Source organism: Vombatus ursinus, unplaced genomic scaffold, assembly GCF_900497805.2.
Source record: "Vombatus ursinus unplaced genomic scaffold, bare-nosed wombat genome assembly UNPS02014848.1, whole genome shotgun sequence".
In the NCBI taxonomy this organism is placed as follows: Eukaryota; Metazoa; Chordata; class Mammalia; order Diprotodontia; family Vombatidae; genus Vombatus; species Vombatus ursinus.
Window position 1 is genome coordinate 835,740 of NW_020954626.1, and position 72,089 is coordinate 907,828.

Here is a 72,089-nt window from a genome sequence, read left to right on the forward strand (position 1 = left end):
TCCTCTCCACCACCACAATAAGCTCCACTGCACCAGCGTTACTCCTCGCCCCAGGACCGCCCCTCAGAACTGTGACCCAGATCCAAGCACAGGCAAAGCAAGAGATTCCTGCCTCAGCACTGGCAAAGGGATCCATGCAATCCCCCTCTGATCACCCACTTGATTCCCCCTCAATCTGTGGGCCACAAGCTCTGGAAAAAGCTGCGGCCCTGGGCTGCGCTGGAGACTTGTGGCTGAGACCTCGCTCCTCTCTCACCACAGTCACAGACTTTTCCCATTGACCTTCCAAGTTGTCTTTGGCATTCAGGGGTTGAGAAGTCTGGAAACCACCACAGCTGCCCGCGACTCAGTCCTCTGAGGCCTGCTTCAGGGTCACTGCAGCCTGCACGCCCACACTGAGCTGCTCTCCTCTCCCCACCCGGCGTGATATACCTTTCTGATCAATCATCCAGGCTATCTTTGGCTGGAAATTTGTTTCACTCTGTCTTTTTGTGGGTTCTGCTGCTTTAGAATTTGTTTAGAGCCATTTTTTTGGGTATTTGGAGGGCTATGGGAGAGAGCTCAAGACAGCCACTGCTTTCCCTCTGCCATCTTGGCTCCGCCCTAGAAAGGGGTCATTTTAATCTTTTCTTCAACAGAACATAAATAATAGCTTATGTCCTTTGACCTAGAAATCCTACTTCTGGGTTATACATTAAACATGTCAAAGACAGAAAGGCCAAAACATGCCCAAACAAATACAATAGCACTATTTTGTGGTAGCTAAGAACTGGAGAAAAAAAAAGGAGATGCCCATCAATTAGAGGATAATTAGACAAATTGTGGCACATCTATGTACTAGTATGTTTTTGTTCCACAAGAAACAATGAAAATAAAAGGAGTGATGTGTAGTAAGACTGGAATGGTAGGCTAGAGCCAAGTAGTGAAGGGCTTTAAATATAAGACAGAGAACTTTGTTTTTGATCCCAGAAGTAATATGGAGCCACTGGATGGGTGTGACATTGTTGGACCTTGTGCTTTAGGCCTATTCCTCTGGTTGCTCTATGGACGATGGAGAAGAGAGGAGAAAAACCTGAGACAAGGAGAACAGTTAGGAATCTATTGCAATAGTCCCAGCAGCATGTGGTAAAAGACTAGAGTAGCGGCCAGGCTAGTGGAGAAAAGGGAACACATTTAAGAGACGACTAATGTGTAATATCATATAAGTTCATTAAAAAAAGATGCAAATAAAATGCTATGTGAGAGGTATAGAGTGGGGGCAGATATGGGAAGTGGGGTGATCAGAGAAGTCTTTGTATGTACTTGAAAGAAAATGATACCAGGTAGCATTAATAAGTGCTCATTTGAATAAATAATTGTGGTTTTTAGAGTTGGAAGGTCATCTTGTTGAACTCTGTCATCTTACAAATGAGAAAATGGAGGCAGCTAGGTGGTATTACAGTGCTGGCCTTAGAGTTAGGAGGGGCAGCTAGGTGGTACAGTGGATAAAGTGTGGGGCCTGGAGTCAGGAAGACTCATCTTCTGGAGTTCAAATCTGGCTTCAGACACTAGCTGTGTGACCCTGGTCAAGTCACTTAACTTTATTTACCTCAGTTCCTCATCTGTAAAATGAGCTGGAGAATGAAATGGCAAACCACTCCAGTGTCTTTGCCAGGAAAACCCCAAATGGGGTCATGAAGAGTCAGACATGACTGAAAAACGACTGAACAACAACAAATAGAGTCAGGAAGACAGATAGGCATAGGCTTGCATGGAGCATGCTGGCACACCCTGTGGAAATATTCCTTGTAGCCCTTGAATAGATAGGATTGGGATGGGCCAAAGGGAATGCTCCCACAAGGTGTGCCAATATATCTAGCCTACATTCTATCCAGGCATATGATTCTGAATCATCTGGTTTAGTTATAGGTTTCACAGATTAATAAGGTTAATGATAAATTAAAGAGACTAAGAACACCCTGAGGAAGGCAACCAGGATATGTGAAGGGACTTGAGTCCATGTTATATGAAAAAATCAGGTGAAAGAACTCGTACTGTTTTACCTTGAGAAGAGTGTAGAGGGAGGGGCAGTATGACAGCTCTATTGAAGTATTTGAAGGGTTATCAACAGAAACAGGACAGCGGATAGAATACCAGGCCTGGAGTCAGGAGGACTCATCTTCCTGAGTTCAAATCTAGTCTCAGACACTTACTAGTTGCGTCACCCTTGCCAAGTCACTTCACCCTGTTTGCCTCAGTTGCTCATCTGTAAAATGAGCTGGAGAAGGAGATGCCAGGTATGGCAGATACCTTCAGGTATCTCTGCCAAGAAAACCCCAAATGGGGTCACGAAGAGTCAGACACAACAGAACAATGACAACAAAAATCAACAGAAGAGGGATGAGACTTTCTACTTGGTCACAGAAGACGACCCTGGAAAAGCGTATAGAATTTGTAAAGGGGCGAATTTAGGCTTGATATCAGGAAAACCTTTCCGATGATTAGGGGTGTGATTAGGGTCATTGACTTCCTTGGGAGGTAACAGGCTTCTTCCTCATGGGAACTCAAGTAGAGGATGGATGACCACAGGCTTAGTGTGTTATGGAGCATAATTTTTTTTGTGTTTGAATTGGACTACACAGCTATCAAAGTCCCTTTTAACTCTGAAATTCTGCAATTACATGACGTTTGTGGTTTCTTAAAATAAAAGAAGTTAAAATCCTCCCAAATTACATTACTTGAACCTAATTACATTTGGAAAAAAATAGCAAATCATACACCAGTTTTACCTCGATAGTAGCAACAAGACCACTAGGTGCCTTTAGGGTCAGGGATGATGAAGATCGCAGTTTGAAACCTGACAGACATTTCCTGGCCTTAACAAACCAATTAATCCTCTGTGGGCCCTCAGTTTCTTCATCTGGATTCAGTGGCTTCTGAGATCTCTTCTAGTTCTAAATCTGTGAGCTATGAAATGAGAAAGAATGTATGTAAAATACTTTACAAATGCTTTAAGAGGAGAAATCAGCCTCTGTGATGATGTGTAACCTGACCAGAGGAGAATTTATGACCTGGACCTTCACACCTGAATCTTTTAGAAGTCATGCACTCAGTCCCTAGAGAAATTAAAGCCTTCTTTCTTACCTGACTGCCCACCCCCAACACACATACATACACTCCCCCAAACAAAACTCTCTTTCCTGGTCACAAAATCTCCTGGATGTAAGCCCTTTGAAGGCAGGGACTGTCTCTTTTTTTTAAAAAAAAGAAATTATTTGCATTCCCAGAACCCGACACAGAGTAAACATTTGATAAATGATTTTTTTTCATTCATATAAATGTGTGAGCTATTGTTATAACTTGTTCTGTTATGCAGGAAATTCTCAGTTGATGGGACGATGACAAATATTTCAGTCTTCCACTCTGCTAAAGTTTATAGGATGAAATGAAATGTTTGCTCATCATGACCCTTCAAACAAGTACTGACGTGAAGCCAAGTGTAGCAAGTCAAATGGCTCATAAATTCTGCATATTTTCAAGGCCAGACTAGCTCATGCCATATCCCTTGGATTCAGATCAAGTCCAGTCCAAGGAAAACTTTCTAATAGGCATTATCTTGGGTAAGAAGGGGGATATCTAAATCCAGAAGGATGTAGAGAACCCAGGTTATTTTTCAGTTCCTTTTTTCCCTGCCCCTGTTAATGGGGCTTTGGTTGAAACTGGGGGAGCCTGAAGGTCTTCTTGTGTTGTGAATGCCTTTTGCCTTCTTGTTGTGACACCTCAACCCTGAGGAAAAAAAAAACTCAATGCAAACTGAATTTATTCAGGGTCTTTGGAATCAAAATCAATGGGAGCAAATCTCCCCCAGCAGAGCTTCAAAGTGGACACGAAACTAATATTTGAGTCTAGAATTAGATCTGCCCCAGGACTACAGGGAGCTGAGAAGCCATTCAGGCATTGATACTCAGCTCTGCCTTATGCTTCTAAAAATACATTCCTTGCTTTGCCAAAGGCATCAGAAAGTCAGCTCTGAAATCCTGCTGCTATATTATCCCAGCCTCTCCTAGACATGGGTTCCTGCCAGCAGACAAGCATGGCTTTCTACTTGAGATCTTTAAGACTTTCCTGTTCTAATGGAAATATTCGTGATCTCATGTGTGTATTTGCAGAGGCTGAGGCTGCCAAATCTTTTTGCCAGTGAAGGAAGAAGTCATATTTCATAGCTTTGGTGCTGCCGGTTGATGACTTTTTTTTTTTTTTAAAGCTCCACCGAGTGGTTTTCGTGTACAGTGATCTGAGAGTGTAGCATATTACAAATTGGGAGTATGTATTTAAAGAAATGTATGAATTCATACACAGGTGTTAGGACTTTATCCTTAGACAGCTGATATTTATATTATATGTATGTGTATATATATGTGTGTGTGTGTGTATACATCTCTCATCCTTTTACATTTATTATATGTGTGTGTGCATGTGTGTGTTATAATAAATGTAAAAGGATGAGAGAATCCAGAATGATTTGTGGATAAGGAAGAGAAAAGGATTAGAGAATGGATGATTTGGCAAAGTGAAATAGAATTGTGTTTTTAAAAATGAACATAGAACTGGTATCAGAGAGAGGTACCATTCCGTAGTGGGTTGGCATTAGAATCAGCATGACCTGGTTACATGTACAATCTCTGGCACATACTGGTTTTACAAACCTGAATATGTCACCAAACATGCCCTACAATAACTTTCTAATACTACATGCTGTAGAAATGTTACTTGATCTGCACTGTTGTCATTCAGTTGTGTCTGACTCTTTGTGACCCTCTGGACCATACTGCTCCAATACCGTCCATGGGGTTTTCTTGGCAAAGACACTTGGAGTGGTTTGCCATTTCCTTCTCCAGATCATTTTACAGATGAAGAAACTGAGGCAAACAGAGGTGACTTGCCCAGGGTCACACAGCTAGTGAGTGTCTGAGGCCAGATTTGAACACAGGTCTTCCAGATTCTCCAGGTCCAGTGCTCTATTCACTGAGCCACCTAGCTGCCTCCAACTGATCTGCATAGGTATAACTAATTTTCTTATTTGAGGGTCCCTTCATGGATGAAATCTTATGTCGAAGTGATTTTCCTAAAGCACAGGTCTGACCATATTAACTCCTTCCTTCCCCCCTTCTACCCAACTAAATAACCAAGTATACACAGGAGAAAAAAAAACATGCTAGAAACTATACCTTTAAGCAAGTATTTGGCTGGCATTATGGCAAAGGTTGAGTATATAAAGACAAAAATAAAATAGACCTTCCCTTTAAAGAATTTACATTCTACTGGGGGAAACAAATACATAAGCAAATAAATTAGTATAAAATATATAGAAAATAATTTAAGGGAGGGAGTGAATACTAAATGACTAGGAAGGACATTGAGAAATCAGTTTTCAAGATATGTGAATTACAGATATATTATGATATCTAATATTATATATACATGTATATATGCATACATTTACTTACATGTAGCAGGTAACCCAGAAGTTTTGGAAAGCTTTAAATGAAAGATGCACACTAACTTTATGTCAAGGAAACAACAGGGTTAATAGAACTCTCTGTCACAGAACACTGGGTATGGAATTCTGACAATAAATAGACTTTCTAAAATAGTTTTGCTTTTTTTCCCTCCCTTGAATCCATGCCCTGCCTCATACACATCAACTGCTGAAAATGCTGATGACAATGATGGCTTTCTTAATGTAAACAACAAAAACATTTTTTGCTATAATGAATGCACCCTGGAAATACACACTGTGCTTAAGAATATGAATCCAATGAAGGAACAAATCCATAGCATATGTTTAAGTCTCTATAAACAAAAAAGGCAGAACAAAACAAATATTCACCCTAAAATAAACAGCTTAAAGAGTCCAAAGCTCATTTAGTCATTAGGTCTCCATCATTTAGCCAGAGTTCACACTTGGGCAGTTTGGTGCAGTGGGCAAGGCCCTATTGCACTAGGTAAAAGATGTAGTTTAGAATTCAATCCTTGGTCACTTGAGGGTTCAAAGATCAACTTCTCTAAAGACCAGTTTTTTCATTCATATAATAGAAATAATAATATTGGCATAACTCTCTTGGAAAGTTTGTTAGCAAAGTGTTTTGTAAGGTTCAAAGAGTGATATAGGTATGAGTTTATATACATCAAGTAAATTTGATTCCTTTAAAATACAATAATTTCCTCTGAACAATATGGGACTTAAAAATGTGCTTAAATCACAGGAATTTGTTGACCCTTTCAACTAGGCAAATGGGTTTTGTTTGCCCATTTTTAGTTCCTCCGCAGCTTCTGAGAGGTATCCTTCCTCTCTTTCTACAGGAACAGAATTGAATACATTTAATCAATCAGGAAATATTTTTTAATCATCTACTAAGTGCCAGACACTCTAAGTGCTGGGAATATAAATATAGAGGTGAGAAAGTTCCTGCCTTCAGGGAGCTTTTATATTCTGTGAAGAGTGATTTAAAAAAAGGTTCATAGATAAGTAAATACAGGATGGATACAAAATAAAAATAATTTGGGGTCAGTTAATTGATCAAATTCATTTGTCTCGGGTGTTCTGAAGAGATTTGCCTAATGTACAGTTAGGAGTTGCATAGCTTGGTCCTGATTAATGAAAATAATGAATTCCCAGAAGTAGTGACATGTATTCAAATTTGTACTCTATATTCATATGTACACACATATAAACATATTTTACACACACAATACATATATGCATGTGTGCATGTATGTGTATATATGTACATACTCAAATACATGTATGTATGCATGTATAATTGGTTCCATGTCAATGGAAATACATAGAGTGAATTCAAGTAATATAACCACTTCAAGGGATTTATTATTCAAATTTGGAAGTCCTTACTTCTTACCTACTGACCACTACCATATACTGCCATCATTGTAGGGGTTAGTACAATGGCTCTACCATCCCCCTCGCTGTGCTCCAACCCCCCACTCCAGTAAGTTAGGAATTTATTTTGTCTGCTTTCTGCTCTAAGACTAAAGTCAAGTGTACATATATAGAGGCAGAGTGGCCACAATTGTTATTGTCATGAGTGCAATTAATGTCATTTCTGGATGTTGGGCTCTACTACAGTCTGATATAGAGAGGGGACAGTAATGTGCCCTGTTGGTGGTCATAATGAGCTGTAATCAATTAAGGTGTCAGATAAGACAGTGTCTGTAAAAACAATCAATGGAAAATGGAACAATATTCCCTGCAAAGCCTTCCCCAAGAAACAGATGGTTTAGAGCAGTTTTTTCAACCTCTAATAGAAAAGAGTTCACTAATCGTATATAAAAATCTTTGTCAGCTGCATGATGACTGAGTTTTATAATGTAATATTATCTATTTTTTATTTATTTTGTTAAATATTTTCCAATTACATTTTAATCTGGCTCAGCTACACTCAGAAGTGCTATGGGCCACGTGTGTCTGCTGGCGTTGTGTTTGACACCTCTGGTTTAGAGGACACAACACAGAAGGCAGAGCCTTAATAAGGAATTTTTACACTTAGGCTCAAGTGTCACATTTTGCATTTGGGGCAAGAGTGTTTTGTGTGTATGGTGTCGGGGGAAAGAGGGCGGCAAGGGTGGGGAAAAGTAGGAAATTCTTCATAGCAAACAGACAAAAAAAGTCTGCAACATAGGTAAAACTGTATGCTAGTGGGGGTGGGGGAACTGGCTGGAAGGTAGGGAGAGGGGAGCTCATATTACCACCATGTGGTAACTTCTTATCATTGTGTATTAAGAAGTTATAATCAAGTGAGAAGTTCTAGGAATCAGAGCGAAGAAACATGGCAGAGAGTATTTGGGTAAAGGTCAATGGAAGGATAAATAAAAGTGATTTTTTTCATTGAAGTGTACTACAGACCACTTAGAAGGAATCAATAGATGAGGAGTTTCTGAAATAGATCACAAGCCTTGCATAGAGGCCTTATATGGTACTGATGGGAAACTGCAATTATCCAGATATCTTCTGTAGCTTTCTCACTCTTAAAAGCAGAGTATCTGATGACTTCTTGATTTGCACTAGTGATAATTTCATCCTTCAGAAAATGGAGGAACCTATAAGAGGAAACTATTTTGGATTTGATTCTCATTAACAGAGAGGAATTCTGGTTGATAGAGTAGAAATGATAGGAACCCTAGGAGAAATGTGACCTTGAATTTGTGACAAGAGGAGAGGAAATCTAGGCATAGTCTGATACATACCCTTGATTCTTAATAAAGCAGAGGGCTCATTAAAAAGATAAATAGGATCTCATGGACCAAAAATACTATAGGGAAAGGCAGCCCTGGAGGGATGGGAGAAACTCAAGGATGGAATTTTGAAGACATGAGGAGAAACAAATCTAGCAGAGAAGAAAAAAATGAGATTTGTTTGAAGAGTCCAATGTAAATGCACAGAGAACTCATCTACCAATTTAGATTTTTAAAAAAGGAATATTCATAAGATGGAAGAAAGGCCAAGTAATAGAATAAACAAAAGAATGTGACATAGTCCTATTAAAAAGTATCAGAAATGCTGGTAAGGTCAGCTGGCAAGGGAAGCTAACACAAAAGATTTTTTTTTAAACAGCTGTTTTAGGAGAAAATGGAGGGGAAAAAAGGTTTAGGACCTAGGTTAGGGTAGATGAGATGATGATAGCTGACAAAAGAGAGAAGGAAGAACTACTCCATTCTTATTTTGCTTCTTTTCTTTTCTCTCTGTCAAGGAGAATGGCCTTTGCATTGGAAATGATGGAGTTAAAATGATTAATAAAAAGTTGGTATCACCTAGCTGCCTTGGATGAATTCAAATCAGCTGGGCTCAGATGAATTATAGACTTCGGTCCTGAAACAATTGGCAGATGTGATTGCTGGGTCATCATCAGTGATATCTGAAAAATCATGGAAAATAAGGGAGATAAATTGGAGAAAGGCAAATGTATGTATTTCCGCCCCCCCTCCCCCCCAAAAAAGAGGGAAGAAAACAGAATCAGGGAACTCTAGGCAAGGCAGCTTGACTGGTGCCTGGGAGAATTCTAGGAGGGATCATTAAAGACGTGGTTAGGAACCATATTGAAATGGAAGTAGTGATTACAAAGAGGCATTATGACTTCATCAAGAACAGGTCATGACAGACTTCTGTTGTTGTTCAGTCATCTTCAGTCATGTCCAACTCCTTGTGACCCCATTTGGGGTTTTCCTGGCACAGATACTGGAGTGGTTGGCCATTCCTTTTCCAGCTCATTTTACAGATGAGGGAATTGAGGCAAATAAGGTTAAGTGACTTCTCCAGGGTTACAGCGCTAGGCAGTGTTGGAGACCAGATTTGAACTCAGGAAGATAAGTCTTCCTGACTTCAGGTCCAGTACTCTACCCATTGCGCCACCTAGCTGCTCCATGATAAACTAATTTCCTTTTAAAAAATGACAATGTATTTTCCTTTCACACCATCTACATTTCCCATTGTATCCTTCTCCCCTTCTCCTGAGAGCCATACTTTAACAAAAAGAGGGGAGAACAACAGTTCCACAAAACTAGTTAACACCATGAAAAAATCTGTCATTTTATATAGTGTTCCACACCCATAGCCTGCCCTATGCAAAGAAGGGAAGGGGGTGCCTCTTCATATGCCTTCTTTACTGCCAAGCTTGGTCATTATAATTTGCCTGCAGTATCAATTTTTTTATCCATTTATATTGTTAGAGTCATTGTGTATTTTGCTTTCCTGGTTCTGTTTGCATTATTTTCCATCAATTCATGTAAATGTGCCTAGGCTTCTCTGATTCATCATATTCATCTTTTATTACATGAATAATAATATATACACAGCGCAGCAATATTCCATTATGCTCATGAACTACAACTTATTTAGTCATTCCTCAATCAATGGGCATCTTCTTTGTTTCTGCTTCTTTGCTATTGTAGAAAGTGCTGTTATAAGTATTTTGGTGTATATAGGTACTTTATTTTTACCATTGATCGCTATGGGGTATATTTTTAGCAGTGGAACCACTGAGTTGGATATGAGTATTTTAGCCACTTTCTTTGCATAATTCCAAACTCATTTATTTCTTATGACGGGATTACTAAAGTATTAGAGAGTTGGCCTAGAGGGGGATGTTGTGGTTATGATTTACCTAGATTTTAGCAAAGTATCTCATATTCTTCTTATGGAGAAGACAGAGAGATATGGATTAGATGATAATTCAATTAGATGGATTTAGAACTATTAGGATGGCTAGATTTCAAAGGTGGTTGTTAGTGGTAGGAGGATTCCATCGAAATCCCCCAAGAATTTGTATTTGGCCCTGTATTGTTTAACATTTTCATCAATGACTTGGAAAAAAGATTATGTGACATGTTCATCAAATTTGCAGGTGAGATAAAAGGGAGGGATAGTTAATACCTTAGATGACAGAGTAAAGACCCAAAAGGATCTAAGCAGATTAGATCATAGGGTTGAATCTAATAATCTGGTCTTAGTGAACCCATGGAGCCTCAACCCCTTGAGTATTGAAGCTTTACATATAATCTGTAATGGAGTTTTCACATAGATATATAAATATCTGTGGGTGGGGTGCAGAAGATAGGGAAAGGTGGGGAAGAGAAAGAGAGGACAGAAAATGAGAAGAGGGAATGGGAAGAGAGGAGAGCAAGGTGAAGAAAGGGAAGAGGTAAGAGGGTGGGAGAGTGGGAAAAGTATGATAATGCTCTTTTTTAAAAGTCTGATAAAATCTTTTTAACTAGTGAAAAATGCCCTACTAGTCAACTATTTTGAAAATCTGAGGTTCTTATAGTGCTTCAAAGGACATTGCTGCATTCAAACGTGATACTGGTCATACAGAACCTAATGATGTCTTCTCAGAGGAGACGACTATTAGGAGAATCAACCCAACTTATTACCTGGCCTTGTATATGATATGGAGGAAATGCCTTGACAGATACTCATTTTATGAAGAGCCACACCATACAGCAGAAAGAACATAGGATTTAGTGACTCCTCACTTAACTTCTCTAGGCCTCAGTTTCCTCATCTGTAAATTGAGGGGGTTGGACCAGGCAATCTCTAAGGTCTCTCCTAGCTGTTAATCTATGATCCTCTGAACTCAATAGAAATGTGAGCTATACTTTTGAATTGTCACCTCCTTTCTACTTGGATACAGGGTACCTCAAAAAAGAAATGAATAGGGTAAGGATATAAGGATGGGCCCAAAGCTTAAGATAGCTTTATTGGCCATATACACATGATAAAGGCAGGGACTGGGTAAAGCAATGCGAGAATAGTAAGTTCCTTTTACCCTTACCCCACTTGGTCTTGCCTCAGTCTCTGCCTCATTCCCCCACTCATATGTTGAATGGATTTTAGAATCGAAAACCTTGGGGGGGAGGGGGGGATGTCTTAGACTTCAAGGGACCTTGGGCAGGGTTTTTTAGAGGGGAAAATAGCCACTGGAATGAAGGCTAATTAGGTATAATCCAGACATGGCAAATAATTAGGGATGTTTTATCCTAAACTAAATTGAGGTTTCTTACAGAAAGACCCTAGTCCCAGACCAAGAAAGTTAGCTCTAAGATAGACTAAACCTGAGGGCATTAGCTATGAAGCTAGAAGACTCTACTTTTAGTTTAAAGAGTTTGGCACTTAGGGCAAAGCATCTCTGGCTGGAAATAAAAGGTTATTTTTTTCCAGGACTCTTAAAGGAAAATAGACTACTCTAAAGATTGGCGAGGGTACTAGGAAGGAATTTTTTTTTTCCCTAGGAAGACATTTACAAGTCCCTGGCTGATAACTGTTGCTTTTCTAAATGTGCTATTAAAGATTTGGGGCTTTAAAAAAGTAAAAAGATCATGGAAGAACCCACTCTTCTCATAAGAAAGAAACAACACCAAAACCAAGGACTCAAACTGTAAACAATGTTGAAGCAATCATAGACTTTAGACTAATTGCAAAAAGGTTCTTGATCAATTTAGCTGTCTTTAAAAGCATAGGATGAATTGGAATGACATTGCATAAGAAGTGTTTGGATTGGCTGAGAAATTCCGGCCATGCTCTGTAAATCATCTGTAATGTAGCAGAACTGATTCTGATCTTTAGATTCAAGCACTTTGCAGCTTAAATAGAGGAAGCTTTCAGCTAAGCCCCTGAGAAGTAAAAATCCTGGGGGGGGGGGGGGGTGCAGTAAGGGAGTGGGAGAAGGGGAAGGGCTCTTGAGGTCCTGGTCTCAGATTTGTACCATATCCCCTTGACCAGAGAAAGACATCCTGAGAATCAAGGTGTCTGGAGAATTTGGAGAATGGAGGGGAATAAACATTTATTAAGTGCCTACTATGTGCCAGACACTGTAATGAGTGCTTTATAAATATTGTCTCCTTTGATCCTACCTAGTGGGTAAGACCTATTAAGACTGCCATTTTAGAGTTAAGGAAACTGAGGCAAACAGAGGTTAAGTGATTTGCTAGGGTCACATAGCTAGTAAATGTCTGAGGCTGGATTTGACCCCAGATCCTTCCTGACTTCCAGCCTAGTGCTCTATCCACTGCACCGCCTAGCTGTCTTTTGGGCATCTCATGAGCATACCAGCAACATCCCTGGAAAATCTGATCCCAGTGTCTGTGTCATAGGCTGAGGATGGACTAGAGGTGATTAGTGAAGACAGATTTGAGGTTCTACAAGAAATGTAGCAGAAAAGCTATACTGCACCTAAGGAGAACATCTCCAGATCTTCTAAGATATGAAAGCTACCCCTTTGGCCACATGTGCTCCAAACTTGAGCCCATTTTCCTGGACTCCATACATACTGGTGGGAGAGTGTATCACAGATTTTTGGGGGGACATTTTGTACTGATCTATTTAATTAAACAGCCATTTCTAAAACCCCTTTAAGTATGGCTGGCTACTTCATAGCAACCAGTCATCACAGGAGGAAGCTCATAGGTGGGGATTTACAAACTCTAGCATTAGATAGACTCTTCCCCTCAGCCTCTAACGGCTATCCCTATAGTCCTGAGAGGACATAGCAGCCTTGCTCTGCTCCCCAACCTTACTGGGGACCCAGTATATCAGTGCTAAGTACTACAAATGTATTGATACTATTTAAATAAACAAGAAAAGAAAGGTCTTGAAATTTTTCCATGTGCTAGTTTTTTTTTAAATCATTGAATGTTATATCTCTAATATTTATGCTCAAATGTGCAACAGTTTAGAGGACACTGGCAGAAGATGGAGTATCTAAGCGTGGCTCTTCATGATCATTTCAGCAACATCCATAATTGTGGTCAGCCCAGGCAGACATTGGAATGAAGTTAAGGATTTAATTGGGGGATTTTAATTAGGCTTCCTGGCCCATAGCAATTTATTGTATAATTCCAGGTCTTTACCCCTACCCTGCCCCATGCCCACCAAAGAAGGGTATTTGGTTTAGATGAAGCCATAAACTGTCCACAGCCTTATATTTTGATGCTATTTATGTTGCTGGGAGCAGCAAGATAAAAGGGGTTTTTGTGCAAGATGACAATATTCTATTGTACTTCTTTTACTTTCTCCAAGTATGAACAAGTACCAAGTTAAGCCACAGGGAAATGTTTTCTTTTTATGGTATTTTGCAATTTGTCCAGGACAAAAGAAATATAATAACTTCAACTTAATTTAACTTTCCTTCTCCCAAAATATTCCAAGAGCAGAGATGCCTGCTAGAAATGATGGACCTCATTTCTATTGCACTCTTCTGTTGTCCAAAATGCACTGAAGAAAAAGAACATTTAGAACCCAACTGCCCCCATTCAGTGCTGGCTGTTTCCTACAGCTTAGATCCCAAACATTTCCCCCATATTCTGACTTTCCCTTTTCATAGAAGCAGGCAAAACTGAAATGGTGTTATTGAAGAAAGACAAGAGGCCTCCTGCCCTAAAATATTTCCTTCCACTGGGGCAATGTCTAAAATTCCTTCCATTAGGCATTCCTTTATGTTAAAAGACTGAAAACTGTGGTTAAACTGTTAGCAGGGAAGAATAGTAAATGAAACTTGTCATAGACCAGAACTGCTTAGGCCAGGTTGGTGGGTCTTATCCGAGACTGGAGTAAAATGAGGCACTTGAAATCCATCAACGAACAAACGAAGATTTACTTAGTAGCAGGGGCCGGACATTCAGAGCAGGGGAAGGATGAGCTGATTCAGCTCTGTGCAGCTATGCTTTGCCACCGCTGCTCTTAAACCCAAGGAAAGAGCCTCTAGTGTCCTGACTGTTTTTGTGCTTAGGTGAACAGGAAGTTAAGCCTAGGCTGGAGCCCTAGCCTCCTGTGCCACTTCAGTCCCAGGCATATTTTCAATATCCTTTAAAGAAAAAAAGACTTGGGCTATTACTTCTACTACATCCCTGCTACAGCTACCAACATCTTAAGAGGAAGTTAATCTGTCATGGCAGAAAACAGGGCTAAGGGAATACGATTTAAGATAGGTAAGTTTTCTTGAGGAGAAAAAAGGAAGGAAAAATGTCTACATAGTGTAGATACTGCTAGGGAGGGCAGGCCTGAGTAGGGGGTTACATGGAGACCTAGTCATAGGATGTCTGGGGCAAGGGATAGGTACAGAGGGACTATATAATTAGGCAGCTAGGTGATACAGTGGAGAGTGCTGGACTTGAAATAAGGAAGGCCTGAGTTTGAATCCTGCCGCAGGCACTTAGTAGCTGTGTGATCTTGGGCAAATCCCTTAGTATCTCTCAGTCTCAGTTTCCTCATCTGTAAAATGGGGTTAGTAATGGTACCTGCTTCACAGGGATGTTGAGAGGATCAAATGAAATAACATAAATAAAACTTTTTGCAAACCATAAATCCCTATATATGTGTAAGTTATTATTACAACCAAACTTTGCCAGCATCTCGATTATTCCTAGAGACTATGGCCCTACTCCTATCTGTATTCTTTTTTTAAAAGCTATTAAACTCTTTGATAGACTTGGCTCTTCACAGCAATGCAAGAATCTGAGACAACTCCAAAAGACTCATGATGGACATTGCTATCCGCACCCAGAGAAAGAACTGTGGGGTCTGAATGCAGATGGAAGCTCTCCTTTTATTTTTGCTCTCCTTTTCCTTTGTTGTTTTGTTTTATTGCTTCATTCTCATGGTTCCTCCCATTAGTTCTAATTGTTCTTTACATCATGACTAATGGGAAAATATGCTTAACATGAATGTATATGTACAGTCTATATCACATTGTACACCATCTTGAGGAGGATTAAGTGGGAGATGGAGAAAATTTAAAACTCAAAATCTTATGGAAGTGAATGTTGAAAACTAAAAATTAATAATTATAAAAAATAAAAGCTATTAAAATGATATTGAAATAATCAAAATGGAATATTTGTGAACAGAAACGCAACTGGAAATGTTTGTGCCTATGAAAAATTTAAATAAGTGAAGAGAAAAATGCAGACATGGAGAGAGATGACCCTAGGATACTGTCCAGTGAGGGGCAGAAACCCTAAGATTCATTGAAAGAAACTCTGGGATACTACCACTAGGGAGGTTCCTACAGGGGTAATCCCACCCAAGATGCAGGAAGGCCTTGGGATCATGTTTTGACTGGTCTTGGACCAGTCACTGGCCTTCACTTTCACTGCCTCATGGGTGGCTTTCAAATTAATCACTTGCAACTAAGAATAGTCACAATGCAGGTGGAGCAATCTATCCTCTAGAGCAAAGCTTCTTAAACTTTTTGTGTTGGCCGTGCTGTTGGCATTGCATGGCCTGAGGTCATGTGCAGTGCAAAGTGTGTAAGCTTTGTGTTCAGAACCAAGGCTGCGCCGCGCAACATGGGCAAGCGCTGCCAGAAACACCTCGGATTCATTACACTTTTGATTTTGAATTAATTTTTATGATTGCCAAATTTTTTGAGACCCCATACAGATTCGCAACCCACAGTTTAAGAAGTGCTGCTCCAGAGCGTCTATCTTGCACTCCTTCAAATCAATCAATCAGTCAATCAATAGGCATTCATTAAGTGCTTTCTACACACCTGACATTTTGCTAAGCACCTAGACTACAAAGAAAAAGAAAAAGAAGTCCCTGTCCTCAAGGAGCTTACATTCTAATAGGAGAGGGGGAGGAGGAAGAGACAACATGAATATGTACACATACCAGCTACATAAATGGTAGATCGAAGGTAACTTTCAGGGAAGGCTTTAGCAACTGGGGGGACTGGGAAAGTCCACCTGCTGAAAGCAATTGCATCTTGAAGAAGGCCAGGGATTCTATGAGGTGGAAATGAGGAGACAGGGCATTCCAGAAATGAGGGATAGCCAGTATAAAGGCAAGGGGTTAGGAGATGGAGTAGCCAGTAGATCAGTATGGCTGGACCATAGTGGGCCTACAAGGGAGTAATGTGTAAGAGGACTGTAAATCTAGGAAGAGCCCGGTCCTGAAGAGCTTTCAATAGCAAACTGAAGAATTTGTGTCCCATCTCAGCCTAACAGAAAGCCATAGAGTTCATTTTGCGGGGGGTTAAAGGTGGCGGTTGTCATGGTCAGACATAGAGTTTAGGAAAATTGCTTTGATTACTGTATTGAAGGAAGATGGATTATCATGGGGGAAGATTGAGGTAGGGAGTCCAGCTCTAAGGTTTTCACAATGATCCTTGTGAGAAACCATAGGGGCTTGAACCAGGTTGGTGACGATGTGAGTGGAGAGAAGGGGACACATATAAGAGAGAAAAACTATACCGACATGTAGGGTGAGTAAGAGTAAGGGGAATGACAATGAGGTTGCAAACCTGAATGACTGGAAGGATGGTGGTATCCTAGACAGGGAAGTTCAAAAGAGGAGACAACATATGAGAAACATAGAAATGGGGGAACATGGACTTTGAGAGAAGGGTGCTACGGTGATGGAAATCTAGGTGTGGCAAGACAGGACTGGGCAAGGGAGTGTGGACAGTTACACCAAACAACTGAGAGAAGACAAGCCGGGCATAGGGCTGATGGCCTAGAGGACTCATGTGTAGAAGACTAATGTCTGCCTCTCCCCTGCAGCCCCAAATATCAGCAGCCAGGAACAAAGTACCAATTATCCCCATCCTTGTTACACCTCTCTCTGATCCAAATATTAATACTCAAAGAGGAAATAAATAAAACAATACATATAATTCAAGGAAGTAGGAATTAATTATCCATAGGCTTCAGGGTGAGTGAATGAATAAAAAAGTATTTATTGAGCATTTACTGTGTGCCAAGCACCGTGATAAGTGCTGGAAATACAAACAGAAAAAGTTTAGGGGAGATAAAACACAGAGGCAAATCAATTGAAGAAGTCCTAAGCAGTAGCGTGTGTGCCAAGACCCCACAGTCATTAGGTTATTTAAGTAGGTCAGATGCCAGTGGTAGAGTATAGCAGGGCATAGAGTGAGGGCAGGTGGTAAAGTCTGGTGGTCCTCCATTTCGTTAAAATGAATAGAGTTGCCGACTCTCAGCTCCTCCAAGCACTATGAGTGGTCAGGCAACCCAGCCAAGAAGAAAAGCAACGGGCAAGGGAATGCCTCATTGTGTCCAGCCTTCCTTCTGCTGACCTAATCCACATGAGTGGTGTGGAAAGGGGGTGTGGAGGAGTGGAAAGGGGGTGTGGAGGAGTGGAAAGGGGGTGTGGAGGGGTGGGAAGGGGGTGTGGAGGGGTAGAAAGATGGTGTGGAGGGGTGGGAAGGGGGAAATGATTCAGGTGCTCCTCTTTTCCTAAGCTATTATTTGAAATAATATGATCATTTGATGGCACCCGTGCTGACTTTGGTCCCCTGTAGCCCTGCAGCAGACCTTTAAAATGAAAGTGCTTCCCCCCACCCCCCAACCCTAAGTTGTGACCACAAAAGCTGTGAATTTATAGCTTCTCACTTAGACTTGTGCTCTGAAACAGTCTTAGATGTTAAAATCACACCTTGAACTTTTATACTGTAACTATAAAGTGCTTCCTCTGCTAAAGTTCTCTGATGTCTGGTGTTCTGGTGGGCCTAGCAGCAGGTCAAATGGTGAGACTCTGTTTACAGGAGGGAGAAGTGGTAAAATGTGCAATAGGGCACAGTGGTCTTTATGGTCCAAGAACAGAACAGATGATGGGGCTTGGCATTTCTCCATCTTATAGAAAGGATTATAGTAGCTGACTTCCTACTCCTCTAACCGTGTCAACAGTCACATATACTGCATGGCAAGGGGATTCTAGAGGGGCCTGGCCTATAACCATTGGGAAGGGGAGAATGGGCTGGGAAAATTCGGGGTTCTGGGTTTCCTCCGGTGGTATTGGGAATAGGGGGAGTGACCAGAAAGAAAGGAGAATGGGGCATTGTTAGGAAGGCTGGGAAGAAAGGCTCACTGCAACAGCTGTTCTTTCTGGGCCTTCTAAGGTCTACTGGGATCTGGACAACAGGCTGGAGAGGGGGGCAGTACAGTGGTGCTGTCTCTAAAACTGCTCTCTGTCAGGTCCTTTGTCCAGGGAAAGCTCTTGAATGCTCTACTTGTAGGAGTCACTTTTCTTTTGTGCCTAAATTTATGCAGAATCAAAGGGGGTCTTCAGAGTTGCCACCAAGAGCCAAGATCTGACTGCAGGGCAAAGTATATTGGAGGTTCAACTATTACCTCAGAAATCAACTACTGCCTTAGCTAAGGTCCAACTTTCTGCAAGAAGCCTTTCCTGATCCGCCTTAATTCTAATGCCTTCCTCTGTTGATTATCTCCAATTTATCTTGCATAGATCTTGTTTGTACATAGTGGTTTGTAAGTCATCTCCTTCATTAAATTGTAAGTTCCTAGAGAACAGGAACTGGTTTTGCCTTTCTTTGTGTCCCTAGAGCTTAGTACAGTGACTGGAACATAGTAGGCACTCAATAAAAGCTTGTTGACCCATGGCTATGTCATTTGATCTCTTTCAGTCTCAATGTTCTCATCTATAAAATGGAGATAATAATGTCCACCTCAGGGGGTTGCTATAATAATCAAGTTATTTATACACATACACATATATGTATAAAGTATGTATACATGTAGATATATACTTATATATAGTATATATAAATATGTGTGTATATGTAGATACACACACACACATAAATATACATATATATAATATAGCTCTCTTTTCCTAGAATCAGCTTCACTAGTAACAATTACAATATTCAGAATAGCTAACATTTGCACTTTGAGGTTTGCGGAGTAATATATATATATGTATGTATATATATGTGTGTGTGTGTGTGTATACACACACATCCATACACAGGTATATATAAATATCTATATACATATACCTTCACATATGTATGTGTATATGTATGTACACCTTCCTACATATGTGCATGTACATATGTATTGCACATATCCATATCCATCCCCACACGTGTGTATACACACATACATGTATATGGATGGATATTTACAGTGCTTTGCAAATCTCAGAGTGTGAATGTTTGCTATTCATATTCATAGTATTATCATTATTATTAGCGAAGCTGATTCTGAGAGAAGGGAGCTCGATCTGGCCCTTCACTATGGCTTGTCTTCAAAAGGGTCCTCCATGATCCTGTGAAGGCAGCAGGAGTCCACAGATGTAGTTCCAAATAATTTCACAATAAAAAGGGAGATATCATAGAGCAATGGAAAGAACTCTGACTTTGGAATCAGAAGATCTGGGTTCAAATCCCAGTTCTGCCACTTAGTGCCTGGGTGACCTTGGGCAAGTAACTTAACCTTTTTGGGCCTCAATTTCCTTGTCTGTAAAATGAAGGGACCTCAAAGATATTTTTAGCTATGATATCTATGATCCTAGGGCATGTGGCAGCTATATAGTACAGAAAGAACATTCAGGCACAGAGCAGGGGAGAGAAATCCTTCTTGCAGAGAGATTACTTTTTATACGTCCCTTTTAGAGTATGGTCTAATAGTCTAAACTCCTTTGGTTTGCTTTATAGATACCCTAAGTTGCTGTCTTCTTTACTTGATCAGATAATTGACTTTATTCACAATTGGTGCTTAATTTTAGTGTCCCTGGTTGCTTCCTTCTGCAGAGATGAACCCTGTCTTTAACTCTTTATTTTCAACGGAGTCAGTCACCCTTCTTTGACCTTCCTTGGAACATTTCTCTTTGAAAAGGTGGCAAGTTCTCCATGGAGTACATTGCAGGGACCTTGAAGCAGTAAATGAAGATTGCCAAAGGGGAAAAGAGACGGACGTTTCAAACACCTAACAACTAGTCAAGAGTGCCACCTTTTGGAAATAACATGTTCTCTGAGTGCACATCTGTCCCTAAACCTATATGGTCATGAGATGGAAGGCAGACAGATATCAAAGGAATGTAGATTTAGGGCTAGAAAGGACCTCACAGGTCATCTGGTCCTTCTCCCTTAATTTTCCAGATAATGAAACTGAGGCCCAAAGAAACTAGTTGGGCACTTGCCCAAGGCTACATAGTAGTAAGTGGCAGAGCTGAGATTTGAGCCCAGGTCTTTGGAACCCGAGTCAGCTCTCTTCCAAGGATGGAGTTGGCATGTAATACAGAAAGTAGTATTCACAGAGAGCGCATACCATGAGAAATCTCAAATCCATGGCCAGAAACTTTGAAACCTTCTGTGGAGGTGGGGTGGTGTGGGGTGGGGTTGGTCATCACTGAATTCACTTGAAGATTCTTGTGGTTCTTTAGGGGGAAAAATACACATCCTGTATCAGTTATTTCTGAAGAGGATCTGAAACCTCACATGCTCTTCAATCAGCCACCATGGGTTAAAATTGCTAGGTAGACTGGAACCTCTTTCTAGGAGGAACTTTTGAAGAAGGATATAGAATCAACTTTAAGGAATATAGATAGAAGGAGTTTCATTTTGCTTATTTTGCTTCTGTTTTCTGGATCAAGGAGAATGATCTTTGGATTAAGGAGGACAGATCAAAAATGGCTGATAGGAAATGGATCTCCAAGTCTAGTGGGCTAGTAGCAGGAAAACATTTTGTTCCCTTGGTCACCAGGCCCAGATCAATACGTTTTTGAGCATTGAAAGAATTGGCAGATGTGATTGTTGAGCCATTGCTAGTGATCTTTGAAAAATTATGGAGAACTGGAAAGGCAGTGTGAGATTACAGGAAAGGCTAATGTCCCATTTTTTTTAAAGGAAGAGAATGGAATCTTCAGACTACAAGTCATTGAGTTTTACTTTGATTGGAGGTAAGTCAAGTCCACAAGCACTTATTAAGTGTTTGTTATGGGTCAGACACTGTGCTAAGTGCTGGGGATCTTAAAAAAAAACAAAGCAAAAATAACAGTCCCTGATCTCAAGGAGTACATAGTCTAAGGGGTAAGATAGCATGCAAACAACTATGTGCAAATAAGTTATATATTGGATAAATTGGAGATGAATTCAGGGGGAAGACACTAAGATTAAGGAGGACAGGGAAAGTCTCCTTGCAGAAGGTTGAACTTTAGCTTAGACCTGAAGGAAACTAGAAGATGGAGACAGGAGGGAGATAGTTCCAGGAATGGGAGACAGCTATTGAAAATGTCCAGAGTCAGAAGATAGATTGTCATATGTGAGTAACAGTAAGGTTTCCAGTGCCACCGGATCAAAAAGTATTTGGAAGGGTTGCTTTTGATCAGACATTTCAGTCATGTATGACTCTTCATGACCCTGTTGGGTGTTTTCTTGACAAAGATACTGGAGTGGTTTGTCATTTCTTTCTCCAGCTCATTTTACAGATGAAGAAACTGAGGCAAATAGGGTTAAGTGACCTGCTCAGGATCACACAGAAAGTGAGTGTCTGCAACTAGATTTGAACTCAGAAGAGGAGTCTTCGTGATTCAGGGTCTGAAATTTTATCCACTGTGCTACCTAGCTGCCCCAATGTAGAAGGGAGTATGGTGTAAAAAGAGTGGAAAGGTAAGAAGGCCAGGTTATGGAAGGTTTCAAAAGTCTGGAAGGTATTAGTAAAGAGATGACTTGGGGTATCTAGAAAAAGAAACAGCAACCACAAAGACGTGGCATGACTTCATCAAGAATAGGTCACACTAGCCTTTTTAAAAAGTTCTTCATTAAAAGCACTGAATAGGACTACTAACCTGGTGCATTGAGGGAATGCCAGTAGATATGATTTCAACAAAACATTTCACAAAGTCTCTTGAGCTATTCTTATGGAAAAGATGAGATGTGAACCAGATAATGCAGTTTGGTAGATTTAGAATTGGTTGAAGTGCCAGACTAAAATCATAGTCATTAAGGGTCAGCTGGTGGAGTATGCCTACGGTCTGTGCTTCACTCTGGGTTCTATAACATTTTTATTAATGACTCATATAAAAGCTAGATGGCATGCTTATCAAATCTACAGATAACAAAAAAACTCAGAGGAATAGCTAATATGCTGGGTGATGAGTCAGGATTCAGAAGTCTCCACATGCTAGGGCAATGCACAGATTTTATAATAAGATGAAATTATTAGAAATAAACTTAAAGATTAACACTGGGATTTTTAAAAAATCGTCTTCACGTGAGCAGTTCATCTGAAAAAGATCCAGGAATTTTGGTAGACTACAAGGTCAATATGAGACAACAGTATGCCAGGGCAGCCAAGAAAGTTACCATAATAAACTGCATTAAGACAGGCATAATGTACAGTTGGTTCCACTATACTCCATGCCAGTGCCAATCTGGAGTATGGGTGCCACATTCTAGAAAGAACATTGATCACTTGCAGAACCTCCAGAAGGGGCAAGCAAGATGGTGGAAGGTTTTGAAATCATAATTTGGGAAGATCAGTTGAAAGAATTCTCTATATTTAGCATAAAGAAGAAAGATTTAGCAGGTACTTACTTTCTCACTCTCTTTACATATTTGAAGAGATAAAAGATTTTCTTCTACCCAGGAGAAATGGGTAAATTAGTATATGTAAAATGCCTTGCAAATGCAAATAGAAATTTGCTAGTGATTATTATCTTCATCATTATTATTGTTTTGCAAAGAGATAAATTTAGGTTTGTTTTCAAGTAAAATCTTTTCAAAAATGGAAAGTGGTCTCTCAGATGATAGTGGTGAGGGGTAATCCATTATCATCTGAGATACCACTTTCCATTTTTGAAAAGATTTTACCAACTGTACATCATGCCTGTCTTAACGCAGTTAATTATGGCTAGCAACATAGTTGACAACATATCAACACATCAATCACCATTGTCAACATAAGGCTAATTGATCAAGTGTTCAAAGTAATATACCTGCTCAAGTTCATCCAACAATCTACTTTTTTAATGCATTCACTGACTTGACTGATTATTTTAGCATAGACAAGAGGCTAAAGACGAAATGCCTACGCATTCTGAGGGAAGAGTTCAATATGGAGTTGGGATTCAAGTTTATCCTCTCTTTTTCAAATGTAGCTCCTGAGCAGCAAAGGGGCTGATGGAAAGTATAGTTTCCCCAGCTGGACATAGAAATTGAAGGATCATGGGAGGCAGAAGACAGAGAAAAAAAGGGCAATAGCGAGTTGATAAGGCAACAAAAGGCTCTGCTATTCTGAACCAAATATAATCATAATCATTTGGGGCTTTGTCTAGAAGATCACTTGAGGAATGATTTGCTTATGCACATTTTGCAGTTTTCCTGGATGTACCTGTTTGCTCTGCTGTGGAACATAGCGAAGTTCTTCCCCTCTGCTTTCTTTCCTGTGCCTCATTGCAGCCTGGAACAATTGGCATTCCTATCCTTGGAAAAACCTACTTTTTAAATCTTGTTTATTTTCTGTTTATACTTTTATGGGAGTTTTGTCTCCATATAAACATAATTTTATTTTTCTTGCATTCTGAATATTTGCCACAGAGAAGCTGATCACACAATGGAGAGAAGATAAAAAGGATCCTCAAGAAAAAATTGCCTTTAATTTAAGCATGAACTGATATCAAGCTCTCTCCTTGACCCTACAAGGATGAGCTTCAATAGAATGTCATTTCCCACTTTCCTCTTGTAACCCACATAAGTTGTAAGGATCCTTAGCCCAATTCTCACTTCCACTGAAGAGTCAGGTCCTCAGGGCTTTGCTATATCTCCCTCTCAGGATTCTAGGAATACCCTGAAGAGTTGGGGAGTGATTCTCTAATGCCATTGGTTTGAGTCTGAACTGGCATGCTTCCCTCCAAGATTATTCAGCCTTAAGTAGCTTTTAGAAAGGGGTACTTATTAAGGTGGTACCAGAAGAGTGGTTGGTACAGATCATTCTCCCAAAAGATTGTGACCCATTCTCCCACAAGGACATACAGAGTCCAAGGAAAAATGGTCTCAAGCTTAGAGAACACATGTGGCAATCTGATTCCTTAAAGTTATTTTCTCCCATTCAAGATATGCTCAAGATATTCTCTTTAATCATGGTGAACTTGTGTCCATCAGTCCTTAGCTCCTGGTTCTGTTAGCTATTCTGGTGATGTGACTAGGATGGGAAAAAGGAGGAAGAACTTCCAGTATCCCTGAGACCCTTCAGAGCTGTCAAGATTCTCCTCTGGCCAAAGGGGGCCAAAGAGAGGGAAGAGCAAGGCTGAAGCCAGATCTAAGGCCTTTTCTTTCCCTCTAGATGGTTCCTTCTTAGCAAAGTTAGTTGAATGCCATGATTACTCCAAACTTTGGAATGAATATAGTTCTAACTAGCTTGGTAATTTATAATAATGATAATAATAATAATAGCTAGCATTCAGCTCTTAGTATGTGCCAGATATATTAAGCACTTTAAAAATATGTTGTTTTATCCTCACAACCACTTTGGGAGGTAGGTGTTATTATCCCCATTTTACAGCTGAGGAAACCGAGGCAAATAGAGATTAAGTTATTTGCCCAATATCCATAGTTAGTAAATGTTTGAGGCCAGATTTGAATTCAGGTCTCCCTGACTCTAGGTTCAGAACTCTATCCACTGTGCCACCTAACTGCCTCTAATGTGGAGATAATCCTTGGAGTTTGACCAAGTTTTCTTGGCCTATCTGAAACTGGTTCTTGGGCAGCATCACTCCAGTTGTCTCCTAGTTACATTATCAAAACTAAAATGGGGTGGAATGGTTTGGCCACCCCCCTTATCCTCTAAGAATAATACTCATTGATGAGGTCAGGAACAAAACTTGTCGGAAGAATACCGATCAGTTGTTTAAGATAAACCTTTTTGGTGAAGTTGAAGCTTGAGGATGGCTGTGTTATTGATCTTCTGTGGTTTCAATTAACTTGGTGAATTTCCAAGTATTTTCCTTAAAGGCAGTAGGGTCAGGGGAAGAGTGAAGGGAGTGGGTCAGACTCAAGAAAATGATCCTATTCTTCCTAAATTTCTTCCTAAAGGCTTTCATGTTTCCCCAGCAGCTTTGTTCTTTGGTTCCTGGAAGGGATGGCTGACTGATTAGATAGATGTATCTGCTAAAATACCCTTATCATCACTAATCTAGAATGTTCCAGAAGCTTCCAAGAAGGCAAAGCTCATGTTTTGTGTTATTAAGATACTGGGAAACTAGTTGTAAAGCAATCTGCAGCTTGCAAGATCACATTTTTGTGTGTTTTTTTTAAAAAACTGTCTGACGTTAGAAAGAATAAAATCATACGGGATGAAGCGGTAGAATGTCCAGCACTCTGTTCTGTAGAAATGCCAAGCTTTAGTCACGGAGTATTTATTTCTAGGATGATACAACAACTTAAGAGAATTCCACTTTCCTTAAGTAAGACTGAAGAGATAGTGCATTAAATAAAATAAATGAAGCATATTTAATTGTTCATTTGCAAACAAGGTGACAACGTGCATTGGCAGAGGTAGGTTTGTCACCTGGAAGGTGAACTTACAGGTCTGGTCCCTATCCCTAACTACTCAAGGTGTCAGTTAGAGTAGAACAAACTAAAAATTGGGGGGGAAGAGTGGGAAAGTCTTTTTGTGAGTGAACAGATTAGAAAGGACCTACTGATTCAGTTACACAGTAAAAATGGAGGAAAAACAGGCTTGCCGTGGATGCTTTCTGCCAATGGAGGAGCATTTGCTACTTAGCAAAGTATAGGAGTGTTTTTTGGCCTATTCTACATTATAGCCACCAGCATGGAAGGTCTGGCATTCCTCATGAATATCACCTTATGAAGAAGGTAAAATGGATTCAATTCAACTTGACAATCACTTATTAAATATCTATAAGAGGTCCTACGTTGCAGTATACAGAGGACCAGCCTTAGAGATGGGAAGAACTAGTTGCAAGTTCTCCCTTTGATTTTGTTGTTCAGTCATCTTCAGTTGTGTCTGACTCTTCATGACCCCACTTGGGGCTTTCTTGGCAGAGATCCTGGAGTGGTTTGCCATTTCCTTCTCCAGCTCATTTTACAGATGAGGAAACTGGGGTAAACAGGGTGAAGTGACTTGCTTAGGGTCACACAGTTAAGACGTGTCTGAGGCCAGATTAGAACTCAGGAAGACTTCAGACCTGGCACTCTCCCCTCTGCGCCATCCAACCCTTTCCCTCTGATACAGCCTAGTTTTGTGACCATGGGGAAATCATTCCAATTCTGAGTAACTCAAGGAGCTCTCTAAGACAAAAAGTAACAGAAGAAGAGCTCTGGCTTTAAATTAGATGATCCAGACTTAAATCCCAGCTCTTCTGCTTACCTTCTATATGACTTTGGTCAAGTCAATTCATTTCTCTGGGCCTCATTCTCCATGTCTGTAAAACAAATGGGTAAGGCACTACAATAGTTCTACTATTCAGAGGAAATCTGTAGTTTGCTTGCGGATCTTCCATATAGTTTGGTAACTAAAAACAAAACAAAACAACCTACAGGCTGAATTGTCCTGTGGAGCCCCAAATAACCAACCCAAATCTACTCCAGAGGAATACTTTGTTAACCAGTCCCTCAGACACTTCTTCTTGTGAGATTAGTATGACTTTTTCTTTGGCTGCCAGTCAATAATTCTGACAATGGGTTCTGTGGCCTATGGGCAGTCTCAGCAGCTACACCCAATTCACTCTTTGGTTTCAGCTTCTTGTCCATATGGTACTGATCTTCTGAAAAGACTGAAGTTATATTTTTTGTTTCTGTTTTTATTTTCACTTTGAACTAATGACTCCATTTCATGGAGGCAGTCTAGCTGGTTTTGTTGTTAAACCTATCAGGCTCACTTTTGTTTGGAGTACAGAATGGAATAAGCATTTTATTAATTGCTTACCACCTTCCAGGTGCTGTGCTAAGCACATTTACAAATATCATCTCATTTGATCTTCAAAATAACCCTAAGAGATGATGGTGGAATAAAAACAGTGACTTGCTTGAGCTCTCCCCCAAACCTCTCCAAATACCTGTTAAAAAATGACTCTAAACATAATGTCAAGTGCTCAAAGAAGGTTGTGGATGGGAAAAGTCCACTGCATTTATTTTTATTTTTTAATGAAAAGTTTTTTAATAAATAAGCATTTATTTTCTCTTCCTCACACCTTTTCCTTCCCTCTCTCCTGGTAAAAAAGAAAAAAAGAAAAAAAGAAAAAGAAAATCCTTGGAATCATTTATAAGAAGGGCATTAGTGACCCTGGCAAGAACAATTTAAGGAAAGTTGATGGGGCAGAACCCAAATCAAAAGAGGCTAAGGAATGATTGGGTGGTAAGGAAGTAGAGACAGTGCAGACTTCTCTTTCTAAAAGTCTACAGTGAAATGGAGAGAAGAACTAGGGTGATAACTCAGCAGCATGGCAAGGTCACTTGAAGGGTTTTTGTTTTTGTTTTAGAATGGAGAGACTCGCTCATTTTAGTAGCCTGATGGCTCACAGATGGTAGAGGGAGAAATCGAAGATTCACAAAAAGGGGATGTTTGGGGAATCAGTCACTTAGAAGGCAAGGGAAAATGGGATCTAGGGTATGGATGAAGATACAATTACGCAATGATCTTTGAGTACATATGATTTCCAAATTTTCATTCTTTCATGGATTCATTTATTAATTTTGTAAACATTTCTTAAATGTCTATGGATAAGGCCTCCATGAAAGTCTTTGTTCCAATGCCTTACTGGGGCATAGAGGTGACTTTGGATTCCCAAAGGACCCTGTGTCAGTGTAACACAACATATTAGGTGCTACCAAGCTGGGAAAACATCAAGTACCATACCCAGTTAAAGATGAATTATATGCTTATCATCCAAAGACAAGCCTAACTAAATTTGGAGAGACTTTTCAGCAATTTTACCTCAGATTTATGAATTTAGCAATTCTCTAAGACTGTCCTACTAAGTCATAAAGGGATCAATATATGCATTGTATTCTTGCCAAGAAAACCCCAAATGGGTTCACGAAGAGTCAGACACAACTAAAACGACTAAACAACAAAAAATGTGTATTGTAAGGAGGAAATACCCATACCGATAAAATAATGAATCCTTAAAATATTGACATATGATCTAGTAGGAAAATTTCTGGATTTTGCATGTGAAAACGTTGGTTTGAATCTCAGCTCTATGACTTAGTATCTGTGTGACCAGAGGGAAGAGACTTAACCTTTTGGGTCTCAGTTTCCACATCTGTAAAATGAGAAAGTTAGAGAAGAGGACCTCCAAGATCCATCCTTCAATCATGTGAAGAACATACAATGAACTGTTTCATCAATGGAAGAAGATGTTTAAGGAAAAACAATTATATACACATACATACATACATACATACATACATACATACATACAAGTTTTGGATATGATGCAGAAAGCAAATGCAAATCCCAAGAGAGAGAAAACACCTGTTTTTCTGTACATATTTGGCTTAATAGAATTCCCCGAAATGTTCCAATATAAGAGCAGCTAAGAAGAAATTCAGACTCAATTAACATGACATTATGATTTCAAAGGTCAGTGAGGGGGGTTGAAACCGCTGCCTTTCTCCTCTGCTCTTTATCACCAAGCTTTCCGCCTTCAAAAGTTCCTAAGTGATGAAGCCAACAGATGGAGTGGTTTCTTTTTAAGCTTTAAGAAAGGTCAAAAATAGCTTTCAACAGATCATAAGTGATTTGACACATGATTGCAGAAGCTGGGCACCTTCCAGCCAGGCAGCAAAACTTAAAGGATTGAGAAAGAGATTTCCTAGCAGTCCCAGCCAAACTTCATTTCACCAGGACAGGTTCTATTGTCATTAATTAGCAGAGAACCGTGGCACAGGTCCCTGATTCCTCTGTTGCTGTCCATTATGTTCAGGCTGTTTTGTACTCTTTGATGTTGCACAAAGGTGAAAGATTTCATGGTTCTTTATTACCTTGAGGAATAACTGATACATTCTTTTCCAGGCCCAGCCCCAGGCTTAGGCAGAATACGCCACAAAAAAGTGGTGTGATTTTTTTTAAGTGGTGTGGTTTTTAAGGATGGTGAAAAGTTTCCCCTGAAACACCAACCCCATTATCTCCTCCACTAGATGACAACACTATAATAATGATGGGCATCATCATAATGGCAGCTGATAGTTATATAGGGCTTCAAATGTTTTCAAAGTGCTTGACATCTGCCATCTCATTGAATTCTCAGAACAGCCCTTCAAGATTGCTGCTAGCTAATGTCACCCACATTATACAGATGAGAAAACTGAGATTGAGAGGTTAAATAACTTGCCCAGGGTCATGAAGGAAGGAAGGAAGGAAACAAGCATTTATTAAATACCTACTATGCACCAGATATTGCGCTAAATGCTTTTTAAAGTATTATCTCATTTGATCTTCACAACAACCCTGTGAGGTGGGTACTATTATTATCCTCATTTTAGTTGAAGAAATTGAGGCAAACAGAGGTTAAGGAACTTTCCCAGGGTCACAAAGCTATTAAGTGCCCAAGGCCAAATTTGAACTCAGGTCTTTCTGACTCCAGGCCTGGTACTCTAGCCACTACACTACCTAGCAGTCTCTAATGATAATGATAGCTGGCATTTACATGGGTCAGCCAGATGGTGAAGTAGATAGAATGCTGGGCCTGGAGTCAGGAAGACTCATCTTCTTGAGTTCAAATCTGGCTTCAGAAATATCTAGCTGGGTGACCCTGGGCAAGTCATTTAACCCTATCTGCCTCAGTTTCCTCGCCTGTAAAATGAGCTGGTGAAGGAAATGGTAAACCACTGTAGTATCTTTGACAAGAAAACACCAAATGGGTGTTGGACATGACTGAAAAACAGCTTAACAGCAAATGTTTATGTAGTGCTTTAAATCTTGTGTTAGACAATGCTGATTTGTGTCAGGGTGTGTGGGGTGTTCAGGGAGGACTAGCACCGATGGTGTGAGAGCTTGCCAAACCCTTTTCAGGACTGCTCATCCACCTGTGATGTCCACCTATCACCCAACTCTCATCTGTGGCTCCAAGAAGCTGTAGCATGTGCAGTGGCCATACCCTGCTAAAACCATCTTGGCAGACAGGTTAAACCAGGTTGAGGGTAACCAACAGGGCTCAAACCTGTCGGTGAATTAGTGGGATGTGAAGACATCTTCCATGGAATGGATGGATGAAAACAATTTGTTTCAACAGCCATGAAGGCAGCTTAAGCAGACATTGCTATGGAACACTTAGAGCTTGGTCAAACATCAAGGTCATCCATTGCATCCTGGCCTATCACCAATTGTCTTGACTTTTGTCTTGCCACTGGACTTCAATGACTCAAGAAAGGAGAGGGAGGCCTACAACTTTGTGCAACTCTGTCTCACTTAAATCTGATTCACATGCAAGTCATGACATCATGTCATTGGCCCTCTTCAAAAACAAGGACAAACGATAACAAATTTTGTGTTCTCACAACAACCCTGGAAGTTATGTATTAGCTAGTGACTAAGGCATTCAAGCTCAAGCCTTTCAAACCAATACTGGTTCCATCCACTATGCTACCAAGTTAACTTATCTGGAGGCTGCTTTTACACTGTCCTTTGGGTGGGTGACAGAGTTTCCAAAATGGGAGAATCTTCCAGGGATTCAGCCTTTGCATCAAAATCCTTGATGCTGGGGTGGGGGGACACCTTGATTCCATCCTCTATCAGGTTGAAGGTTGGAGAAAAGGTTTCTTCATAAGGCTGATAGAACAAAAGTCTTCTGTTAAAAGCTGATAGCTTGACCTTGATAAGGTTAAGATTTCCTTCAGGTTGGAATGAAAAAAAACTTAAAAGAACAAAATATTTCTAGAGTCATAATAACAGCTTAAGTCTTCACAACCCTGGGAGGTAGACCCTGAATCACCCCCATTTTACTGATGAGGAAACTGAGGCTTAAATGACTTGCACAGAGTCACAAAATGAGGAAGAGTATGATATCAGATTCTAATTTTGGGCTTCCTGATTCCAAGTCCAGAACTCCAACCACTATACCACAACACCTCCAAAAGAAAGTCGTCCTCAATGTTTTCATGGGTCAGGCAGTCAATCAAGCAATAAACATGTATTAAATACCTAGACAGTGTCAGACACTGTGCTAAATAAGGGATACAAAGACAGGCAAAAGATAGTCCCTGCTCTGCGCTCACAGTCTAATGGAGGAGACAATATGTAAACGATTGTCTAAAAATAAACTATATACAGGCTAAATTGGAAATAATTAACAGAGAAAAGTCACTCAAATTAAGGGGAATTAGGAAAGACTTCTGATAGCAAGTGGGATTTTAGCTGGGACTACAATGAAGTCAGGGAAGCCAGGAGGCATGGATAAGGAGTGAGGGCATTCCAGGCATGTATTACATCCAAGGAAAATGCCTAGAGTAAGGAGACATACTGTTTTGTGCAAGGATGAGCAAGGAGGTCAGTATCACTGAATTGTAGTGAGGCCAGGGTGGTGTAAAGTATAAAATGACTGAAAAGATTGGGGCGGGGGATGGGAGGTTATGAAGGTCTTTGAAAGCCAAGCAGAAGGTTATTTTGATCCTGGTGGCAAAAGAGAGCTATTGGAGTTTATTAAGTAAGGGGACGGTACAGTCATATCTGAAATTTAAGAAGATCACTTTGATAGCTAAGTACAATATGGACTGGAATGGGGAGAAACTTCTGGTAAGGAGACCAACCAATAGGCTATTTCAGTAGTCCAGGTGTGAAATGATAAGGGCCTGTACCAGGGTAGTGTCAGAAGGGGACATATGCAAGAGATGTTCTAAAGTTAAATCAATAGGTCTTTGCAACAGATTAGATATGTAGGGCTGAGAAAAAGATGAGTTGAATTGACGCCTGTGTTGGGAGCCTGGGTGACTGGGAGGATAGTGGTAACCTCAACAATAATAAGGAAGTTGGGAAAAGGTGAGTGTTGGGGGTCAGGGGAATAATGAGGTCATTTTGGATTTTGAATTTAAGATTTCTATGAGACATTCAGCTTGAGATACACAATAGGCAGTTGGAGACATGAGACCAGAGGTCAGTAAAAAGGTTAGGATGGATAAATAGATGTGGCATCATTACCTATAGAGATGATAATTGAATCAATGGGAGCTGATGAGATCACCAAGTGAAATAGTATACAGGAAAAGGAGAAGGCCCAGGAGAGAGCCTTATTGTACACCCCATGATTAGTGGAGGTGACTGATCCTAAGACTCCAAGGCAGCCTTGAAAAGCCTTTGGGTGGGTTTGAGAGGAGAAGCAATATAAATTACCCTTCCCCCACCAATACCATTCCTCCTACCTGAGATAGATAATATTGTTTCAGAGAAAGGAATCATATTATCTGTCATTTATGTTTGTGAAACTTAACTTGATATCTTCACTGACCAAATAACACTTTTCACATAGCTGGTAGTGCAATAGACTAGAGATTGGATACCTTTGGCATGCATGCAGAATATGGACATCTGGACTGATTTTTAGCCTTGGGCTCTCTGAATAAGTTGCTGTGGATGAAACAATTTATCATCACTAGGCCTTTGGTGATGAGTCTCTTGTCTGGTTCTTGGTGACAGACATAAGATCTATTGCCAAACTGTATCTAAAGCCTTTCTAGGTTGGTAGAAGACTCCCAGAGCTTGGGCGCTGTTGGAATAATCTTTGAAAAACCAAGGTCACTTCTATGCCTTGATGAGGAGTTGGAATACAATTTTATCGGAAGATTTTCATTTTGTTTTGGTGAAATATGTTATTTGTAAAGTTTTGTTTGTTTTGTTGATTTTCAGTTTTTCTGACAATCTGATTTTAAAATCAAAGAAAATTATTTTTTCTTAAATTTTATGTTTGTTATGGTGTCATCCAAGTGTTTTCTTATTAATTAGCTAGCATTAATTAAATCCCTTTCACTTTTCCTCCCACAAAAGAAAAAAAAACACTTAAGTAATATGCATAGTCAAGGGAAACAAACTTGCCATGTCCAAAAATGTATGTCTCATTCTTCATTCATCTTCAGTCCTCTAGAATAATGGTTGACCATTGCATTGATCAGAGTTATAAAGTATTTCAAAACTGATTTTCTTCAAAATGCTGATGTTGTGTAAATTGTTGTGGTTCTGCTCCCTATTCTGTATGAATTCATTAAGATCTTCCCAGTTATCTCCGGAACTGTCCATTTGGTCATTTCTTATGGTTCAATAATATTCCATTATATTCATATATTATAATTTATTTAGACATTCCCCAGTAGGAGGGCGTCTCTTTAGTTACTGGTTTTTTGCCTGTACAAAAATTGTGGTTATAAATTATATTTTTCTAACATACAGGCCATTCTATTTATTCTTTGATTTCTTTGAAGGCGTATATGTAGTCATCCAACTTTCATTCTTCCCGTGTGATTGTATCATCCAAGAAATGTATGATATAAAAAAGGTGGGTTGGTAACGTGGGAAAATGGTGGCATGCATAGATTTTTGTATGGTTGTAGTGCCAAGAGAACTCATGTAAGGTTCCTAGCACTTTGGTTTGACGTCTTGCCACGGTATGATGGAAGAACATGATTAAATATTGCACAGGTTTGATGGAAATAGTGGATCATGATCCTTATGGTTGGATGATCTTAAAAAAGTCCAGGGATGGCAGTCCATGTCAGAGTCTGCCACCAATAAAACTATGGTGAGTGAGTGGCCTTTAGGGCTCATCCCAGCAGTGACATGCTAGTTTATGCAAACAAAGACATGACTTCATCCATCTGCTCAGCCATATTTGGAAGAAAGTTTGGTGGAAGGAATGCTTTGTAGCAACCTTTTTAAATTTAGCCTAATCTTCTTAGGTAGTGAGTTGGTACGGGGGAATGTGCTGGGTGTGGGGGGCAGTATTTGATACTTGTGTTCTTAATATATATAGTTATCCCTTCCATGTTGTGGGAGTTAGAGGCATGGTGCCCCCATGAACTGGAAAATCTGCTTAAAAATTTTTGGCCCTCCCTTTGTATCAGAGAAGAAGTCTGAATTATTATGGTATTAAATGATAAGATGTGTTGTTATTATATAATGCTATACATATATTTTATGCATTTCTGAGTTTTTATACTTTTTCTGTGTCATCTGTGGCTTCCACAGAACTCTTAAAAATTCTCATTTAATTTCTTATGCCAACTTATGATATATATTAAAACTGTGATGAGGAAAGTCACTATGTGGAAGGAATAACAGTATTCTCAGCAAAGATGTAAAAGTTGCTACCTTTGTAACCCATGCACAATCTTTGTAAACACTATTAATTAGTAACTGGTACTAGGACATAAATCGCCATATTAATCAATAATATAAAGGAGACACTCATTGGTGAACATACTAGCATAAGGGTTCAAGAAAACAGCAGTAGAAAGATACTCCAATCCCTCAGGGTTATATCTAGAATCCTAGGGAAAAGACATAACTTTGCTCTGAGAACACAACTGTCAATAACCATGGGAGTTGGGATTAGAACTCCAGGGTCTCTAACCAGCCTTGCTCTGGGACCCAACTTGTCAGTGAGTGGGAGTTCATTCATTCATTCATTCATTCATTCATTCATTCATTCATTCATTCAGCAAACATTTATTAAGCACCTACTGGGGCAACTCCAACTATACTAAAGGTCCTTGAGCAAACTACAGATTTCCCCTGAATAAAACCAGTATAATGCCTTTCACATCTGTTTTATAGACATGGAAACTGAGGCCCAGAGAAGTGAATTGACTTGACCAAAGTCATATAGGAGGTAAGCAGAAGAATTGGGATTTGAGCCCAGCTCATCTAATTCTAAAGCCAGAGCTCTTCTGTTACTTATCATCTTAGAGAGTACCTTGAGGTACTCAGAGTTTGAATGATTTCCCTGTGGTCACATAGCTAGTCTGTATCAGAAGGAGAGGGTTAGGTGGCACAGTGGGTAGAATGCTGGGCCTGGTGTCAGGAAGACTCCTCCTCCTGAGTTCAGATCTGGCCTCAGACGTTTACTAGCTGTGTGACCCTGGGCAAGCCATTTAATCCTGTTTGCCTCAATTGCTCATCGGTAAAATGAGCTGGAGAAAGAAAGCACAAACCAGTATCTTTGCAAAAAAAAAGTTAAAATGGGGTCATGAAGAGTCAGGCACAACTAAAAATAACTGAGTAATAAACACCTACTATGTGCAAGGTACTGTGCTAAGCACTAAGAATACAAAAAAGGTAAAAGACAGTTCCTGCCCTCAAGGAGCATATAGTCTAATGGGAGAAGACAATATGTAAACAAATATATACAAAGCAAACTATATATGGGATAAATAGGGAATTAAGAGAGATTGCAGAAAGCTTCCTGTAAAAGGTGTGATTTTAATTGGGACTTAAAGGAAGTCAGGAAGGTCACTAGTCTGAATGAAGGAGGGAGAGTGTTCCAGGAATGGAGACAGCCAGAGAAAATATCCAGAGATGTAAGATGGAGTATCTTATTTGTGGAACAGCGTAGAGGCCAATGTCACTGGATCGAAGAGTACCTGTCAGGGATAAGGTATAAGAAGACTGGAAAGATAGGAAGGGGCTAGTTTATGGAGGACTTTGTATTTTCTCCTAGAGACGATAGAAAACCACTGGGGTTTATTGAGTAGAGGAAGATGACATGTTCAAACCTATGTTTAGGAAAGTCACTTTAGTGGTTGAATGGAGAATGGATTGGAGTGAGGTGGGACAGGGAAAAGACTTGAGGCAGACAGATCCCACCATCAGGTTATTGCAATAATCCACATGTGAGGTGATGAGAGTCTGTATTCAAGTTGTGGAAATGTCATTTGAGTCATGTCTGACTCTTCATGACCTCATTTGGGGTTGGCAAAGATACTGGAATAGTTTAACATTTCCTTCTCCAGCTCATTTTACAGATGAGGAAACTGAGGCAAACAGAATTAAGTGACTTGCCCATCACACAGCTAGTAAGTGCCTGAGGCCAGATTTGAACTCAGGAAGAGAAGTCTTCCTGCAGGCCTCTAAATGAAGTTTAATCTGCAATCTGACTTAGTTTACCCATTGAGTGTCAACTAGGTTTGTTTCCTTATAGGATGTATGAGATTTTGATTCTGTTTAAGTTTGTTCAACTTTTATGGCCTAAGAGGATATACTAGATTGTTGTATGTAATATATATATGTTTATGTGTCTCTCTGATGTAAATTTGTCTGTAAATAGCCTCATTAGAATCCAAATCTCTGCTCAGGATTGCTTTTTCTACTTCCTGAACCTATGATTAAGCATAATAAAACAAGTTTTTCCCTCTATAATTTCTGCATTGTGGTAGATTTATTCAGCAGCAGTAACCTATTACATGAAAACTCAAAGAAAAGATATTTTCCACCTAACAAGTCTGTGATTAGACATTTCTAATGAATGGGAACTTATTACTTTACAAGACAACCATTCCATTTTAAGACAGTTCAAATTGTTACATTTAGCAGAAATATGCTTACATCTAATTACTACACATTCACTATTCTGATCTCTCAAGAGACACTGAAGAAATTGAATCACTCTTCTCCATTACATCCCTTCAAAGATTTGTAATTCTCCTGTCCTCAACCCCAGCCCCAAACCTTTTCATTTTTCAGCTAAACATTCCAAGTCCCTCTAATAATTTCTAACAGGAGATGACTTTTAGTCCCCTCACCATCCTGGTCACGTATCCTAGATGAAGTCTCACTAATCCGTGTTCCTCTTAAAATGTGGTGCCCTAAGTTGAACCTAATGTTGCTGGCATATGACCAGAAGAAAGCACAGTGAGACTTTTATCATCCTTGATGTGAATCAGGAGCAGACTAGCCTTCAGAGAAAAATGTAGGAAATGACCTTGCCTGAGGTTCCTTCCTCAGAGGGAAATATCTCCTGTTCTTTACTTACCCTGCTTCCTTTCTACCACTTTTTTCATTTAGCTCAAGCTTCCAGATAAAGTGATAGCAGTGGAAATGAGAAGTTTATAACAGATTATAATCCCAAGGATTCTTTTTCATTTAGTTTAGGAGCCCCCCAACTCCTTATGCAAGCAAGTTCACTTTAGCTTTTTTTTTTTTAGCACCCACTTCACATTGCTGATTCATATTGAGCTTGTAGTAAATGAAAATTCCTAAGGCTTTTTCCACTTGAACTGCTGTCCAATCATATCTTTCACCCTCCCATACTCGTGTAACTGATTTTTTTTAAACCTTAAATGCAGGACTTGATGTTTATACTTATTCAAAATTCATATGGTTGTAGTTAGCCCATCATAGCAGCTCTTTTTAGATCCTGATGCTGTCATTCAGTATCTCAGTTACCCCTCCCAACTTTGTGTCCTGGGAAGAGAAGAGCAGGCTGGTTTGTTTGCAAAATTGTGCGGGACTTTTAATGATCTCAAACTTTTCCTTAAAACAAAGGCTCATATTTTTAATATCAATAGTCTTCTGATGATTCATTCTGCAGGGCTGAATTCAGCTAAGTGGTCTCCTTAGCTCAGACTTCCTAATGAATTAGACTATAAAAGCTCTAAAACATAAATTCTTTGAACTACAAAATATTTATTTTACACAAATTTCAAAGGAATCTTTGGTCAAAAACAAAAAGCAAGGATGGAGGAAATAATTGTAGTTAGTAAGGTTAGAGCATTAGATATGTTTCCCAGCGGCCTCTCTCAACTTTTTACTGCTTTACTTTTAAAAGATAAATAAAATTGTTTGGCATATGAATATTATTAAAACAAAAAGACCCTCACAATAAACATTAGAATGATTTTTTGTTTGCTAATCATTATGCCAGTCCTCAGCCCGCTCTTCTTTATACTCCATTATTATAATTCCTTCAGCTTTCCAAAACCCCATGTGAACTATGAATTCAGTCCCTTGGAGGCCATCATTTTCAAAAGTGGGTGACTTGCTAATTAATCAAGCAATCCACAAGCATTTACTAAGCACCTACTATGCCCCAGACACTCTGTGAGGTGCTCGATCAGTAGAACTGGTAGGAAAGATATTGCTTTTCCAGAGAATCTCATAAATGCACATGATACCTCCACTGTCTTACCTCACAGAGTTACCTAAGAAAAGTGCTTTGTAAATTTCAGAGTGCTCTGTCATCAGAAGCATTGGGGTTTGTGGAAAGAGTACTGAATTTGGTTCCATCTCTGCCACCTACTACCTGTGTGTCTTTGGGCAAGTCATTTACCCTCACTAGGCCTCAGTTTCCTTGTCTGGGAAATGAGAGACTAGATGAACTACACGAAGGTTCCTTCTAGTGCTAAATTCATAATTGGTGACACTGTAAATCATCATAATATAATACCTTTTTCCCTGAACACAAGTCTTCAATTCTGACATGTTGAAAACTGGGTATCAATGTACAGATTTAAGGGGGTTCGACTATTATTGTGCCCATTTAACAGATATTTACAGATGAGTTGCCAATCCATACCAGTGGAGGGAGTTTCTACATCAGCAGTTTCTCTACATTGATTAAATCACAAATCCTCTTGCTCCCAAATAAAACAAAACAAACAAAATGATGAAATAGATGCTAAGGGAGCAACACACTCGGGAGCATAGCTTGAATTCTAATTTAAGGTGGACTTGGGAGTAGACCCTACTTATCCTCTGACTGCATGCCTTCCCTTGAAAACTAGAGATATTTGCTGAAATATTGCCTGTGGACCCTGAATTGTGATACCTCAGTAGTTTTTAAATGAACCACAGGGTCTAGATTTGGAAATACTATCTAACAGATATAAAAGGGCTACACATGAAAACATTATTGATTTTTGACTATTATGGTTTTTACTTCTATTTTTTTCTTTTGGCTAGGCAGTGGGGTTAAGTGATACTCCTATTCAAGGTAGGAAATCCTTCTAAAGTATTTGATAGACATGCCAGTCTCTGGCAGTCCCTTCTAGTGATGACAAACTCATCCCCTCATAATTCTATTTGCCAGAATTTCTCTGATTGTTAGCAAGGTCCTCCCTAGAATAAGCCCCCTTGTAACTCCTTCCCATTGGTCCTATTTCTGTCCTAATGAGCCACTCAAATTAAGGTTAATTTCTTTTCCTCATAGTACCCCTTCCAATATTTAAGAAGTTATCATAACCCACCAAGACTTTTCTTTCCCATATGCTTACATCTCTAGTTCTTTCAGCTAAAAAATAAATCATCTCCATTCAGATAATTCCCAGATCTTTATATTCAGCCTTATTTACCTTCATGCACTCTCTGTTACAGGCTAAATGACCTACTTCTTACTATATGAACTCATCATTCCATCTCCCACTTCCATTCATGCCTTTGTAGATACTGAATGCTTGGAATTCAATCCCTCCTCAGCTCTGCCTGTTCTTAGAATACTTAACTTCCTTCAAGTCTCAACTCAGGTGCCACCACTTATGGTGACTTTCCTAATTCCAATCTGGCTCTTTCCCTCCACAAATTACCTTGTATCATTATCTGATTAAATGTCATTATCTCTCTCAGTAAGAGATTGTTTTTCATTATGGTTCTGTATCTTCTAGCCCCTACCATAGCACCTTGCATGTTTTTGTTTTGTTTTGATCTGCACTTGAGAGGTCTTTGGTATAAGGAACTCCCTGTAAGGAAACTCCACTGATTAATCCATCAATCAGCCAATATTTATTAAGCACTCACAATGCAAGGCTTACAACGTAAACTTATAGTACCAGACACTGTGCTAAGCCACTGCAGATACAAAGAGAGGCAAAAACAGTCTCTGCCCTCAGGGAGCTTACATTCTAGTAGGGGAAAAACATGTAAATAATTATGTAAATACAACATACATACAAGGTAGATAACAGGTACCCTTAATGGGAAAGGCTCTGGTGGGAACTGAAAGTCACTCTGCAGAAAGTGGCTTTTGAGCCAAATCTTGAAGGAAGCCACGGATTCTAAGAGATGGAGGTGGAGAATGAGAGAATTTTGGGCATATGGTATAGCAGGTACAAAAACATAAAGATGGGAGATGGAACATCCTATGCAAGGAATAGCAAATAGGCCAGTATGGCTGGATTATAGAGTTTGTAGAGGGAAATAAAGTATAAAAAGACTGGAAAGGTAGTAAAGAGACAGGCTATAAAGAGCTTTAAATAACAAACAAAGGAGGTAACAGGGAGCCACCGGAAATTATTGAGAAATGCTCAGACCTGTAGCTCTGGAAAATCACTTTGGCAGCTGCAAACTGGAGAGAATAGAGTGGGGAGTAGGGGTGGGGTGAGATAAGGCAAGGAGGCCAGGTCAATTACTCTTGTGTATTCTTAGACTATGGATCAGTTGGAAAAGTTCTTTTTCTTAGAAATTTGTTCCTTATATATCTTGGAAATGGGATCTTTATCAGAGAAACTTGCTGCAAAGATTCTCCCAGTTAATTACTTCCCTTTTAATCTTAGCTTTATTAAATCTGTTTGTGCAAAACCTTTTTAATTTAGTGTAATCAAAATTATCTATTTTATCTTCTGTGAGCCTCTCTGTTCCTTGTTTGGCCCTGATTTTTTCTCCTATCCGTAGATCTGATAGGTAATTTTTTCCATGTCTCTCTAATATGTTTATGACGTGAACTTTTATATTTAGGTTATGTATCCATTTGAAGGCTTATAGAAGATGTGAGGTGTTGATCTAAATCTAATTTCTTCCAGACTGCTATCTGATTTTCCCAGAAGTTTTTGTCAAATAGTGAGTCTCTATTCCAGTAGCTGGAGTCCTTGTGTTTATCAAATACTGGGCTAGTAGATGCATTTACTGCTGTATGTTATGTACCTAATCTGTTCCACTGATAATCTCTCTTTTTTAAACCAGTACAAAATTGTTTTTAATAATTACTGATTTGTATTATGGTTTGAGATTGCCATATGCAAAAAGTTCTAAATCACTGCTAATTAGAGAAATGCATATTAAAACAATTCTGAAATTCTATCTCATATCTTTCAGAATGGCAAAAATGACCAAAAAAAGGAAAATGATGAATGTTGGAAGAGGTATGAGAAAATAGGCACATTTGATGTACTATTGATGAATCTGTGAATTGGTACAACCATTTTGGATAAAAATTTGGAATTATTCACACAAAAAATTACTCAATGGTACATACCCTTGATCCAGCTATGCCACTGCCATTCCTATACCCAAGAGAACCAAGAAAAAGAAAGAGGCCCTTTATACACAAAAATATTTAGAGCAACTCTATTTGTGGTGGCAAAAACCCTGGAAACTAAGAGTATGTCCAACCATTGAAGAATAACTGAATAAGCCATTGGTATATAACTGTGATGGAGTACTGTTGTGTTGTAAGAATTGAGGAAGTAGATGATTTTTACAAGACATGGAAAAACTTACATGGACTGATGCAGTGAAGTACAAAGAATCAGAAGAATTACAAACTATATTTTCAATATTATGAAAATGAATAATATTGAGGACTTCTTTAAATGGATGAATTCAATTAGCAGAACCAGCAGAACAATTTATACAGTAACAGTTATAGTGAAAAAAAAAAACAACTTTGAAAGCTATAAAAACTATGATGAACATAATGACCATACATGACTACAGAGAATCAATGATGCTATCCATTGCAAAGGTGTGATAGATTTAGGGTGCAAAAAGAGACACATATATACATATACATATATAGATATATTAGTATACAGTCATTGAAAGAATTTGTTTTGCTTGACTATGCATATTTGTTACAGTAAATTTGTTTTTTCCCCCCTCAATGTGGTAGGGAATGGAAAGGAAAGAAAACAGATTTATGCTTTAAATGAGTGGGATGGTGTTATAGGTAGGAAATTTTGCATATACTTTGAGATGTAGTTGGTATTGTTAGTTTTATTTTCATTGTTTTACTTTGTTTCAAGTTGCTCTCAAGAAGTGAGAGCAAAATGTAAATATATGTAACATATAAACAAAACATATCATCAACAAACAATAAAAGGCTATTGCAGTGGTCCAGGTGAGAGGCAATGAGGGCCTGAACTAGGGTTGCAACCATGGGAGGGGAGAAAAGGGGATATAAAGGACAGATGGGGTGAAGGTAGAAATGGGAAGATCTGCCAATGGATTCAATAAATGGGGGGAGTGAGACTGAAGCTTAAGGGTGTCGTTCAAGTTGTGAATCTGAGTATCTAGGAGAATGGTGGTGTCCTCAACAGTAATAAAGAGACTTGGAAGAGTTGAAGGGAAAGATGACTTTGGCTTTGAGCTATTGAGTTTGAGATGTCTGTGGGACATCTAGCCCAAAATGTCCAAAAGAAAACTGGATACGTGGGATTAGAACTCAGGAGAGAGAGTAGGGGTAGATATACACACATATTACATAAAGATGATTATTGAACCTATGTTAAACCTACTAGAGCTGAGAAGCTCAACAAGATAAACAGTTGAAAGAGAAATGGGACAAGGACAGAGCCCTTCCCTCCACAACATTATAGTACATTTATTCAAAGACGTTGTCCTATACCCAAAACAATGGAACAGCAAAGACTATCAGTTTACCATAAAGCCACTTTGCTTGCCAAGTAGTACTTGTATTGGACAGCTCCAATTTACACAGTCCATGTATGTCATGGAACAATGAGTGCAGGTAGAAGATTTCTTCACTCTTACTTAGTCTTTGTCATCTCCTCTGTTCTGTGAGAAGTATAACCTCCACAGTATCAATTCTACCACTTGTAATCCATCCCAAAGAACTACAAGGAACCAAAACCACTAGTCCAGTTTAATTTCATGCACTCAACTAGGCAAGACCTGAGTGTGTCCCAGGCATCTAATTCTAGGAATGATTTCCTTTCCATGATGAAAAGTGGAGAAAAATTTTCTACCAGCTTGTTACAGAAGCTACTTGCTAACTAGTGCCTTTTTTTCTTTTCAGTTCTATGGCATCTCATACTACACTTTGTTTCCACAAACAAGATTCAAAGAAAAAACTTTGCTTCCCTTAGTCCAAGGATAATAATGCAGAACTTTCATACAAACCCATGTGTTGGTATTGGAAATGCATTTTGGAGCTGTTCAACATGCCTATCATTCTGTTATGGGTACAGAGTGTACTCAGAGGGAGGGGTTCCTAATGTTATGTACATGCTCAGCCAAAAATTTAGGAGCATTTGTCTGTCGCGGTTTTCTGACTTCCTGAGTTGTGAACTTCTGGGAGAAATTAAAGGAGGGCTCACTGCACTGTTGGATAAGGGGAAAACTTTTGAATGAGTCCTTACATCATACACTCTTAGCAAGAGAGATTTGTAAGGACCCTGAAGAGTGAGGAGTCACAGAATGAATTCAAATCTATTTTCAGGTGGTCACTCATGCATGATATCAATCAGATGCATTTTTCTATCAGCTTTAAGCATAATGTTATGCTCAGATATAAAAAGTTGTAAAAAGTTCTGTTGCATGACAGAACCAGGATCTATGCCTTACCTACTTACTGAGAAAACATTCTAATTTCCTTTCTCTTAAAGTAACAATCTTATTGAATAAAACTTAACAAATATCTGAAAGGATTTTTTTTAACTTTAAAAAATTGCTTTATCTTATGCACAGTTTTGATCAAATGTAGGGGGGAACAACAACCCAGGACAAGAAGGTGGAAGACTATGCCACATAATAGGTCCAAATTCTCAAATGAGATCTTACTGGAAACATCTAGTGGACAACAATAGGAGGTGAATCTGACAGAGCAGAATTCTAGTTGAGTGAGAATAGTAACATTAGATGGATATTATTGCTTTATTTAAAAAGGATCAATGCAAATTCTGTCTTAAATATGGTTCATTTGACATTTTTAATGAGACTTAATCACTGGCTTGTCGTTAGAGATGAGATATATGTATCTCTGTGCACGGAAGTCCACTTCAGGTATGCACGTAGGAAGGAAAAGAGAATAACTTTCATAATGTCGCCGTGCAGATGCATTATGCAGCAGTATAATGCACAAGGCATGTCTTCATTTGGGAATATTCTTGGGAAAGGTTGGCAGCTGGGTTAGCTCTTTCATATCTCGAGCATCCCCTGGGATATGCCAAGGTCAGAACCTATATGCTCCAAGTAGTATGTAGTAGCTTTGGAGCTTATATCAGGTAATAAATCTGGAAAACAATCAGCTCAGAAATTCCCTAACTGAATCAGATTCCATCAATGACTTGGAAATGAAGATGAGACTCTTTTCCACATGGATCCATGATGTCCATTACTGCTTCTTTTGGAGCCAAGGAGATAATCAAACATAATTAACCTGGAAGTACCATATAGTCATATAGAATATACACCATGAATACAGTTCAAGCTCTCTATGATAATTTTAGCCAGATTATCTTAGATATAGCTAGTGTTCAATCTAGTGAAGAGGGGGGAGGAATTTGCAACAATTATAAATTAAATCAACAATGGTAAAAACAAATGTTTTTCCTATTAACAATTTTACAAATTCCCTACTGGAAACTAAACATTAGCATAGGTACTAGCGTGAAATGAATGCATTTCTAAAAAAGTAAGTTTCAGTAATATAGTTTAAAAGTTAGTGTTCCTCAGAAGGATTCTGTGTTATAAAGTGATGTAATTATAATGTAACTAGAACATTAACTAAAGAAAAAATACTATAATACTAATTTCATTGTCATTCAGTCATTTTTTAAAAGAAAAATACTCTAGTACTAATTTTGGTGTTGTTCAGTTGTTTTTTAGTCACATCTGACTCTTTTTGACCCCATTTAGGGTATTCTTGGCAAAAATACTGGAATGGTTTGCCATTTCCTTCTCCAATTCATTTTATAGATGAACAAACTGAGGCAAACAGGTTTGAGTGACTTGGCCAGAGTCACACAGCTAGTAAGTGTCTGAGACAAGATTTGAACTTGAGAAAATGAATCTTCCTGACTCTAGGTGCAGAACTCTACCACTGTGCTACCTAGATGCCTATATAATACTAATAGCTTACATTTATATAGTGATTTATCCAAATTTATCCATTTCTTCAGATGGTACCATCATTCTTAGAATAGCCCAGGTCTGCAAGCTTGAAATCATCCATATTTTCTTTCTCTTCAAATTCTTATCATCAAACAGCTACCAAGTTTTTTTGTTTTTGTTTTTGTTTTTTTACTGGTCTCACCTCTACAGTATCTATCCTTTTAGAACAAATCTGTCCCTTTCTTTGTAGCTCTCATCACTTCTGACCTGTACTATTATAATAGCCTTCCAAATAATCTCCCTGCCTCCATCTTCTCCCTCTCTCCAATATCATCTTCCACATTTTATGGAATTCATAAAACTCAGATCTGATCATGTCAACCAATTAAAAAATCTGCAATGCTCCTCCTTGCCTCAGGTTAAAATGCAAAACCCTCAGCCTGACATTTAAAGACCTCCATAATCTAGTTCCCACCTGTCTTTTCAGCCTTCTCATGTATTAACAACTTTCACATACTCTTATGTTCTGTCAAATTGATTTTCCTGCTGTACTCCATGCACAACATTCTATCTACTGCTTCTGTTGCACAAGTATTTTCTGGAACACACTTCTCCTCATTTCCATCTTGTACAATCCCTAACTTTCTTCAAAGCACAGCTCAGATGCTAATTTCGACTAATTCCCTCAGTTATTAACATTCTCTTCCTAAATTATGTATACTTACTTGAGCATATATTGTATCAGTTCGATAAAATATAAGTTCCCTGAAGTCAGTGACTTTTTGTTTTTGTTTTTGTATCCCTAGTGTAGTGCCTTGTAAGAGTGAGCATTTAATAAATGTATAGAATTGAATCTGTAGTTCCAAAGAATATAAAGTGTCTGAGGTTGGATTTGAACTCATGAAGTTGATCCTTTTTTTCTTTTCTTTTCAATTTATGGAATAAAGCAAGTATTTCCATAACATAGTATAATAAAAAAGATGATTTCACATGAAACTGCAAATGTTCCTAACTCTAGGACCAGTGCTCTATCTGCTGTGCCACCTGGCTACCTAACTGCCTCCATCCCCCTCCCCTCTCTCACCCCCTACTTATATATATAAACAAATATGCATACATATTATATATGTATATATACACATACATGCATATATGCATAAGCATACATATATACACATGTATATACATGAATACATACATACATTATACACACACAATAACTAAAATAGCTAAGGAAGGGTAGATAGGAAAAATATCATCTATTACATATAAGTAAATAATTGGAAATTTACAATGCTTAAGTGAGTTGTTGATACACAGAATTAGTAAGTGTTAGAGACAGGACTCAAACTCCAAGCCTAGTGCTTTAAGATTGACCAGTGTTGGATTTTTTTTTTAAAACTAAACCTTTCTGTCCTCAGAGTAAAGGAATTTTTTCATAGAATAGTGCCAGCTCACCTAGATCCAGAAGAAAAATAGAGTGATTGATATGTAAAAGTAACTTGCTCATGTTTCCTCCTCTCCACTTATAATTCCATGGAAAATTTACACCTGTATCATCGCACATATAAATACACACATATATTTACATATTCATAAACATGAGAAGCATCATTGTGTTAATGGATAGGGCAGTGGACTTGGGGTGAAGAAGACTGACTCCTAATTTACATCCCACCTAAGACACTTATTAGCTTTGTGTTGCAGGGCAAGTCACTTAATCACTTTGTGCCTCTGTTTCTTCATCTGTAAAATGGTCTCAAGGCTTCCAAGGTCCTTTCCAATACTAAAATCTAGAATCTTATGTGATTACATCAAGCTAAGCACTGTTTAAACTAAAAATTGAACTTTTCATTGGAAACTTTAGAAGTAAATCAATTTCAGGGGGGATCAATTGCAATTACATATTCATTCTATCTCAGTTTGCATGTAGTTAATAAGCTTTTTGTATAACATATCTCAATCTTATAAAATCCCATGAACCAAAGTAGCATCTCCAGAAAATAATGTTCTCCACAAGATTGACAAAGTCGTAAGGGATTACAATCTACTTCATCTTCTTTCCTTGAGGAAATATAACAGATTTACTCTTTTAATCTTTTAACCTTCTGTTTCACAGCCAAAGAAGTGTCTGGAGTTCATTTACATTGGTATCTAAGTCTATATATTTTGCCCTGGCCAGAATTTATTCTGGACAGGTAAGAATTCAATTCTCCCTACAGTAAGATACTTATCTCAAAAAAACAAATGCCCATCTAAGCCAGTTGGAGATGTTCTTGTTTCAGACTTCAGAATTTGTACCCAGTTTTCCCAATCAACCTTGTGCTGAAGGGATTCTCTTTGATATCTACTCTCTCTTTTGTCTAGTAACTCACAGAGGTATGCCCACCATCTGGTACCCTAACATACCTTCCCCACAACCTGTGCAGAGCATTACCAGTTGTCTTTATTAATCTCATTAAGGATCCCATTCTCAGTCTTAGAATCTCCATCCATCTGAGATGAAGTGTGCAGCTTGTGATTTGTTTGGGTTGCCCATGGTTTTACAAAGTATAACTCTTTACTTTCCCCCTAAGTCTTTGGCTTTTACATTTTAATTTCTGTAAGGAGTATCACCCTCTCTGGACAGGAAGGCGCCTATGTGATTCAGTGAACTTGACCAGTCATTTCCTCACATCACACTGCAAATGCGTAAGGCACATTAGTATGAATGTTTTCTAATCCTCACCTTTCATGTCATGGTTTCACTAATGATCCAATCAAGTTCCATAATCAAAGTCATCCTTTGGCTCCAGATAAAAATAGTCTTCATCAGGAGAAAGAGCATTTAATCATTTCAAGATGTAGCTGGAAGAAATGCTACTGGCCTGAGTAGCCATTTTACTTGGCAAATCTGTCTAACCAATGTGCACCACACCCTGATGAGAAAGAGAGAGATGGGGACACTCAACATTCTGTGTCATCTTGCTAAATAGCTTTCCAGTCTTTCTACATGACAGTGACAGAAATAGAAGGTATTACAAATCCGGAGCAAGTTGGAGTTATGTGGCCATGCAGACACATTTCCTAAATGCTTTACTTAACAGGTTATGGACTTAGCTTGAAAACTAATGGCTCACTGTAAAGTCTATTTTTAAAAACCCAACAACTTGCTGTCAGCAATCCAACAGCAGAACAATCTCAGAGGCCAGTCAGGGAATAAGCTATAGAACCATATGGTGTTTATTTGGAGTTTTGCAAACATCCCTTGTTACCCAATACCACTTAACGCATAGCATTGAGTTCTCATTCCTTATATTTTCATTTATTCTCTAAGTAAGAAGATTTTAATATTTAGTGCCTTTTAAGATTATATGTCATAAAGGTTTGAATGAAAAACATGACATTCAATGTTGTGGTAAAGTTGACACTTGTGGACCTTGAAAAAAATAATTTAATTGAATGTTCCCAAATGCTGGAAGCATTTGGAGTCTGGAAACTTTGCTCGAAATTCTTGGACTTCTTTCTTTTAGATGCTTGTTTTCCCTATTAAAAATATCAGTGTTAGCTTTCTCATCTCAGGAACCACCGATTCAACCACTGAGTAGCCAGTATTCAAGGCTGTCAAGACAAGAGTGTAATCAAAAATTGGGGAAGGGGTAAGGTCAGCTATGGTTAAGATCAAACAACCAAATGACTGACTGATTGTTTGGTGTTATAGAACCTGATCTCTACCACTGGTCTCTACTCACTAGAAGATTTCTGAGAGCTGTGAAAAGCTTCTTAAAGTTACCATATCTACAGCAGTACACAACTCTTCAATGTTCCCCAATCTCTACATCCTTCACTCATGAGGAAAAGCAGGAATGAAATGCTGCCCTTGAAAGCAAGCCCATAAAAATCCTACACATTCTCTTCTCTGACAGCTGTTTCTCCTATGCAGCTTCCCAATTATAGACACTTGTTTATTTAAAGAGAAAAAGAAACTACTGGTCAGATGTTAGCTTAACTAAAAAACCAACTGAAACTTTTATTACCATCAGCCACATGGCCACACCAGTCTGAACTAGTTTTTATGAGTTCATCTTAATGGATCAGATCCTCACGTTTCTTCTCTAGAGGTAGTTTGGTGTAGTGGAAAGTGTATTTAATTGGGAGTCAGATGACCTGAGTTCCAGTTCTGGTTTGGCCACGTACTCTCAGTATAACATGTCTATATCCAACTGAGAATTTTTTCTATAATATACCAACTCTGGGCTTCAGTTTACTTTTGGGGGGAAAATGAGAGGACTGGAATGTCTTTAAGGTTTTCTTACAGGTTCAAATACCATGAATCATAAAATTTGCCAAGTTATATTCATCTTTGCATTTGGTGCCAATGGCATGTCAAGCAGATCATGGCCATACCTGCCATGATTATGTAGGTGGATACTTATCCCATGAATTAAAATGTCCTGATTACTGGGGGCAAGTTGTGGAGGTAAAATTGACAAAAGGTAGCAACTGATTAGATATTAATTATTCAGTATAACTTACTAGGATTGCAAAAGTTACAGATCTACATTGGTGGAGGGAATTTCAATACCAGGAATTCCCTACATTGATGAAATGACAGACCTGCACCAGACCTTTCTTACAGGGTTGTTGCAAAGAAAGCGCTTTGTGAACTTTAGAACATGGTACACAGGAGAATTATAATTATGAACAACATAAAATTCACTTCAGGGGCTTTAAGAAAGAAATCTGATTCTGTCAGGCCTAGAAGCAGCTAAAGCAGGGCTAGAAGTGTATAGGCTGGGAAGATACAGAGAGCTATTTTTATTGGTGAAACGTATTTTAACAAAGCAGACAAATATGAAATATATAAACCCCTAAGAAAATATACTTCCTTACAAGTTAGACAAAACAACTGAAAAGAATGCTTGCAATGGATAGTTTATAGAACTCTGCTCTAATAATTTGTTTATTAAAGGATAGAAATTATAGATAATGTATATAAAGAATTTTGCAACCTTCAAAGTGTTACATGTCAATTATTATTATTGCAATGTAGACTACTCTAATAATAATAATAGACTTTATATAACATTTTAAAAATTGCAAAAGGCCTTAAATGAGCCTCATAACAATCCTTTGAGATCAGTACTACGGGACTAATTATTCCAATTTTACAGATAAGAAAACTGAGGTGGGGAACCCTTGATATTCAGAGAGGTTAAGTATTAGACCCATGGTCATTGAACTTGTAAGTATTTGGGACAAAATTCAAACTCAAGGTTCAGGTCCAGCTAAGTTCAGGTCATTTACTAATTCATGCTGCTTCTTATGTACAACCTGAGCTGTATTGCTTGCTATTTAATGTTGTTTACAATTTCATAGTTGTCATCAGTGTCTATGTTGTTCCTTTGAATCTGCTTTACTCTGCATCACTTTGTGAGTCTTCCTCTATTTCTTTGAATTCTTCCTAACTGGGCTTCTGGGTGGCAACATGAAAGGCTTCAGCCAAGCCCAACTTCGCTACAAACTACTTCAGGAATAATGAAGAGAAAAATCAAAACAAAACAAAGATGAAGAGAAATATTGTACCACAGAACTCCTGCATTCTAGTTGGGTTGGGCCAGTGTAAGACTAGGTAGGGGGAAAAGGCATGAAGCTATAGATCTCCCCTGAGGTCAATGTGTAAAGTTGCAAGGCCTGAGTTGCAGGATGCCAGGAGATGGGCTGAGGCCAACACAACTAGAAGTCGGGAGCTGCTAGAAAACAGACCTGGAGCCTGTGTCACTTGGAATCAGGGGTCTGACAGGAACCTGCTTGCCTGGGAGTTGAGGGTACAGGGGACAGACCTAGTGACCTCATGATTGGAAGTTGGGGGCACCAGGAGGTGGTATGAAGTCAATCTGCTGAAGAAAAACCTGAAGCCAACTCAATCTGAGCTCAAATTCACTGGGAAACTGGAGATACAAATACAAGAGTTAGACCATTCCTGCCCTCAAGGAGCTTACATCCTAATAGGGAAAGACAACACATATATGATAGTAGTAGCCAGGTAAAGAATTGTCTGAATAGTCATAGGAATGGTGGATTGATCCATAGGATAGACAGTAGTAGTAGTATAGAAGTATTATATAGTAGTATAAGTAGTATAAGAGCAGTAGTAGTATAGAAGTATTAATTTAACTACTGAACCCAGAGCAAGAGTAGAGGGGTACATGCAGCAGCAAAACAGGTAGAAAAATGGCCAAAGTGGAAAATTGGTTGGGATACGAAGCTTGGTCTGGTTTGCTGGTCCAGGGCTGGCTAGACATAGCATAGAATTTGAGTTGGAGCTTGCTCACTCACCAATTAAGACTTGGCTCGAGTCTTAGTGAACTTGGCTTACCAATCAACATCTCAGTTCAGGATGGGAGCATCAACTCCTCTGGTAAATGAGGGCATATTTCTATTGGTCTAGGTTAGAGGTGCTGTTCCACTTGAGGAGAAAAGAAGTAGCAGAAGGTCAGGTGGCAAGAAGGCTAAATGAACCACTGGGTTAGATGTTGAAGAATGGTCTTGTCTAGTGGTCTGGGGATGATGAGTTATAGTCACAGAGCTTTTTTTCTACCCAATCAAGACAGTTCTACCAAGATTTCATAAACCTGAAGCCTGTAAGATCTCATTTCGCTTTTGGAGCTATTCTAAGAGTCAGGCTAAGGCTAGTGAGACCAAATGGTGGTAACACTGATGCGGACTGCACCGGTGCATAGGGCCTGTCCCAATTCTGGGTACCGCTCTAGATCTCAGGCAAGGACTGAGAAGGAAGATAGTACTTAACAAGGCCCAAGACAGCTTCCCAGCCAGGAACTACAATATGATGGGTAGAGCCTGACCATCTCATAAATGTCAGTGGCAGAGCAGTAACATTTGAACTGCAACCTTGGCAGGACCTATCCCGGATATGGTGAACTCCTACTATGGTATTTCAGGGGATGTCAGGATCTGGGCCTAAAAATCCCATACAAGAAATTAGAGGGAATAGAATTTAATCTTAGCACAAAATTTCAATTGAAGTTCTGAGGTTGAAAACATGAATAAAGGGGAGATGGGGGGGTGGGAAGAAGAGCCATCTCTTAATACAATGAAGAAATACCATGAAATAAAAGAATCCCAAGATAAAATTCCACAAAAAAATAAGTCTTCAGCAATTACAAGTAGAACTCTAGAAAAAAGTATGGATTTACCACAAGAATTCCAAGAGTGGATAAATGAAGGAAGAATTGAAATTAGAGATGGTGAATGAACTTTAGGCACTTAAAAAGAGAATAATCAACTTAGTGCAGTGAATATCCCTTATTGTCCCAAAGTGGAATTGCTACAGCAATAACATTTCATCAGTAGAACAGAATTAGCTTGCCTTGTATCAATATTCAAAATATCTAAAGTAGGGGATGATGCCAATGATTTGTTTTTCTTTCCTTAAAAAGGTGATCTAGAAAACATCAGTAACAACCAACCCAAATACTGACTTTATCATTCCCATAAAATCTTGACAAGAATAGTCTACACATATCCATGGCAATTTTTGTGTGATTCTTCTTTTATTTTAAAATGCTTATTGCTGTCTTCTCTTTTTATGTCACCTTTACTTCCATATATATCTTTCCCCTGCCTAGCAAACCATCCCTTTAAAACAAAGAATAAAAAAGAAAGAGAAGAAAAAGGAGGTCAGCAAAACCAATCTATGTGTCTACTGAGTGTATTCAGTATTCCATGTCCATAACCTGTCACTTCTGAAGAGGAAAGAGGAAAGTGGATCTTCTCATAGGCCAAGCTTGGCTGTTAGAGTCATACAGCACTGAGTTTCATTTTTTGTGTTTTCCATTTACATTGGCTTAGTCATTGAGTCCTCATTCCTCTTACTTTACTGGGCAACAGTTCTACACTTACTATTGTAATTTTTCTGTAGTCATCATCTAGTAGTTCAAAAAGAGTACATTACATTCATATACCACAATTTGCTTATCCATTCCTTAAATAATGGACAGATGTTTTGTTTGTAGTTATTTTCTATGACATAAAATGCTGCTATGATTATTTTGATATATATGGCACCTTTCTTTCCAACTTTACCTCCTTGGGGAATATCCTTAGCAGAGGAATCTCTGAATCAAGGATATGGGTATTTTTGTCACTTTTTGGAGGCACAATAATCAAAGTCATCCTTGTCACCTTGAATTTTCGTAAATCCTACAAACTTCCTTGAAAGATGAAACAACAGAAATAGCCGTATTTGGTGACCTTCTGATTATAAATGTCATGTGAGGCAGATCATAAGGAGACAGATGCTTGATAGTTCTCATTGTCATGGAGGATGTCCAATGTAGATTCCAAATGGAGGAGGTATTCCTTTTATTTTGCAAACTTCTACAAATACAAATGGTATGAGATGGTATGAATATATTATAAACTGTACCATTATAGGCAGGACCCACATTAATGAGATCAGAGTCATCAAAATACCAAAGTTAGTAATATATGGAAATGATGATGATTATGTGGGTTTATTATTAAATTATTATATATAATATTGTTAAATTATTATTATTAAAGCTATTTATTATCTATATTGCATGTGTGTATGTACAAGCCTCTAGAATTTTCCAAATAAACCAATAATATATCATCTGTAAATAGAAAAATTGTACTTGCTTGTTACCAATGATTAATCTCTTAATTTATTTTTCTTGCTATAGCTAACATCTTTAGGACTATGTCAAATTATAATGGTGACATTGGGAATCCTTGATTTACCTTTGGTCCTGTGGGGAATGATTCCAGCGTTTCTTCGTGAAAATAATGCTAATTTTTGGTTTTAAATTTTTTCAAAATGAATTGAGGAAAATTCCTTTAATTCTTGTTTTAGTTACTTAAACATAAATGTGTGCTATTTTTTTCAAAGTATTCTCTGTACCTGTTGGTAAACTATAGATTCATTATTTTATTATTAATATAATTTAGTACTCTGTTTTTCTAATGTTGAGTCAGTCTTGTATTTTTGGCATATATCAATCTTGGTCATAAGAACTAATTATGAAAATGTTGCTGAAGTCCCTTTGTCAGAATTTTATTTAATATTTTACATTAGCATTCACTTGTGACCTTGGTCTAATACTTTCTCTTCCCTTTTTCAGTATTAATGTCATCTTTGTTTTTCAGAAGAATTTTGGTAAAGAGTCTTCTTTCTTTGTTTTTGAAAAGAGTTTATGTGGCATGGGGATTATTTGTTCTTAAAATGTTTCTCTCTGGTCCTAGAGGTTCTTCCTCCACCCAGCTGAATGTCCTCCCAGTAGTTCTTCTCTGGCTTGCTCAATATCTCTTACTGAGATTGATTTTGTTTAGGTTAACTATTCTATGCTTTGTTAATTTGGAATATTTTAAGTTTTCCTAGATATTCAACCATTTTGTTTTTATTTTCAAATTTTTCATGATTATATTTTTCTTTTTTTCCCTGTCATTGGTTGTGACTCCTCCCTTCTCATTTTTTATTTTGACAATTTGATTTTACTTTTGTAAAAAAATTAAGTTACATTATCATCTATCAATTTTATTTCTCTTTAAAAACCAAGTTATTTTATTTATTAGGTCAATTTCCATTTTAAATTGTTTATTTAACCTTTAATTTTTGAAATGTATTTTGTACTTACTTTGAGATAATTAATGTCAGTTTTCTAGTTTTTTAAAGTACTTGCTCACTTCATCAGTCCTATCTTTTTCTCTTTTGTCAACATAAGTTTTTAGTAAAATAAAATCGTCTCTATAGACTGCTTCAGCTGCATTCCATAAATTTTTACATGTTATATCACTGGTATCATTCTCTTTCTTATAATTTTTTTATTGCTTCTATGTTTTGGCCTTTGAGCTCATTCATTATTTAGAATTTTGTGTTGTTAGTCTCCATTTAAGTTTTTACCTTTTGTTTGTATTTCTTTGATTATTTTATTATGTTCCAGTCTGTAAAGAATGTGGCTAAGATTTCTGCCTTCTTATGTTTATTTATGAGATTTTTCTGTCTTAAAGTGTGAAAAAACAAGTATTAAATGGATTTTAAAAAATACAGCCTAACAATATGCTGCCTGTAGGAAACACCTAAAACATAGAGACACATGCAGATTCAAAGTAAGAGGCCTAAATAAAGTTTATGTTTCATCTGATTACAAAAAAAATAAACAGGAATTGTAGTTATGAAAACAGATATTACTAAGAGACAAATCAGCAAACTAAATTGTCCTTAAAGACATCATAAATTATAAAAATATTGTCAATATTAAATATTATTCACTGAAATAATATTATGTAAAATAGAAAGGGCATGAACTCTTGTCACTTACTACTTATGTGACCTCATGCAAATCACTCCTCCACTCTCTCCCCTAGCCTCAGTTTCTTCTTCTGTAAAAAGGGGAGAGAAGGGTTACACAAAATGGCCTCCAAGGCCCCTTCTAGCTATAAAGGACTTCTATATGGCAGAATCAATATCATAAAAATTTGTTATATAAAGAAAAGACTAATTGAAATGCAAAAAATGCCTAGATAATAGTGCCTTTATAATAGAAAACCTTAGTTTTTATCTTAGAACCAGATAAAAGACAACAATATTGATAGTAGCAGAAAGTCTTTACCATATTCTTTTTTAAAAAAGCATTACTTTATTTATAGACCCTCCTAGCTGGAAGAGACCTCAGAGTTCACTTAATCCAACTCTTACCCACCCAAAAAATCTCAGTTAAAGTATCTTCAACAAGTAGTCATTCAGCCTAGGCTTGAAGGCTCTGGTGTTGGAGAACTCACTACCTCCTGAGGGAGCCTATTCAACTTGTCAGAAAGTTTTCTGACCCATGATGTCTTGTGGTTGGTCTGCATGTCAAAAGCCCTGCCCAGAGGTTTTGTTTTCTTTTCTAGAAGCTGTGAAAATCTTTGGCTGTATTAAAGAGTCATCTTTTCTCATGAACATGCAATTTTCCAGCAAAGGCAAATTTCCTTTGCTTTTCAATATATCAAATTCCAGCCTTTTTCCTTCCTCATATTCACTGGAAAAACCTCACACCCAGCAAATTGGCAAAGATGACAAAAAATGAGAGGAGTCAATGTTGGAGGGATTACAGAGAGGCAGGCACATTAAAATACTGTTGATGACAATATGAATTAGTCTAAACATTTTGGAAGGCAATTTGGAATGATGATTTTTAAAATATTCTCTGTCCTTTGACCCAGAGATCCCACGCTAGGCACATGCCCTGAGGAAGTCAACAACAAAAACAAAGGTCTGATATTGTTAACTGTGTCATGTCCAGTTTTGGAGGTAATGAGAATATCATAATATCAAGAACCACAATGCAGCAGCAAAATAACTTTATTAAAATAATAGAAAAAGATAAATGTGAGAAAATATGTTCTGCAGTGACAGATGGAAAGATCTTCTTCTTGCAAAAGGGCTAGCTGTATGGCAAACTGGTGTCACGGGCTTGATCCAGGTAGAAGCTTACCCAAATGGCTCATGGCAGGCACTTTTATATGAATCTGAGTACTTTGTCTAGGAATAGGCTCAGTGATTGGATCACACACAATTTGGATTTTCCAGGGGTTCAACCTGTGGGTGTTATACAACAGATAAGGACAAATAAGGCAATTCATCTTTCTGGATTTAGGCAGATGTCCCTATGTGTCAGAACATGAGAACCCTTTCGTTCAACCTGCTTTTTATAGACCTGAAGGTTCATAGACAAGGGCCTTAGAAGCTTTCTACTCCTACCCCTCATTTTACAGATGAGGAAACAGAAGCTAATTGAGGTTAAGTGACTTGTCCAAGGTCATACAGTTAATAAATGGCAGAACTTAGATGTTAGCCCAGGTCCTCTGACTTCTAGTCCTCTTTCATGGTACCAATCCTTCTCATATAACATCCTGTCTTCTACAGATTTCCTGTATCTTTCACATATATGACAAAATATTCATAACACCACTTTTTGTGATGGCAAAGATGGGGAAAAATAAACAAATCACAGCACACGAATGTAATGGATTATTACTGTGACATAGGAAACAATGACTAGGAAGAATTTAGAGAAATGAAGTAAACAGCTAGGGAAGACTATATATATATATATATATGTGTGTGTGTGTGTGTATATATGTATGTATATATATGTATATATATATATGATGTAATAAGAAATAACAATAAAATGAAATGGAGTGCTGAATTATTCTAATGACGAAGCCTGGACCTAAAGACAAGATGAGAAAATTCAACTCATTCTTTCCATTCGAGAGGAGGGAGACTATGGGTTTGGAATGTTGCGTGTGCTGTATAGATCTGATAAATACAGTCAATGTGTTGATTGGTTCTGCCGAGCTGGTTCCTGCCATCTTTGTTATAAGGAGAGAATCTCTGGGTAGGGGGCAAGGGTACATTCAGAAATGAATGCAATGTGAAAACAAAAGACATAAATAAAACTTTAAAATAAAAGAGAAACATATCTATGCATGTGTATAAGCATGCATACATCAAAATTTACATAAATGTGTGTGTATGTGTACAGAGAAGGAGTTCGGGGCTTTGAGATACATATGTGTGTCTATATATCACATATATGCATTATATATATACATATATGTACATATAGATATCTATATGTAGATAAAGATATCTCAAACCCCTCAACTATCACTGTAGTTGTTGTTCAATCACTTCAGTCACCTCCAACTCTTCCTGACCCTATTTTGGGGTTTTCTTGGCAGAGATACTGGAGGGGTTTCCCATTTCCTTTTCCAGTGCATTTTACAGAGCAGGAAACTGAGGCAAACAGGGTTAAGTGACTTGCCCAGAGTCACACAGCTACTTAGTATCTGAAGCCAGAATTGAATTGAGGAAGATAAGCCTTCCTGACTTCCAGGTTAGCACTCTATAATCTATTTTTTTTTTTTAGTTGAGGCAGTTGGGGTTAAGTAGCTGCCCAGAGTCACACAGTTAATAAGTGTTACGTGTCTGAGGTCAGATGTGAATTCAGGTCCCCCTGACTCCAAGGCTGGTGCTCTATCCACTGCGCCACCTAGCTACCCCTCCAGCCTGGCACTCTAACAAAATACATACATGAAAAAGATTTACAGACAGTACTGATGTTACTGCTATGTAAACAGTGCTTTCATTCTCCTCCTGCCCTGCTGTCTTCCACCCGCTTATGCTGTCATATGGAACATCCTCCCTACCCTCCCACTCTCACTCCCAGCTGCCATTCTCGGAGCCACTAGGGTTACTTTCCCCCCAACCCCTTTGGGGGTGAGGGACAAATTCTTGGGGATAGACATGTGCTGACATTGACCTGTAAACCCTAAATGAGTCTTTCTGACTCCAGGCTTGACACTCTATTCATGATGCCACCTAGCTGTCTATATTACTTTAGTAACCATGTGAAAAAGGAAATAATGTTGGTCTATCCTGAACTCTGCTTGATGTACCAATGCTGGTCTTTTGTGATCACCACTTACTTTATTGCATGTTCACCAATCATCCCTTTAACCCATGCTCTAGAATTTTGTGAAAAACCTAGGTTAAGCTCCTTTACTTACAAACTGTAGGCTCTCCACTCCTCCTTTTAAATAGTATATGAAGTCTTTCCATCATCTTTCAAAGATCACTGTCAAGGATTTAGTAATCCTGTCAGTCTTTCCAGCACCTGAGAATATAATTCATCTGGACTGGGTGACAAACTCATCAAAGGCATCTAGTTGATCTCTTGCTATCTCTTTACTTGCCTTGGGTGTCTATTCCAAGACTCCAGGTCAAAGAATTAGTTCACTTGACAAAGGCTGATAAGAATGTATGTGTGTAATAACATAAATCTACTAAAGGGAGCTTTAATTAGAAAAGGAAGAACATTTTAGATACCTGGATAGGAAGCAAAATCTAGGAAAGTGACCACTAATAAAAATCCATGACTTTTAGTTGTACTAACACCCGAAGAACAAGCAAGATGAACTGGAAATCCCAATTCGAGGAAGACAAATCTGACCTCATCATTAAGGCTAGGTAAGAAGAGACCCCTGTCTAGAATATGCCTAATGAGGATCTGGTGTTCAAACTGGTGATGTTTTATACCCTGATGAAAAATAGAAGTAAAGTAAGAGTAATAGACCTCTCCTTTTATTTTTAAATTTTCCCCTTTTTTTATACTATATACTTAAACATCAACAAACATGACCCAAAAAAAGGATTGGATGGGAAACCATGAATTGCTATTATGTACAACTTGTTTTTAAAAGAGCATATTAAATTTAACAGGATAAAATACCAATACCACCCTGCTCATCTGTGTTCCCTTCCAAACTTCCTTTTTCTCTCTTCTGTATATTTTTTATTGTTTTATTGATGTTCTCTTTCTTTTCTTCTCTTTTTTTGCATCCATCCCTCACCCCCTCGACACCTCCTTTCACCCCTGTCCCCAATTAAAAACCCTCCTTTGTAAGAAAAAATGTATAGTAAAGTAAAGCAAATGCATGCATCAGCCGCATCTGAAAATGCATGTCTCTTGCTGCATTTCTAGTCCATCATTTCTCTGCCTAGAGGAGGAAAGTATACCTCATCCTCAATCTTCTGAAGTCATGACTGATCTGCATTATTGCATTGATCAGTGTTCCTAACTCTTTGAAGGCTGTTTTCCTTTTCATTATTGCATTCTTGTTTAAATTGTTCTCCTGATCGCCTCAGTTCACTCTCTATCAGCTCATACCAAATCTTCCTATGTTTCTGTGCATCCTTCCCATTCTTAAAGCACAATAATCATAAAAAATCATGTGATTATAGATTTAAAGCTTGAAGAGACTTTAGAGCTTGTGGAGTCCATCTCCTTCAGTTTTTTTGGATGAGAACATTGAGGTACAAAGTTTAGGAGACTTCCCCAGGGACACACAGTAAGTGTCTCCCCAAGCCCAGCACCATATTTGCTCTGCTGAGCTGCACACCATAATATTTTCAGCTATTCCCCAACTGATGGGCACCTATTCGATTTCTAGATCTTTGCTTCATCAAGAAGTGCTATTATAAGGGAGCAGCTAGGTGGTGCAGTGGATAGAGCACCGGCCCTGGAGTCAGGAGGACCTGAGTTCAAATCCAGCCTCAGACTAAAACACTTGACACTTACTAGCTGTGTGACCCTGGGCAAGTCACTTAAGCTCAATTGTCTTGCAAAAAAAAAAAAGAGACATGCTATTATAAATATTTTTGTATGGTTCTTTCCCTTTGACCTCTTTGGGGTATAGATTTCCTTTGAAGTGCCTCAGATCATTATATAGCAAAGGGATTTTTTTTCTACCAGGCTCAAAAAGGCAGAACTAGGAATAATGGATGGAAGTGGCAAAATAAGCAAATTTAGTCATGAAGCAAGGGAAACTTCTTAACAATTACATCTGGTCAAAAGTGGAATGCCTCAGGAGGTAGTAGTTAGTGGGTTCCCCCTCACTGAAGTTATGTAAGCAAAGGCAGATGACCAATTTTCCAGAATGTGCTTGCTTAGCATGATATAGCAGAAAGAGTGCCTGATTTGGAATCGGATGACCTGGGTTCGAACCTTGGGTTTTCTACTTAATACTTGCAGATCATTTAATCTTTTGGGGCTGTATCTACCTCATCTGTGAAATGAGATAGGTAGCTTTGTCAGTCATGTCAAATCCAAATGTATATTGACTTAGAAAACCACACATTGCAATTATCTATGTTGTATTGTATTTTTATTTTGTTAAACACTTCCTAATAACATTTTAATCTGATCAGGCTCTACTCCCAAGCCCTGTAGGCCTGAGTTTGATACTTCTGGTCTACATCACTTCTCACGTCTAAATTCTATGCTCCTATGTCAGCTCGGTCATTTTTAGGGGGTCTCGTAGATAGAGCATTGGACTTGGGAGTCAGAAAGAACTGAGTTCAAAAATGACCTCATACACTTCCAGCTCTGTGACCCTGGGCAAGTCACTTAACCTCTGCTTGTCTCAGTTTCCACATGTATAAAATGGGGGTAATAATAAGCACCTAGTCCTCCTAGGGTTGTTGGGAGGATAAGGTAATAATTGCAAAGTACTTTGTAAACTTTAGAGTGTTTGTTATATAAATGCTAACTATTCTTATTGTTGTTACTATTTCTCCTTATCTCCTTGGATGCAAAGTTCCTGATTAGCAGTGTCTACTAACCCAGGGGTTCTTAACTTTTTCTGTGTGTTATGGACTCCATTGTCAGACTGGTAAAGGCTAAGGATCCCTTCTCAGAATAATGTTTTTAAATACGTAAGATTACAAAGAAAATCAATTACATTGAAATACACCTATCAGAATAGTTTAAAAAATAGTTTCAGACTTCAAGTTAAGGCCCCTTTAATATAGGTTGGCCTCTATCTCTGTTAATAAAGGGTAAAAAAAAGGTTGGAGAATTCTGCTGTTTGTATAGTCAAGTGACCCTGACAAAGAGGAGATCTGCTTCATCAGGGCAGCATAAACAAGGTCGGGCTGTCACTAATAAATTTGTTCTTTGCTCCCTTTGGTTCCCTTCCAATTGCAGTCCCTTTGCTGCAAAACCTAAGATCGTGTCTTTTGGCTTTTCATAGTCTCAAGCACTTATTGTACACGAAGGAAACATACACAGCTTCCAGGAATCAATGGCAAATCCAGGGACATTTGGTAGGAAGGATTTTTGTTGTTGTTATTCAATGGTTTCAGTCGTGTCTGACTCTTCATGACCCCGTTTGGAGTTCTCCTGGCTAAGACGCTGGAGTGGTTTGCCATTTCCTTCCCCAGTTCATTTTACATATGAGGAAACTGAGGCAAACAAGGTTAAGTGACTTGCCCAAAGGTCACATAGCTAATATGAGGTGTCTGAGATCAGATCTGAGCTCAGAAAGACGAGTCTTCCTGACTCCAGGCCCAGCACTCTATCCACTGTGCCACTTAGCTGCCCCTGTAGGAAGGATGGTCAATCCGAAAGGAAAATTCCAGTATTGTAGATCACTTTTTAGAATTCCTGTTGAGTTTGGAGACTTAAAACAGGACTTTTTGGTTGGGCTGTGAACTTCAGTTGGAACTGGATGCTGAAAAGTTCTACCACTTTGTTGTTCTTCACATCCAGAATTCTCTTCTTCCTTACATTGTACCAAGTAACCCTTTGAGACCCTCTAAATCAATAAGCTTTTCCAAGTTAGATGACGTGAAGGACCCAATTCTTGGCAGCTTGTTTGTAACCTGAGCCTGGTCCTACCACTGCTCTTGGTGGAGAGTAATAGGCAGAGAGATAAAGGAAAAGAGATGGAAAGTAAAGAATATTTACATATTTCCCCAACTTCTGGGGGAAAGGATGAGGGTACTCTATGTTTTAACCACACTGTCTTCCCTGTATACAATATTCCATTTCCTGACTGTATGCCTTTTCCTTGGTTATCCTCATGGTTGGAATTTTTCTCCCTCCTCTCCTCTGACTCCTACCTTCCTTGGCTTCTCATTAAGACTTGGATCCAATCCTCCCTTCTGCAAGAGGCCTTTTCCAGTCCCCTCCTTTTCCACTCCTAGTGCCTTCCCTCTGAGATCATCTTCCATCTACTCTGTATATGTGCAAACAAGACACAGTGTATTTGATTTTGTGTTCTCTCCCTTCTTCCAATGTGAGCTCCTTGAGGGCAGGGGTCATAGGTTTGCCTTTGCATGTATCTCCAGGCTTAGCGCAGTGCCTGGCACATAGTAAGCATTTCATAAATCCTTGTCAACTGACTCGTTCACAGTTGAGAGCTAAGGTTAACTTGTCTAGTGGGTGGCATAACCAAGATTTAAAGAACATTGGTAAGACCCTTCTGCCCTTCAAAACAGTTCCCTACCTGCCAGATAATATCAGAAATTCCCTTAAAAGGGAACAAGGCCTTCTAGTTCACAATTTGAACTATGGTCTAAAATGCAAAATCCTTTAATATAACAACGAATTCATTTACACAGAATTGTAAATAAGTATCATCTTTTGTCCTGAAAGCAGATTTTTTTTTTGAGGGAATGGGGATAGAAGAGGAGAGAAGAAAAAAAGGCATAACTTGCCATTACTAGTCCTTTGAATGGGGATATAGGGAAAAAGAGTAAGGGAAGATGGTTGAGGGTAGCTTCACCATTTTTCCTAGGGTTGCTCCTGGTGACAACTAATAGGCTTTTCTTAAGCACAGAAGGCACTTAAGAAATCTCTCCTTTCCTTCAAAATACTCTGCATTTTCTACTTTTGTTGTAGAGAGAAAGGATCTATTTCTGTGGTCTCCTGAAGCCTTGAAATTGCAGTCTGGGTGCAAATTTTCCAAGAAACCTCTGCCAGAATTTTGCTTTTATATCCCAGAACTAGTAATGCAGCTTTAGGCAAGCAATCACCTTAGAAGCAGTCCCCTGCTACCCAAAGGACGCTAGCTTGCTTTCTCAGTTGTCTCTGTGGGGTTTACAGCTTAAGACTCTCAGCTGAAACCAGTTCATTAAAGGTAGATGGTTCAGAGTGAGGAAAGAGACAGAGATGGAGAGAGTCAGAGGAATTATCACCTTCCTTGTATTGTTCCTTATTCCAATGACCATCTTTGAGATCCACTAGACCAATAAGCTTTTCCCAAGTTAGAGGAAGTAAAATGTCCAAATCACAGCAGACAGAGACAGAGAGAAAGAGACAGAGACACAGAGAAACAGAATCAGGGACAGAAAGACAGAGTCAGAGGAATTAAATATAAAATAAAATGCCCAAATCATGGCAGAGAGACAGACAGACAGAGACAGAGAGAAGAGGCAGAAACAGAAAGACACAAAGAAAAACAGAAATAAAAAACAAGAGAGACATAGACATAGAAACAGACACAGAGATATAAAATTGCAGAGAAAAAAACAGAATCAGAGAGAAAGAAAAAGGAGAGACAGACAGACAGACAGACAGACAGACAAACCTCCAGATGAAGCAGAGTCATCCTCCCATTAGTTCAGGAGTACTGGGCTCAGGACCACTGTAGGAACTAGGGAGCCAAAGCCAAATAATGATTCAGGGAGGACTGTTGGCAGAAGCAAAGAGAAGTAGCACTACAATTAGCACTTAAAAATACTTGATAATCAACTGGTCAATTAATCAACAAACATCTATCAAGTGCTTGCTGTGAGTAGGGTGCTGCATGATGTGCTGGGAGTACAAAGGCAAAAATAAAAGAGTCTCTGCTCTCGAAGAGCTTACATTCTATCAGGGAAAACAAATGCACATATATGAATATAAACAGAACATATATATGCACATATATAAAAATGATATATAAATTGTTGTTCATTCATGTTTGACTCTTTATGAACACCTTTGGACTTTCCTTGGCAGACATACCAGAGTGGTTTGCCATTTTTTTCTCCAGCTCATTTTACTGATGAGGAAACTGAGGTAAACAGGGCGAAGTGATTTGCCCAGGGTCACACAAGCTAGATTTGAACTCAGGTCTTCCTGAATCCAGGCCTGGTGTTCTAGCCACTGTACCACCTAGCTGCTCTAATAGAATAAATACAAAAGAAATAACTGGTCTTCATATTCAGTGAACGCATCAACATGTAAGCTTCCTCTCTTCTTCTGTCCTTGTCTGCTTCTACCTCACCAAGACAATTAGGGCTATAAGAAATTTATTCATTCAACAAATCCTTTTTAAAAAGCATTTACTATAGGCCTATGTTAAGTACTAGGGAAGATAAAATTATTAAATAAGAGAGGCAACTATCTCAACTTCCATTGGCATGATGGGTCAGGCATCCAGACCAAGACTACTATGCCCCTTCAGGGCTCAAAAGGTGCCCTTGAAGCATTGGGGTTGGGGGTTGGGGGGAAAACTCTCTTTTCTAGTACTATGGGTTCAAACGTCTATTGTACTGTGTTTCCTGCCATGATTAAGGCTTTAGTATCATAGAAACAATGGGACTCAATTAGTTTTTGGAGAGGAGGCATTTACTATGGTGGTACAGTAAGGAGAGTCAGTATAAACATTTCCCCCAAAGTCTGCAACATACTCTCCCACCCATAACTACAGAATCCAGGGGGAAATCAAGCTTAAAGAGAACAAGGGTATCTTATGAGCATGGAAGTCCTTTTCTTTCCTTTGTAGGAAATTGCCCTTAGGCGTGGATAGCTAGCTTCTTTGCCAGGTATCTAGAGCTGTAAATCTGCATATAGTCTGCCCTAAGCTCCTAATGCCGACCTGGCTATCAGCTGATCTAGGGACCCCACTAGGACTCTGATGGTAAGGTGGAAAGTCCAGAATCCTCTGGACCCTACAGGATCCTCCTCTGGCCAAAGGAGAAGGGAAAAGGAGACCTAGGCTGAGGCCAAAGCCAAAGTCTCTCCTTTCCCTCCACCCTCAGCTCACAAAACAATTTCAGGGGTTTTACTGGAATGCCACACTTGTGCCAATCTATAGAATAACTTCAGTTCTCAATTAGCTTTATATTTTATAGATGACTCTCAGGGTGCAATCAAGTTTCGTAAGCCTATTAGAACATGGAACCTCATTCCAATTCATTCAAGGACTTTTCATATTCAGTCTAAAGCCCATTATTTGATTGAGACTTGTTCTTACTTTGTTAAGGTACCTAGGAATCTTATCTCTCACTTTAAGTGGAGTGGGGTGACTTGATTGATTTGCTCAAATTACCCCAATCTTTTTTTTTTTTGGTTAGGCAATGGGGTTAAGTGACTTGCCCAGGGTCACACAGCTAGTAAGTGTTACGTGTCTGAGGCCAGATTTGAACTCAGGTCCTCCTGAATCCAGGGCCGGTGCTCTATCCACTGTGCAACCTAGCTGCCCCATCCCAATCTTTCAAAGACACAGTTCCTGACCCAATGGAGCTATTAGTCTAGAAGATTTATTTTTTCACCTTTCTACATCAGTTTGTATGCTCTCAGTTTCTTGATCAAGATTTGGGGGTTAATCTTCATCCCATTTTGCCTCAACCCATCATAGTGTAAGGGCTTGAAATGGACCTCCCAAAACAGCCAAGTTGGTTTATGAAGAAGTTCACCCTAAAGATACCAAAGTAGTGTGGTACACTGGATAGTGACCTGTTCTCAAAGCCAGGAAGACCTCAGATTGGTGGCATGACTCTGGGCAAATCACTTAATTTCTCAATCCTATACACAATTCTCTAAGACTATAAATTTCAGAGAAGGTATCAACCTGTGTTAGTAGAAGGAGTTTCTCCGTCTATGAGTCTACTACAGGTCCAATCCCAATCCCTGACCTTGATCCCAATTTATACATCAATTTGGTCAGACAAATACTCAATCTAAGTGATCTTCTACTATTGCCAGAGTCTTAGAACCATCAGAAATACTGAACCATGTGGAACTCCAAGTAGATATAAAGTATCTTCTATTTGAGTTTCATTACCTACCATCCTTGAATGAAGCTATGAAGTGAACACTGAGAGTAATATTTTGGTCTCGGTCTGAGATAAGACTAATCTTCAGGTACTTTCTGGCCAAGATGCATGGCCAGCACTTCCTGGTATTTGGAGGGCCACACTGAGGAAGCTGACACAATTTCCTCTCCTCTTCTGACCTTGTTTTCTATTGTGGCCCTCATGACCCCTTATGAAATTGTTAATAGATTTCCTTTCATTCTAGATCTCTTCATCTCATAATTTTTCCATCTCTTAATGCTTAAAGAAAACACTTAATTCCTGGGTACTTGCTCTAGGATTCAGTGTCCCTTCTCTCAAGCTCCTCTCCTACCCAATGCTAGGAAGAAGAAAGGCATATTCTTGCCCCTCACTGTCCCTTCCAGTCAAACTCTTTGTTGCCATTATTTGTGGTATAAATGGAGAGAAGAGGGAGGATGCTAAAATATTGTGACAGTAAAATCAATAAGACTTGGCAACTGAATGAGGGGGGTAAGGGTAAATGAAAAGTTGATGATAAAGCCAAGGAAGCAAACCTGAGTGAAGGGAGCTGTGGTACTCTTGATAGAAATAGAGAAATTAGGGAATGTTACGGGAGAGAAACTCATCCTCTTTTTCCAGGATCCAAAGAAGTGATGAGGCCCTTCTCCTCATTAAGGCTAAGCCCTCTATGTGTACCTTTGATCTTATACCTGACCATCTCTACCATGAGATTGCCTTATTGAGCATTTCCTTCCTTTCTTTCATTTTCAATTTCTTCTTATTCCCAGGCTGAAACTATATACAGGTCTCTCACATCCTCTGCCATCTCTCTTAAGTCCTCTTCTTCTCTTCTTTCTCTTCATTTTCTTTTTTGGTGGTCTCATTAGCTCCTGTGCATTTAGTTACCATCTTTGTACAAATAAGCCTTTGATCTACAGATCCAGTCTTAATCTTTTCCCTTAGAGATAACACTATATCACCTACTTAACACCTCCTTTGAGGTATCTCAAACTTAACATAGCCAATTAATTATATTTATATTTTATTATTATATATTTTAACATATTTACTTAATATATAACAATTTAAAATATAATCATATTTAATATAATTAGTTATGATTATATTTTATTGAAAATCCAATTTTTTCCCAACTTCCCTGTTTTTCCCCCAAGGACATCATCATTCTTCTGGTCACTCAGGTTTAGGACCTTGGCATCACCACCAATTCATCTTTTTTTCTCACATATCTCCAATAGTTGATTGGCAAGTTTCGTCCATTCTAACTCTATAATCTCTCTCTCTCTCTCTCTCTCTCTCTCTCTCTCTCTCTCTCTCTCTTTCTCTCTCTCTCTCTCCCCTCCCCCATGTCCCCTTCTCTCCATTCACATGGCCACTGGTCTTGTTCAGATCACCACTGCCTTTTGCCTGGACGGCAGTAATAGCCACAGGTTCTCCACCCCTGGACTCTGTATCTTGATCCTCCTAGTTGTTAATGCTCTCTCTCAACAAATTAATGTATATTTACTTATCAAGAGGCAGTTATGTGACTCAGTAGATAGAGCATTGGGCCTAGAAGGAAGACTTGAGTTCAAATCCATCCTCAGATACTCACTAACTGTATGACCCTGGGCAAGTCACTTAACCTCTAAAAAGGAAATGACAAACCACTCCAGTATCTTTGCCAAGATAACACCATACAGGGTCAGGAAGTGTTGGACATGACTGAACAATAACATTTATTTAACATGAATAGTTTGTATTCCTTTCCCCCAGTATATAAACTTCTGGAGGATAAAGGATTATCATTTTGTTTTGTTTATTTTTAACTTAACAGATATTTGTTGAATTTCAAAGAAATAAATATGATGTAGTAGAAAGAGCTCTGGATTTGCCATTCAAATCTTAGATCTGCTATTTACTGCTTGGTTGGCCTTGGATAAGCCATTTCTCTAGGTCTCAGCTTCATCTGTAAAATAAGCATGTTGAGTTAGGTGACCAGCCCCAGGACCTGCACTCACTTAAGAATGACACTAACCTCCTGTTTTAGGTTAAGCAGAGAGTTAAACAACTGAGTTCCACTACACCCCAGACACTCTTCCCAATTGATGTTTCTCTTTCTGCCTCTGGACCTCAGAAGACAATAATAATCCTCACTACCAGAGATATCTTACAGGGTTTTTTCCTACTTTATCTTATGTTTGGAGAAAGTGAAAAGAAAGCAAGCTTTGGTCAAAGTGAGTTTTGTGGTTTGATGGAGGAAAGATGAGCTGAGAGAGCCATGACCCAATACTGTACATTATTTTCATTTTTTAAATTAATGCTTTTAACACCTACAATCAAATTCTAGCAAGGAGCTAAAAGTTACTCTTTTATAGGGCTCAGGGGACCTCCTTCCCTTTCAGAACCACACTTGATTTGCATTACAACATTCTTTTTCTGGGGAATGCCATTTCCTATTCAGATATGAAAAGAGAAAAAGTATTAGAAAACAGGCCATCATCAGCTTTCAAATTTCATCAGAGAAATGCGCTGTGAGGTCTACTTTCCTTTCTTTTTCTATTTTTTGGATCTCAGACAGTCATACAAAATCTTCAGTTGGACATTTCTTCATTCATTCAACATATATTGAGCAACTACTATCTGCAAAGGACTATGCTAGTTACTTTCGAACATGAAAAGATGAACAAGACTTGATAACTGCCTTTATAGTACTCATACCTTTAGGATATAAGGATGCCCACTGCATAATAACCCATTGTGGAACAGAAACCATGGAACAAATATCTCAGTATGGGAAAAGTCCCCATTATTTTAAAAGAACTGCTGGGAAAACTGGAAAGCAGCAGAAATTAGGTTAAGATGATCTTCTTTCACCCATAATGAACTTCAATTAACCACATAATCTCAGTGTAAAATTTCACATCATTTGAAAAAATAGAGGAGAATGGAAGCAGGTAACCACTCACCTATGGCTTGGAGGGAAATTCTTATGCACACAATAGTGACCATAGGATGGGGATTAGACTTGTGATTTCATGGATGTAGGGAACTCTTTGATGAGGAAACTTCCAGCAGTGCACACTGGCACTTTCTCTACAGCTTAGTCTTAGAGATGCAAAGTAACTTCAAGAGAAATAGACAAAAGTTTCTTGGAGGAAGGGTAGGTTGGGCTGTGGCTTGAAGTGAACTAAGGATTCTATAGGTGAATACAAGAGATAAAATAGAAAATATCTAAATTACTTAAAGATAAAAAAGGATTTTATGCGAACTCAATTAATACATAAGAAAAAATTAATAAGTGAGAACAAATAATGAAATGCACATTTCTCCTTCTGGTTGAGGGGTGGAGAACTAAGTTTGCAGAATGTTACGTACACTGTAAAGTAGGGTCACTGTGTTAGCTGATTTTAATTAACTGTCTTTCTTTGTTGAAAGGAGGGCTTAGAGGGGGGTGAGTTGACTGATATGAAAACAAAAAAATAAAATTCCAAAAAAATTGGTTACCCATCTCATAACAGTGAACTGTAAAGAAAATTTTAAAACGAGTGGCATCTCCAAGAAAGTAACAAATTATATTCTTTTGAGGTAGAATGTCTTGGCTTTTGGGACTACCACCCTTCTTTAAATAATGTAAAAGTAGGCATAAGATGGTCCCATGAAACCACTGCCAATTCTTTACCACTGAATTTATTATTTTTTCTCTTTATTCAAACAATGTTAATGCTGTTCAGGCTTTCTCTGCTTAACCACTTCTATTAAATGGTAGGCTTGATTGCATAAATACAAAGCATGACAAAATTCCATCAGTATCTGATACCAGGTCCACAATTATAGAGCCATCTTTCACTGTTTTCCTGTAGCCTGTTTGTAATCAGGCCTGATGCCTTACTTCTTATGGCATGTATGTACCAGCATCTTGCAAAGCGTACCAATTTATGTCATAAATCCCAGAGCCAGAATACTAGAGACAACCCTCTCTGTTCTTATCCTAAGAGCACTGAATATTTAAAATAAGAGCTGCATATTTTACATCCAAGTGGTGATATGTGAATTGTTTAAATATGGTCATATACGTAATTCCTTCCAAAATAATCAAAGAATTTGAGAATTGGGAGGAACCTCAATGGCCATCTAATACAACTCATACACAAAAGGAATCTTCACTGTGACAAACCTGGCAAGTGGCCTCCTAGCCTCTGCTTGAAGACTTCCAAGGAGGGAGAATTCACCATCTCTTCAAGATAAACCATTCCACTTTTGGACAGCTCCAATTGTTAGGAATGTGTTCCTGATATCTAGCCTAAACTTAATCTCTTTATACTTTGAATGTTGCTCCTGGTTCTGCCTCCTGTCTCCTGGGATGAACAGAATTGAATCCCTCCCATATCATATCCCTATGATAGTCCTTCTTATACTTGAAAACAATGACAATGTCTTCTCTGAGTCTTATCTTATTCCACTTAAATATCCCGTTCCTTCAACTGACCCACAGATAATATGAACTCAAAGTCCTTCACCTTACTGGTTGGACATATTTAGCTGGAATGTGGAGTGAGTGAAGTGGAGAAATAGATCTGGAAAGGTAAGTAAAAATCAGATTATGGATAGCTTAAAATGTCAACCCAATGAGTCTGAACTTTATCCTTGAGGCAACAGGGCTCCGTTGGATATTTTTTTTTAAGCAGGAAAATGACATGGTCACACCTCTATTTAGGAATGTTATTTTGGTAGCCATGTGCACAATGGGTAGAAAGTAAGAACAGGCTAAAAGTTGTTGTATGGCTGTGTTTTGGTCATGTCTGACTCTTTGTCACTTCATATGGGGTTTTCTTGGAATGGTTTGCCTTTTCCTTCTCCAGCTCATTTTACAGACAAGGATACTGAGGCAAACAGGATTAAGTGACTTGCCCAGAGTCACAGAGGTAGCAAATGTCTGAGGCCAGATTTGAACTCAAGAAAATGAATCTTCCTCACTCCAGACTTGGCACTTTATCCACTGCACCACTTAGCTGCATCAGACTGAAAGTAGGAAGAACAATTAGGGGACTATTACAGTAGTCCAGGTAATAAATGTCTGAACTAGAGCCATGATCAGTAAAGAGTGGAGGAAGAAGAAAAAAAGATGTTAAAGAGGTTGAATTGATTAGAGTTGGCATCTGATTGGACAAAGGGAAAATGTGAGAAAGCAAGTGAAAAAAGTGAGGACGGTGAAAGAGGAAATGTCAGAAAAAAAGTGAAGGAAGACTCCAAGGTTCTGAAACTGCTTGACCAGGAAGATGATAGTACACTCAAGAGAAATAGGAAACTTTGGCGAAGGGCAGATGGTGGAGTTACATGTTCCATTTTGGATCTGCTGAGTTTGAGCTGGGACATGCAGATGGAGATCTTTAGCAGGCTGAATTTGTGTTAAGGAGAGGGGAATTAAGACTAG